Source organism: Nicotiana sylvestris, chromosome 3, assembly GCF_000393655.2.
Source record: "Nicotiana sylvestris chromosome 3, ASM39365v2, whole genome shotgun sequence".
Taxonomy (NCBI): Eukaryota; Viridiplantae; Streptophyta; class Magnoliopsida; order Solanales; family Solanaceae; genus Nicotiana; species Nicotiana sylvestris.
Genome location: NC_091059.1, coordinates 5,795,440 through 5,867,528, shown reverse-complemented (window position 1 = coordinate 5,867,528; position 72,089 = coordinate 5,795,440). Strand labels below are relative to the sequence as shown.

The 72,089-nt window shown below is 38.3% G+C and overlaps 4 protein-coding genes across 14 annotated transcripts; 1 reads left to right on the top strand and 3 right to left on the bottom strand.

The window, feature by feature from the left end:
- Window positions 1-491: 491 nt before the first annotated feature.
- LOC104235080 (transcription termination factor MTERF15, mitochondrial-like) lies at window positions 492-1,598 on the bottom strand. The gene has a single exon (XM_009788757.2). The coding sequence runs from the start codon at window positions 1,596-1,598 to the stop codon at window positions 492-494; it is 1,107 nt and encodes a 368-aa protein (XP_009787059.1).
- Window positions 1,599-34,440: 32,842 nt separating this feature from the next.
- LOC104232197 (uncharacterized) lies at window positions 34,441-54,194 on the bottom strand. The gene is made up of 8 exons (XM_009785338.2): window positions 53,062-54,194; window positions 52,474-52,611; window positions 52,017-52,126; window positions 50,826-50,981; window positions 50,631-50,738; window positions 50,514-50,571; window positions 46,045-47,194; window positions 34,441-38,777 (listed from the first exon to the last, which is right to left on the bottom strand). Exons 1-7 carry the CDS (start codon window positions 54,143-54,145, stop codon window positions 46,053-46,055), a joined length of 2,796 nt encoding a protein of 931 aa, XP_009783640.2. The 5' UTR covers window positions 54,146-54,194; the 3' UTR covers window positions 34,441-38,777; window positions 46,045-46,052.
- On the top strand, window positions 35,121-43,829 carry LOC104232199 (uncharacterized). Its single transcript, XM_070168700.1, has 5 exons — window positions 35,121-35,713; window positions 35,888-36,757; window positions 36,985-37,245; window positions 37,433-38,005; window positions 43,409-43,829. Exons 1-5 carry the CDS (start codon window positions 35,121-35,123, stop codon window positions 43,827-43,829), a joined length of 2,718 nt encoding a protein of 905 aa, XP_070024801.1.
- A 3,821-nt stretch (window positions 54,195-58,015) lies between the features above and the next one.
- Window positions 58,016-61,751, bottom strand: LOC104232195 (transcription termination factor MTERF5, chloroplastic-like). Of its 11 annotated transcripts, none has more exons than XR_712286.2 (5): window positions 60,508-61,751; window positions 59,601-59,672; window positions 58,690-58,758; window positions 58,553-58,592; window positions 58,245-58,330 (listed from the first exon to the last, which is right to left on the bottom strand). XR_712286.2 is itself a non-coding variant. In XM_009785333.2 (4 exons), exons 1-3 carry the CDS (start codon window positions 61,588-61,590, stop codon window positions 58,738-58,740), a joined length of 1,176 nt encoding a protein of 391 aa, XP_009783635.1. In that variant the 5' UTR covers window positions 61,591-61,751; the 3' UTR covers window positions 58,502-58,592; window positions 58,690-58,737. The 11 variants fall into 11 exon arrangements, 5 of the variants coding, with proteins under 5 accessions (XP_009783634.1, XP_070026747.1, XP_070026746.1 ...); XR_712287.2 differs by having other exon boundaries at window positions 58,279-58,330; window positions 58,681-58,758; XR_712290.2 differs by lacking the exon at window positions 59,601-59,672 and having other exon boundaries at window positions 60,508-61,749.
- Between the last annotated feature and the right edge of the window lie 10,338 nt (window positions 61,752-72,089).

The window sequence follows — 72,089 nt, the reverse complement described above, 5'->3', positions numbered from 1 at the left end:
CAGATCAAGTACGGATCCCACACCCACACCCACGTCGTGTCGACACGGGTGCGGCACCAAAAGTGAAGAGTTCGAGTAACTTAGGAAGACACATACAATAAAATCATTCAGACAAACTGGAGAACAATTTGTTTTAAGTATACTTTACCTGTGTTGAGTGGTGTTGGTTGTCACTTGGCCTTTTGCTTACTATAACTACAGATAAACCAAAGCTGAGACAAGATACTACCTCTAGAATCTAGAAGAACTTTACTAGGTCGAATAGGGCTTTAGGCGGAATACTATCATGACCAATGCATGACAAACAAAAGAACCAAAAACATAATCTACAAGCATTCAAGAAAAAAACATGTCATTCAGATTGAGATAGCCACATTTGAAAGAAAAAAAAAACAAGAACAACCATGTAGAAACATAATGATTTATCCTCTATGATAGCAATGAGATATGAGCAAACATATCAATAAATTTGGTAAAACTCACAAAATGCTCTATTGGCTTCTATTTTTGATGTATATATCATACACCTCGGGCATCTCATCCTTGAAAGGCAGCACATATCTTTCTAAGAACTTCGACTCGGAACATATCACAGCAGTATAAAGGTTCAGACTACACTTTGTCGGCTCCTTTTGGCTGAGTAGCTTCAAAACGTTATGTCTAGGCAGAATCCTTTTCTCCAAGCTACATGTCATAAACGTGGGATGAGAAGCCAGGTAATGAGACTCATAACCAAGTTCCTTCATTAAAAAATTTAACGTATTTCTGATCTTAGCTTCAGATCTTGTCAAACAAAGAGGAAGTTTTTGGACCAATTTAAAAATCTCCGAGTCAGACCACCCGAAGCTCCTGAAGATTTCTAATCTCTTTTTCACCGTCGATTCGTCAAGCCATGCAAGTGCATAAACCCCATGTATGAACATGTTGCAATCGCGAGAGAGAGAGAAAGTTTTTTCTACTCGATCCACTGTGTTTTTGAGGCGCTCAGCCTTTTGAGTAAAAATTCTAGGATTCCAAAGCATAAGCTTCTGTATATCAACACTTGAAAACCCAAGATTTTGCAGCAATGATATATTGGGTGGCATTATTTTAGGGGCATCAATACCCCATAAGAACCTAGGCTCTCTCTTGATAAACTTAGCTACAGAGTCATCACTACCTAACAGATTCCGGAAATAATCAAGATTGGATCTGATTGAATTATCAAGACTTAAAAAGAAGAAAGACCCACTTTTTGCGATGACTTTAGCTAGGTCTGACCCAGATAAGCCAAGTTCTTGAAAAACCTTAATTTTGGGTTTAAGGGTTTTGTCAACATCAGAAAACAGCAACCTAGGGTTGCAAGAAACAAGGGATTTGATGTGGGTCTTGTCTAGACCAATTTGTTGGAAGAAATTGATGACCAATTGAGGCTTGTTGTTTCCAGGTTTCAAGAGTGTTACCTTGGCGCTAGCAGAAATAGCTTTATCGTGGGAGAAACCAAGTGAATTCACTAGTATTTCCGCCAACAAATTGTTGTGGGAAGTTGCAGCTGTGGAGTAGTACAAGGAGAACAGATAGGTGATGTCATTGTTACGACATTGACGAAGCCAAAGCATTATCGATTTGTGGATGCTGGGTGAGATGGCGGGATTTGAGATTTCGTCCAAAATCTTCGCCCAAAATGTGCCCAATATTTGCAGAAGGCAAGTTGCTCTTAAATTGTTTTCTTTGCCACGTGTATTTTTAATTTTTATCTTTCATAGTTAGGGACATTTTATTTACACATGAGGGACATGTCAAGTTTTATAGATTAATTGTTTAATTAACTATATTGTATGAGATAGAGTGTTGGTCAGTCACATATTCAAAAACTAAAAAGTACTAAAAATAAGAATGTTGAGATGGATGTGTAGGTAGAATATGGTTATAAGAAAATATAGAGAGAGAGCAAGGTAGGAGTGGCCTCCATGATAAATAATATAACGAAAGTGAGCTTGAGATAGCTCGGTCATGCAAACATGAGGTGTGCACAGATGCCCGAGTGAGGAGGTGCGAGAAGGTGGAAGTGGCAAGTCCGAGAAGAGGTAAAGGTAGACCAAAAAAGTATTAGGGAGAACTAATTACACAAGACATGACACATCTTGAACTTTCACTAGATATGATTGTTGTCGTTCTTTTTTTTTTTTTTGGATTTTTCTATTCTTGGGGAGGCCTAACCTAAAAATCTATATACTATACTAAAAGCACCAAGACCCTTAGCGAAATATCATTCGCATTTTTTGCCATTTTAAAATAGTTTTCAAAATAGACAAAATTGAAATTTAATATTTATTTTCCTAATATTTAGAACTTTGAAAATAACAAAAGTTTTTGTTATTAAATCTTTATTTATTTTAAATTAAAATTATTTTCTTAATTATATTTGAACTAGAGTGAATAGCCTAAAAACCCCCTTAAACTATTATGTTTTTGTCAGTTACATATTTAAACTATTCGGTATCCCCAAAACTCTCCTTAGCTATACCCCCTATATATTAAAAAATCCATCATCAATATTTTAATGAAATATGTAAGGTAACTCGCCAAAAGGCGCTTGAGAGATGAAATTATACATAAAAATGACCTCAATTGGCCATTTCTAATGGTTAATTATTGTTACCTTCTTTAAAAGATTTAATTTTGGTATTTTCCCTCTATTTTCTTTGTATTCTAGCCTTCTTCTTCATTTTTTTTTTGTCTTTCTTCTTCCTTTATTCTTATGGGTTTCATATGAAATTTTTTTCTTCTTGTTTCTTCTAAAATTATCATTTTTCTTCATTTAGGTCTTCTTCTTTCAACATAACCCTAATTTATTTATTCCAAATCTCGTATTAAACTATAATTTCCAGTGACAACGAAGGTTATTGGAAAAAATTCAATGTTTAATCGAAGTTTAATGGTAAAAATCACGTTTGAGATATGGTGTAGTCATTACCCGAGGAGATACAAGAGATTTTTTTTTGTTTTTACAAATGACCATGTGTTTATCCCTTCATCCTCTTCCTTTGATTTTTTAACCCCCCAAACATTTACCTATTTAATTGTTTTTATTATTAGTTAAAATTCCTAACTAAATTTATATATCAGATTAGGCTGAGTAAATAGAAGGGTGTATCACGCTCACCACTAAAAAATCGACGAGGGGTTTTCAATATATAGGTATACATAGGTAAGGGGGTTTTGAGGACACCGAATAGTTTAAGTAGGTAACTAACAAAAACGTGATAGTTTAGGTGGTTTAAGGTATTCACACTTTAAACTACTATTCTTTTGTGTATGGACTTCGTATTATGTAAGACCTTTTCGTTTCCTTATAGTTTCTCACGATAATTTCCATATAAAATATGTTTAGACATTCATTCTTCTTAATAAAGAACTTATTCTTATAAGCGAAAACTTTTATAGATGGTAACTATTAAAAGCAAGAGATATGTAATTAATTAAATATTTTTTTAATTATCGAATGTAATTTTGAATTATTATTCAAATATTAATTAAGAGAAAATTATTCTTCAAGTAGGAATGGAGTTAAAAAATTATTTATATTTTCTATGTTATTTTAACAGTACAAAGGCCCCATGTAAAAAAATAAAAAAAAATCGTCGAATTAAATAATCAGAAAAAGAATCTAATTCAATTCTTTTTCAAAATCTTCACGCAAGTAAAATTATTTTTTAAGTTGATAAAACTCCTAAGTTACATAAATTTATTTCCACAAGAAGAGCATTAGCAGTGAAAGGAATTAAAAAATAGAGCAAAATTAGCTATATCATAGTATTATTTGTTACTTGTTTTCAGTATTAGGTAACAAAAATAATAATACTTTTCATTATATATTCCTATATAAGTCATCAAAAATTATAATAAAGCATATACAGACTTTTAGAGGACATTATTCTTTATTTATTGAACTAGCTAACTTGGATCAACATTTAACAATTTTAGGAACTTATATTTTTCTTTTAACTTTTATTCAATAGCTCAAACACATTATTTATTATTTAATAATAATTATAATTTTTTAAGATCGTGTATTCATTATATAGGGTACACGTGCCTAAGACTAGTAAATAAAATAATGCAAGGGTAACACCTTAACGGTCGTATTTTGTCACGACCCGAATTTTCCACCCTCGGGAGTCGTGATGGCACCTACTAATGTAAACTAGGCAAGCCAATTATTAAACAACTTACCCTTTTTACCAAATTTTATTCTCTTTAACATTATATAAAACAACAACGAGTAAACAACGAAAATTTAGAATAAGCGGAAGAAAAGCAACAAAATATCTGGACATGTGTCTATTACAACAGTTTAAGCCTTAATCACTCAAAACCTGGTGTCACAGTACCACAGACGGTCTAAGACTGCTAAATACAAGGTCTGAAAATAAAAGACACCTTGTTTCTGAAGGAAAGAGATGAAACAAGAGATAAAGGATAGAGGAGATGCCAGAGCCTGCGGACGCCTGCAGGTCTACCTTGGATCTCCGCGTGGACTGAAGGTAGCCTCCAAACTACGGTCCAAGAGCTGCTCCGGGATCTGCACATAGTGCAGAGTGCAGTATCAGCACAACTGACCCCATGTGCTGGTAAGTGTCTAGCCTAACCTCGACGAAGTAGTGACGAGGCTAGGATCAGACCACCAATTAAACTTATGCAGTTATATAATATACAACGAAAAGTAAAGCAGAAATAAATAAGTAAAGATGGGAGGGGGGAAAGCATGCTTCGGGGAATAACAAGTAAAAACAGAATGTTAAGAGAATTATAATGGAACCAAAATCCAACTGCTAACAAGGATAAAAGAAACAAAGGCAGAATTCACTTTCATTTCACATCTTGTTGCAGGCGTGCAACTCGCTCCCATTTCACGTATCTCGTTGCAGGCGTGCAACCCGCTCCCATTTCATGTATCTCGTGGCAAGCGTGCCATCCGCTCCCATTTCCTGTATCTCGTGGCAGGCGTTTCACCCGCTCCTATTTCATGTATCCCGTGGCATGCGTGCTACCCGCTCCCATTTTATGTATCTCGTGGCAGGCGTTCCACCCGCTCCTATTTCATGTATCTCGTGGCAGGCGTGCTATCCGCTCTCATTTCATTTATCTTGTGGCAGGCGTGCCACCCAATCCTAGTTATAAATCAACGACAATCACAAAGAATCCCGGCATGGAAACAAGAGCAATATAACAACATCCTGGCAAGGGAACAATAATATTTCAATAATATCCCGGCAAGGGAACAATAATATCTCAATAACATCCCGGCAAGGGAACAATAATATCTCAATAACATCCCATCAAGAAAACAATGATATTTCAGTAACATGTGAAGTGCAATAATTCACAACGGAGTCATAACAATTACAATACAAGACTCACGGGCATGCTTGACACTGACGTATAGATACTCGTCACCATACCTATACGTCGTACTCCACAATGAACACGTAGCAAATAAGACACAACTCCTAATACCTCAAGCTAAGGTCGGACCAAACACTTACCTCGATGCCACGAACACAATTCACGTTTCAATTATAGCTTTACCTCTTGATTCCACCACCAATTCGCTCGTATCCAGTCACATGTTACTTAATTACATCAATAAACGCTAAATGAATCAATTCGAATGCATGAAAATGAATTTTCCAAAGTTTTGCCCAAAAAGTCAAAAATCGTCCCCGGGTCCACATGGTCAAAACACGAGGTTCAAACCAAAACCCGATTACTCATTCTCCCACGAACCCAAATATATAATTTGCTTTTAAATCGGACCTCAAATCGAGGTCCAAATCCCCAATTTTTTAAAAACCTAGGTTCTACCCAAAACACCCAATTTCCCCCATGAAAATCATTGATTTTGAGTTGAAATCATGTTAAAAAATGTTAATGATTGAAGGAAACGAGTTAAAATTGACTTACACCAATTTGGAAGAAGAGTTGTTCTTGAAAAACCGCCCTAGGGAGTTTGTGTTTAGAAAAGATGTGAAAAATGGTTGATTTTCAGCTAAGTATAAAAGTTGCAGGTATGGGAAATGCGAACAGGGGTTCGCCACCTCTGCTAAGTTGGGAATTGCAAAAAAAGGGCTCGCATTTGCCAGCTGGGAAATGCGAAGATAGGGTCACATTTGCGAGCACTGGCTAGGAAGGGAGGGGATCGCATTTGCGATAGAACCCTTGCATTTGCGAGGATGGTTTGGCCTGGGCCTCTTTCGCATTTGCGACAGGCCTATCGCATTTGCGATTTCGCATTTGTGATCAAGGCTTCGCAAATGCAAAGCCTGCAGGCTTGCAATGCAACAATTGAAAACCTGCAACTTTCTAAGTCCAAAATACACCCCGTGGCCTATTCAAAACTCACCCGAGCCCTCGGAGCTCCAAACCAAACATGCTCACCAACCTAAAAATATCATACGGACTCGCTCATGTATTCAAATCACTAAAATAACATCAACAACTATGAATTTAGCATCAAAATCATGAATTTTTTTTAAGAACTTCAAACTTTCAAATTTTCTCAGAAACGATCTGGTTCACGTTATTTCAAGTGCGTTTCTTACCTAACTTCACAGACTTATTTTAAATCACATATAAGACCTATACCGATCGTGAAAACTAAAATACGGGCCCGATACTATCAAGTTTTAATCAAAATTCATTTCCAAATCTCATAATTAATTTCAGAAAATAATTTTCTTTAAAAAATCATCTTTAAAAAATCATTTCTCGGGCTTGGGACCTCGGAATTCGATTTCGGGCATATGCTCAAGTCCCATATTTTCCTACTGACCAACCGGGACCGTCAACTCACGGGTCCGGGTCTGTTTACCCAAAATGTTGACCGAAGTCAACTTAATTTATTTTATAGCCAAAATTTATCATTTTTCACAGATTTTCACATAATAGCTTTCCGGCTACGCGCCCAGACTGTGCACGCAAACCGAAGTGATGCTAAAAGAGATTTTAAGGCCTCGAAATGTAAAATTTTTATTTTGAAACAAGTGATGACCTTTTGGGTCATCGCATTTTTATTTCAGTTTTTTCCCTTCCTTGTTATCCTTAGGTTGACCTAGAGGCATACCATCAAAAAAATCATAGTCAACAGACTTAAGCCTATTATCTCGGCAATAATAGGACCAACACAAACCAACTTTCAACAGGGTAAAAGAGCTTCTGATAATACCATAATAGTACAAGAAGCTTTAAATCACTTTGCAAAAATGAAAAGAAAGACTGGTTATATGCTTCTAAAATTAGATCTTGAAAAAGCCTTTGATCGGCTGAAATGTTCGTTTATTAGGAAAACACTTCTCTACTTTAATATCCCTACATCTATGATTAAGTTAATCATGTCTTGCATTACTACTACTTCCACTTTTATTCTCATTAACGAATCACATACTCCTTATTTTATACCTTCCAGAGGCATTGGCCTGATTCCTGTATAACCAAGGATATGTAGGCAGCTCGGATACCAGGGCTCGGTCACATTCCCTCCCTTTCCTCAAGTGTAGTCCGTCCAAGTAATGGTCGGGTCAAAAACACGTCTAGTCGTTCTTTGTCGGAAAACTCTTCGTGTTTCCAGTCAAAGAGGGGCAGCTGTAAGCACGTGATTTTTGACCCTCCCCGAGAATTTTCACATTTTTAGCGTGAATATGTGAAATTGGGTCTAATATAGCCATTTTAACTATTTTTACTTTATTTCGTTGCAAAAAGAAAAAATCACAAAAAAATACATATATAAATTTTAGTTTATGCATTTCTCATAAACGTGGAAAAAATACAAAAATTGTACTTTATTTTGGTACTTTATATAAATTCGAAAATTACAAAAATATATAGTTCTATTAATGTTTGCAGTCATTATAACTTTGAAAAATACAAAAAAATATTACTTCATATTTTATCTTAATATTTAAAAAAAACGAAAATTACAAAAATAGTTTTATTAATATTTTGTAGCTATTTTAATCTCGAAAATATTAAGAAAATAATAATATAGTTTTGTTTTAAATAATTAGTCTTATTTAGTAGCTATTTTGCTTACATAATTAGTTAAGCAACGTCGTGTTCTTATTCTCGGATCCGGGCAAACGAATAATATTCGGGTTCAAACTACCCGGTTTTAGGCCTAATTTTCGGACCTAGCCCATAATAAACCGAGTTCACGACACATGGGGAACCCCACCACGCGTGGGGGGACACAAGCCTCGAACCCCACCACGCGTGGGGCTCATTTGTCTTGGCCAAAGCTACAAATGCACGAGACTTGGACTGGGCAAAAGGACGGATTTTAAAAATTTTTGGGAGGAAGAGACTATTCATCTCCTTCCTCCCTTGAAAGAACAAAAGGCAAAAACCTACTGTAAAAAACCGAACTCCCCCTCCACCAGCTTCACGAACACCATCAGCAAACCAACCTTCCCTTCGTCCCTTCACCAACGCCTGAAACAACCTGCGTCCACGTCCAACCAACGACCAAACGACCACCTCCATCGTCGGACCCATCACCTTCCCCTCGTCGACCACCGGCGTACACCACCCTACTCCAAAACCCTCACGTAAAACCACCCGCAAAACCTAGAAGACTACCGTCCGAACACCACCCCGTCTCCCTCCACCTCCGTCAACTGCTCAAACGACCATAACCATCGCCGAAACCACCATTTCCGACTTCTTCAAGTCAAACGACCCCCACGTCCGCTGCTATCACGCAGCAGCTGCTGTTGCTTCCTCGCCGGAATAGCTGCAGCATCAACAACCCACCACCACTGACCCAGCTCGATCGTCCAAACACCACCCCCACGCACAGCCCGAACAAAACCCCAGCTTCCGCCATTGTTAGTCCAACAAGCAGCTACTACCGCGTGCCAAGCAGTCGTTGCTGCGCTTCCAAGCAACGCACAACTGCTCCTTCCTCGCGTCCAAACGACCCCTTTTTCTGCTTCATCCTCCTCGCGTCGACGCCGTTCAAACGCCCGTCAGCAGCCCCCTCGCGTCGACCTTACTGTTGTCGACGTTGTTTCATCTTTCGCGAGCAGCTGTGGTTTGCTGCGATCCTGCTTGGCCGAGTGTTCTGTTTTCCGTCGAGGTCGACTTTGGTTCGTCGAGGTCCGGTACGTTGAGCTTGACGTCGAGGTTCCGTCGTTCCGTCATTGGAGAGGTTTCCGATAGTTGTCGGGACAGTTTGGTTGTTGTTCTTGCTTCAAACAGGTGCATACCCATTTCCAAACTTGTTATATTTGCTTAAATGGAATGAAATGATATGGATTTCCTATGCACTGTTTGTGTATCGGATTTGTTGAATATCGGATTTCCTATTCTGAAAGGTGTTAATTACTTAGTTTGTCTTAATAGTTGTTTATACATGTGGTAGTAATGTTAAAATTTTAGTAGCAATTTTAATTCCGCAGAAAAAAAAACCGCTTCATCAAATGAGTTCAATTTATAACCCATGATCTCATGAAGTAGCGAAAAAAGTAGTTATTTTAGTCTTGTCCTTTTTCTAAAAAAAAAAAGAGGAAAAAAAAAAATAAATAAATAGAAAACGAGACTAGCTTCGCCAAATAAAAATGTACAGATTGCGGGGCCCTCACAAAATATATGTATTAAATACTTAGATTCCGGGATGGGTCGTTTAGCAAATTTCACGGCCCTACCCAAAAATAATAATGCGCTAGTTGCTTTAGGCGCGCCTTTAATAATGTTATCTCCCTAAACTCGGGTGCACATTTATGTGACCCAAATCCAAATCTCAACGAAATCGAAATGTGTCTCTAATCACGGGTACATTGACTGTGACGTGGTCTGAGATGCATTTCCATGACGTTGCAAATTCATTTTTAAAATAATAAATGGGACGAGCCTCGACAAACAAAAAATGCAAATTGCGGGGCCCTCAGTAAATACTTGTTTTAAAATTACTTAGAATTCAGGAGGGCCGCTTAGCGAATTTCGTGGCCTTCCCAAAATAATAACACGATAGTCTCTTTAGGCGCATGTTTAATAATCTACTTTCTTAAACTTGGGTGTGCATTTCATGCGACCCAAATCCAAATACCAAAACGTCAAATAAAATATGTTCCGGATTGTGGGTGCATTTCATGTGACGCAGTCCAAAGACATGTTTTAAGCGATGTTCACATTCCTTAAAATAATGATAATAAAGCGGTAAAAGATAAAATTTGCACATGGTTCATAATTGTATTTAAAATCAGATAAATAAGCCGAATATAACAGTTGAGCGACCGTGCTAGAACCACGGAACTCGGGAATGCCTAACACCTTCTCCCGGGTTAACAGAATTCCTTATCCGGATTTCTGGTACGCAGACTGTAATATGGAGTCATTCTTTTCCTCGATTCGGGATTAAAATTGGTGACTTGGGACACCCTAAATCTCCCAAGTGGCGACTCTGAAATAAATAAACAAATCCCGTTTCGATTGTCCTTTAATTGGAAAAAACTCCCTTGTACCCTCTCGGGTGCGTAAAAAGGAGGTGTGACAGCTCTGGCGACTCTGCTGGGGACTGACCCAGAACCACTGGTTCAGGGTTAGAAATTCGAGCTTAGATAAATTGTTATATTTGGCTTTATCTGATTTTTTACATGTTTTGAGCCTAATGTGCTAAATGTTGCTTTTACCGCTTTGATATTATGTGAACTGTATATAAATTGTGCCGAAACCCATCTTCCTTTCTGAGTCTTCTAAATCATGAAGAAGGGTGTACTTCGTACGACTTCTTTTCTGTATAGTGTCAAATCCCAATTTAGAACGAGGTTCGGACAAGTTGCTAAGCCGGTGAAGCTTCTGTATTCCCGGTACGCTGCCCCCCTCGGCTCGAGCTGTCCGCTCGGGTAAGCCAGGTCTAGAACAAACACCCAGGTTCTGAACCTAGTATAACAAAGCCACATGCCGGATCCCTAGTAGGAACGTTTATTTGCATCATGTGCATTTGACTTAGGGGACTCAACACAGGGGTTGGGTCCGTCTAGGACAAGCAACCTGAAAATAATAGACCATCTTATGGCATCCTATGTGCTACATGTTGTATTCAGTCAAGGGCGAATGGGTCATTTGGTCATTTCCAGCATGATGTTATTTTAATCAAAGCATGGGGAACATTTGTGGAATCCAAGAAGCCTTGGAATTCCCTATGTCCCCCACGCTTGCTTTTTGGGAAAACACATGGGGAACATTTGTGGAATCCAAGAAGTCTTGGAATTCCCATATGTCCCCCACGCTTCATATGTTGGAAAAAGCGCATGGGGAACATTTGCGAAATCCAAGATGTCTTGGAAATCCTTATGTTTCCCATGCCACATTTTGAAAATAACAATAAATATAAAAAAATAAAAATACATATAAAAACAAGGCATGAAAATTCAAAAGATTTTGTATGTTGTCATCATTTTCCACAAATTAGAAAATCGTGAAAAGATGAGGAAATGGCAGTGTAGAGATATAACTACTTATTTTTAGAAAGAAACCAAAAAAAATGTCCAAGTAGTGTCGAAACTCTGCCGAAATTTTGAGAATATAAAATAAAAAATATATGTCTTATTAGTTTGTTTTATTAAATTAAAGGAAAAGTAGAAAAAATAATCATTGTTTTGTCTTATTTATTTTTTTTTTTTAAAAAAACATTAATAGAAAAGAAAATTGTTTGTCTTGCCATAAAAATGAAAAAAAAGAGTCTTGTTTTTAAAATATGTGTTATTTATTTGTTTATGAAAATGACAAAATTAAAATAATCCAAAAATATTTTCTCCATTATTGGCTTCTCTAGGAAGTCTTTCTAATTGTTTTCAATAAATAATATATATATAAAAAAAACAAATCCGAAAATATTTTGATTCTTTTTCAAAATTGAAAAGAAAATTCAAAATCCAAAAAAAAACATTTTGAGAAGCATTTCTTTTATTAAAAGCAAAATTCCGAAAAATATTTTCTTCTTCTTCTTTAGAATAAAGAAAAAAAAAGAGCAAATGAAAATTCAAAATATATCTTAGAAGTGTTTCTTGTAAAAAGAAAATCAATCAAAAAATGCTTCCTTTCTTCTTTTAAAGTAGTTCTTTTGCCCGAACTACGCGGGTTTGATTCTCACCGGATGTGAGATACGTAGGCAACCCTCATCGGGTCCAACCCCACCTTTTGCTAAAATAGCCAAAAATCAAAATTTTAATCTTGTCATAAATAAGTCGGGTGATGTCCAACCCACCTTTTTGCTAAATAGCCAAAAACAAATAAAAAGAAAAACATGTCAAAATTTTAATTTTGCCATAAAGAAGTCGGGTGACGCTGTTTTATCAAGACATAGCCGAATGTTCCCGAAAGGGACGCCGGAAGGCTGACTTTGCATAAACAGCCATCTTTGGGTCATTTTTTAAGATTTGGTCCAGTTGACCCACACAACCTTAAAAATCTTCGTCCCCGAGACGTTGAAAGGTCGTGTTTGCAGTATTGAGTTTTCTAATTTGAAAAACGATAAAAGAGTCGTGAATAGGTCAGGTGATGCTGTTTTGTCATAAACAGCCGAATGTTCCCGAAAGGGACGCCGGAAGGCTGACTTTAAATAAACAGCCACCTTTTGGGTCATGTTTGGGATTTTTTTTGTCCAATTGACCCACACAGCCTTAAAAATTTTCGTCCCCAAGGCGCTGAAGGGCCGTGTTTGCAACACCAAGTTTTTATTATAATTTGAAAAGAAAAAAAAACACAGAGTCGGCGGTCAGGTGAATACCGTTTGAATTTTGTCATAATAAGCCGAGCCAGCTTCGGCCGCGTCATAAACCGTTCTTGCCGAAATAGCCTTAGAGTATCTTTCAGTTGTCGAAAGGCTATTTTCGTAAAAGAACGGACAAGTTTGTAAAGTGTCATAAATAATCTTCCCCGGCCTCAAAATTCATGTGAAATTTGGAAGGGGCTACATTTGCAAAAATAACCGTTTGGTTGCATTTGTCGAACAGAGAAGGGGAGCTAGCCTTTTGTTTTTGAGTTTGTAAAGCTTTTGATTAGAATATGTGGGTTGTTTGATTTTCGAGTTTGTAGGTCATCTTCAAACCTTTGAAACCCAGTTTGTTCTAATATGAAAAAATGTTTAGTGTTGTTTATCTTTTAGTGGTCCGAACTACGCAAGGTCTGATTCATGCGGGGTCATGATACGTAGGCAATCTCCATAAGATTCGACCACAACAAAAAGAAAAACAAAAAAAAAAGAAATGAAAAAAAAAGAATGGAAAAAAGGAATGAAAAAGAAAAAGCGAGAAAAAAGGAAAAACAAAGGTAAAATAAATAAATAAATAAATATATATATATATATATATATATATATATATATATATATATATGTTGATAATAATAAGGACCGACTGAGTCCATTCTAACATATTTGGTGTTGAATTGTGAAGAAAGTTGAGGTGGTCGGTTTGTGCCTCAAAGAAAAATGACAACTAACGTCGAAGCTGTTACAAGTGCTCCAGAGACTCAGAGTCGGAGGGTTCCTCGTCATGAGTCACAATTTGCGACACAACAAGAGCAGTACCACTCTCCTGAGTACCACTCGTACTCGTTTGATCTTGCTGCAAAAACTGAGAAGCCTGCCCGAAAGATGGTACAGGAAGAAATGACCCAAAGAGTGAAAAGCTTAGAACAATGGTTGGAAAACATGCAAGGGTTGGCAGGCCAAAAGAGTGTTGCCTTCAAAGATCTATGTATGTTCCCCGATGTCCACTTGCCGCCTGGTTTCAAGACTCCAAAATTTGAAAAGTACGATGGACATGGAGATCCCATAGCCCACCTGAAAAGGTATTGCAATCAACTGAGAGGTGCGGGAAGAAATGAAGAATTGTTGATGGCTTATTTTGTGGAAAGCCTTACGGGAGTAGCCTCCGAATGGTTTATGGATCAAGACACGTCTCGCTGGTATGTCTGGGATGACATGGCACAGGCCTTTGTCAGACAGTTCCAATACAACATCGACATTCCCCCAGACCGCATTTCCCTTTCAAACCTGAAGAAGAAACCAAGTGAAAGTTTCAGGGAATATGCCATAAAATGGAGAGAGCAAGCAGCTCGAGTTAAGCCACCCATGGATGACCACGAGCTAATTACTGTCTTCCTTCAAGCGCAAGAGCCAGATTACTTTCAAAACATGGTGTCCGCAGTTGGCAAAACCTTCTCGGAAGCAATCAAAATTGGAGAAATGGTAGAGAATGGTCTTAAGACAGGCAAAATTATAAGTCAAGTTGTTCTTAAAGCCGCAACTCAGGCTGTCCGGGTTGAGTCAGATAATCTTAGCGACACAAATGAGGAGATTGAAGAAATCATGATGACATCAGGGTCTAGAAGAGGTCCCAGGAGAACATCTCGAAGGTATGAGCAGCCTCCTCAAAATTTTCTATGGCTCCCCTGAGCAGTATTATCCACCTCAGGACGCTCAATACTCTGTCGCTCCACCTCAGTATGTTGTCCAGCCACCAAAACACCCCAGGAGGCGAGCACGAGCATCACAAAATCTCCAGAAGTCTCCACAAAATTTTCAGGTGCCCTATAACCCACAGCCAAGCCAGTGGTATAAAGGGGAACAAAGGTTGAAAGATAATTTTACACCAATAGGAGAGTCCTATGAAAGCTTATTTGAGAAATTAAAGAATCATGACATGATTGCACCTATTCCTCCAAATCGTGTGGACCCACGTGCAAGAAGCTTTGACCCTTCTAAAAGGTGTGAATACCATTCCAATGCCCAGGGGCACAATGTTGAAAGCTGTCGGGATTTGAAAAGAGAAATAGAAAGAATGATCCAAGAAGGGCGGATTGTGATCAATAACAGTGACATGGAGCACTCGAACCCTATCGAGAACTTGTTGACAGAGGGTGACGATGTTGAAGCGGGTAATGGTCTTGGCAGTATTGATGCAAAGCTCAGTGGCTAAGATGCCAATTTTTTTGGAGGACGCTTCGTTCCTTGGTCAGCAAGAGAGAAGCTTGTGGTGGCTTATTTTGTGGTCATTTCTGTTGTTCGGATTATTAAGGTTGTAATTGGGATTTTGTCCTGTGTCAAACCTTCTTATCTTTCCATTTTGTCATAGCAGTTTGTTTAAATTTTGTCCAGTTTGTGTTAGGATTTTATTCTGGTTGTTTTGTTTGTTTTATTATTCAAACCATTTCGCCGGTAGTCTAATACAAAGTCGGTCTTTTGTTAGTTCCAGTCGTCTTTTGTTTAGTCCTTTTATCATTTCGTTCAATGCCGATTCTAGGGACATGACATGCGCACACACTTTGGGCCTAGTCTTTAAAGTTAATCATAAAACCCTGGAAAGGCGATCAGACCATTTAAAGAAAATAAGGACGGTTTGAGATTATTCAGAGCTCGAGTCATGTGGAACTGGGGCAAGTTAAGCACAAAGAAAACCGTTAAAAGCAAGATTCGCCAAATTGGCATGAGGGTCGGTCATGATAATGAGAGTGTCGCCCAACGGTGCTTAGAAATGACAAAGGAAAAATAAAATGTTTAACATAATTGTCAAGTCCAGCACCATCAGAAGAGACTACAAATTTAAAGTGTGTTGTTTGCACTTGGCATGTTTTGAAGACTGAAATGACGAAGGCATTTTGTTCTGCTACCTAAACACTTTATCCTTCGTTACCCCTTTTGAGCCTTATTTATTTTTCTTTCATACCCCTCGTTCGGAATCAGTAACAACGGAAAAAAAAAGAGAGAAAGAAAGAAAACAACAACGAAAAAAAAAGAGAAAAAAAAAGAAAAGAAAAGAAAAGAAAATTGATAACAAAGGAAAAGAAAGTCAAATGAAACAGAGGAATTGGGAACTACGTTTGACCTGATTCCTCAAAGAGGATACGTAGGCGCTTCACGGCTCGGTCATAGTTTTGAAAAATGAAAAAATCAATTAAAATATCCCCAAGCAAGAAACTGGGGCAAAAGTTGCGTTTGATGTAAATAAATCTAATTCCGAAGGTTGTAATTAATAACCCAAAATTAATGCATTTTTGAGCCTTTAATACCCTTTTTTTCTAGCCCTATCCAAAAACCCACATTACGGTCCAAAGAAAGACCTTCTGATCAGTTTTTAAAAAATGCCAAGTCAGACAAATGAAGAGTCTTACCGGCGAACATAACATTCTGTTCCACAGCAGAAAGGACTCTAATCTCCAACAGAAAGAGTCATACCAGCAACACTCCAAATCCCCAGCTGGAGAGAGATATAAAACGAGAGAGTCTTATTGGTGAAAACCTTCACAGGCACCATAAGGCGATGAAAGCTGAGAGAAGAACCCAAAAATGAGAGAGACTTGATAGTAAAAACCCTTCGGGCACTACAAGTCGAATAAGATTGAGAATCAGAGGGGGAATCGCCAATTGAAGATCTTAAAAGATGATTGACGGCAGAGGATAGGCCACATACGCATGTCATGGCCATTAGAGTCGGTATCTGCGTTTGATAGATTTTTATTTATAGTTTCTTTTGTAAAAGAGTCATTCGTTTCCTTTGTCTTTTATTTTGTTTCTTTTATCTTTCTCCTTTCATAGAAAAATTCCCCAATAGAGTCTGTCGGGCCAGAACAAGTATGAAATGACTTCAAATATGCCATCAGCTTTTCAAGATGAGATCTGACTAGTACATCCAAATGGTATAGTCAGCAAGGAACAAGCGCGAGGCCAGTGTCAATAAAGATATCCCCAGCAAAAGGGAATTGACAAAAGGATTGACGAGCGTCAAGAGGGATATCCTTGCCAAAACCAAGGTTATAAACCTCAAAGACAAGGCCCGTGAACAAAGCAAGGAGAGCAGTGAGCATGATTTGGCGAAATCCATACTAGACTAAAAGGTCGGGGAAATGCCAGTTTCCAAGCTATGCCACAAAAGAAGAGGGATATCCCCCAGCAGGAAGGGATTATCCCCAGCACATAATATCATCCCCAACAAGTTGTGCAACGCAAAGCAAGGAAGGAAAAAAGGAAAAGCCATCCCGTTGGGAGTATCACAACCAACCACCATGTTTTAAACTAACAAATTTTGTTTGATTTGAAACAGGTAAAGGAAATGGCATTGATGCAGAAACGCATGCCACAAGGGATATTATCAAACTGGGGCAGAAAATTTTCCTTCCATTTAGAAAATTTTCTGGAAGTCAGGTACCCTCAGCTGATAACATTTTACCCCCAACAGGTAAGTAAATAATTCCCCAACAGTGTTATCCCTAGCAGTTGCGAGGAGTCCAACACAAGGTTGGAAAGTCGGTATCCTCAGCGGTTCCTTTCGGGGAAAGGCAAAACGCTCTCAAAAGGAGGTAGTCTTCGAAGGAAGAAGCTATGAATAAAAAAACAAGAATAAAAAAAAGGGAAGAATAAAAAGATAATAATGAAAAAAAGAGGGAAAATTCATCCCTCAAATAGGATATGTCGGGTTCATCCGCCCTCAAATAGGATCTGTCGGGTTCATCCGCCCTCAAATAGGATCTGTTGGGTTCATCCGCCCTCAAATAGGATCTGTCGGGTTCATCCGCCCTCAAATAGGATCTGTCGGGTTCATCCGCCCTCAAATAGGATCTGTTGGGTTCATCCGCCCTCAAATAGGATCTGTTGGGTTCATCCGCCCTCAAATAGGATCTGTTGGGTTCATCCGCCCTCAAATAGGATCTGTCGGGTTCATCCGCCCTCAAATAGGATCTGTCGGGTTCATCCGCCCTCAAATAGGATCTGTCGGGTTCATCCGCCCTCAAATAGGATCTGTTGGGTTCATCCGCCCTCAAATAGGATCTGTCGGGTTCATCCGCCCTCAAATAGGATCTGTCGGGTTCATCCGCCCTCAAATAGGGTCTGTTGGGTTCATCCGCCCTCAAATAGGATATGTTGGGTTCATCCGCCCTCAAATAGGATCTGTTGGGTTCATCCGCCCTCAAATAGGATCTGTCGGGTTCATCCGCCCTCAAATAGGATCTGTCGGGTTCATCCGCCCTCAAATAGGATCTGTTGGGTTCATCCGCCCTCAAATAGGATCTGTTGGGTTCATCCGCCCTCAAATAGGATCTGTTGGGTTCATCCGCCCTCAAATAAGATCTGTCGGGTTCATCCGCCCTCAAATAGGATCTGTCGGGTTCATCCGCCCTCAAATAGGATCTGTTGGGTTCATCCGCCCTCAAATAGGATATGTCGGGTTCATCCGCCCTCAAATAGGATATGTTGGGTTCATCCGCCCTCAAATAGGATCTGTTGGGTTCATCCGCCCTCAAATAGGATATGTTGGGTTCATCCGCCCTCAAATAGGATCTGTTGGGTTCATCCGCCCTCAAATAGGATCTGTCGGGTTCATCCGCCCTCAAATAGGATCTGTCGGGTTCATCCGCCCTCAAATAGGATATATTGGGTTCATCCGCCCTCAAATAGGATCTGTTGGGTTCATCCGCCCTCAAATAGGATCTGTCGGGTTCATCCGCCCTCAAATAGGATATGTTGGGTTCATCCGCCCTCAAATAGGATATGTCGGGTTCATCCGCCCTCAAATAGGATCTGTTGGGTTCATCCGCCCTCAAATAGGATATGTTGGGTTCATCCGCCCTCAAATAGGATATGTTGGGTTCATCCGCCCTCAAATAGGATATGTTGGGTTCATCCGCCCTCAAATAGGATCTGTTGGGTTCATCCGCCCTCAAATAGGATCTGTCGGCTTCATCCGCCCTCAAATAGGATATGTTGGGTTCATCCGCCCTCAAATAGGATCTGTCGGGTTCATCCGCCCTCAAATAGGATCTGTCGGGTTCATCCGCCCTCAAATAGGATCTGTTGGGTTCATCCGCCCTCAAATAGGATCTGTTGGGTTCATCCGCCCTCAAATAGGATATGTTGGGTTCATCCGCCCTCAAATAGGATATGTTGGGTTCATCCGCCCTCAAATAGGATCTGTCGGGTTCATCCGCCCTCAAATAGGATATGTTGGGTTCATCCGCCCTCAAATAGGATATGTTGGGTTCATCCGCCCTCAAATAGGATATGTTGGGTTCATCCGCCCTCAAATAGGATCTGTCGGGTTCATCCGCCCTCAAATAGGATATGTCGGGTTCATCCGCCCTCAAATAGGATCTGTTGGGTTCATCCGCCCTCAAATAGGATATGTTGGGTTCATCCGCCCTCAAATAGGATATGTCGGGTTCATCCGCCCTCAAATAGGATATGTCGGGTTCATCCGCCCTCAAATAGGATCTGTCGGGTTCATCCGCCCTCAAATAGGATCTGTCGGGTTCATCCGCCCTCAAATAAGGATCTGTCGGGTTCATCCGCCCTCAAATAGGATCTGTCGGGTTCATCCGCCCTCAAATAGGATCTGTCGGGTTCATCCGCCCTCAAATAGGATATGTCGGGTTCATCCGCCCTCAAATAGGATCTGTTGGGTTCATCCGCCCTCAAATAGGATATGTTGGGTTCATCCGCCCTCAAATAGGATCTGTCGGGTTCATCCGCCCTCAAATAGGATCTGTCGGGTTCATCCGCCCTCAAATAGGATCTGTTGGGTTCATCCGCCCTCAAATAGGATCTGTCGGGTTCATCCGCCCTCAAATAGGATCTGTCGGGTTCATCCGCCCTCAAATAGGATCTGTTGGGTTCATCCGTCCTCAAATAGGATCTGTTGGGTTCATCCGCCCTCAAATAGGATCTGTCGGGTTCATCCGCCCTCAAATAGGATCTGTTGGGTTCATCCGCCCTCAAATAGGATATGTTGGGTTCATCCGCCCTCAAATAGGATCTGTTGGGTTCATCCGCCCTCAAATAGGATCTGTCGGGTTCATCCGCCCTCAAATAGGATCTGTCGGGTTCATCCGCCCTCAAATAGGATCTGTTGGGTTCATCCGCCCTCAAATAGGATCTGTCGGGTTCATCCGCCCTCAAATAGGATCTGTCGGGTTCATCCGCCCTCAAATAGGATATGTTGGGTTCATCCGCCCTCAAATAGGATCTGTCGGGTTCATCCGCCCTCAAATAGGATCTGTTGGGTTCATCCGCCCTCAAATAGGATATGTTGGGTTCATCCGCCCTCAAATAGGATCTGTCGGGTTCATCCGCCCTCAAATAGGATCTGTCGGGTTCATCCGCCCTCAAATAGGATCTGTTGGGTTCATCCGCCCTCAAATAGGATCTGTCGGGTTCATCCGCCCTCAAATAGGATCTGTCGGGTTCATCCGCCCTCAAATAGGATCTGTTGGGTTCATCCGCCCTCAAATAGGATCTGTTGGGTTCATCCGCCCTCAAATAGGATCTGTCGGGTTCATCCGCCCTCAAATAGGATATGTCGGGTTCATCCGCCCTCAAATAGGATATGTCGGGTTCATCCGCCCTCAAATAGGATATGTCGGGTTCATCCGCCCTCAAATAGGATCTGTCGGGTTCATCCGCCCTCAAATAGGATCTGTCGGGTTCATCCGCCCTCAAATAGGATATGTCGGGTTCATCCGCCCTCAAATAGGATCTGTCGGGTTCATCCGCCCTCAAATAGGATATGTCGGGTTCATCCGCCCTCAAATAGGATCTGTTGGGTTCATCCGCCCTCAAATAGGATATGTTGGGTTCATCCGCCCTCAAATAGGATATGTTGGGTTCATCCGCCCTCAAATAGGATCTGTCGGGTTCATCCGCCCTCAAATAGGATCTGTCGGGTTCATCCGCCCTCAAATAGGATATGTCGGGTTCATCCGCCCTCAAATAGGATATGTCGGGTTCATCCGCCCTCAAATAGGATCTGTTGGGTTCATCCGCCCTCAAATAGGATATATTGGGTTCATCCGCCCTCAAATAGGATCTGTTGGGTTCATCCGCCCTCAAATAGGATATGTTGGGTTCATCCTCCCTCAAATAGGATATGTTGGGTTCATCCGCCCTCAAATAGGATATGTTGGGTTCATCCTCCCTCAAATAGGATATGTTGGGTTCATCCGCCCTCAAATAGGATCTGTTGGGTTCATCCGCCCTCAAATAGGATCTGTCGGGTTCATCCGCCCTCAAATAGGATCTGTCGGGTTCATCCGCCCTCAAATAGGATATGTCGGGTTCATCCGCCCTCAAATAGGATATGTCGGGTTCATCCGCCCTCAAATAGGATCTGTCGGGTTCATCCGCCCTCAAATAGGATCTGTCGGGTTCATCCGCCCTCAAATAGGATCTGTTGGGTTCATCCGTCCTCAAATAGGATCTGTTGGGTTCATCCGCCCTCAAATAGGATCTGTCGGGTTCATCCGCCCTCAAATAGGATCTGTTGGGTTCATCCGCCCTCAAATAGGATCTGTCGGGTTCATCCGCCCTCAAATAGGATATGTCGGGTTCATCCGCCCTCAAATAGGATCTGTCGGGTTCATCCGCCCTCAAATAGGATATGTTGGGTTCATCCGCCCTCAAATAGGATCTGTCGGGTTCATCCGCCCTCAAATAGGATCTGTCGGGTTCATCCGCCCTCAAATAGGATATGTTGGGTTCATCCGCCCTCAAATAGGATCTGTTGGGTTCATCCGCCCTCAAATAGGATATGTTGGGTTCATCCGCCCTCAAATAGGATATGTTGGGTTCATCCGCCCTCAAATAGGATATGTTGGGTTCATCCGCCCTCAAATAGGATATGTTGGGTTCATCCGCCCTCAAATAGGATCTGTCGGGTTCATCCGCCCTCAAATAGGATATGTTGGGTTCATCCGCCCTCAAATAGGATATGTTGGGTTCATCCGCCCTCAAATAGGATCTGTTGGGTTCATCCGCCCTCAAATAGGATATGTTGGGTTCATCCGCCCTCAAATAGGATATGTTGGGTTCATCCGCCCTCAAATAGGATCTGTCGGGTTCATCCGCCCTCAAATAGGATATGTTGGGTTCATCCGCCCTCAAATAGGATCTGTTGGGTTCATCCGCCCTCAAATAGGATCTGTCGGGTTCATCCGCCCTCAAATAGGATATGTTGGGTTCATCCGCCCTCAAATAGGATCTGTTGGGTTCATCCGCCCTCAAATAGGATCTGTCGGGTTCATCCGCCCTCAAATAGGATATGTTGGGTTCATCCGCCCTCAAATAGGATCTGTCGGGTTCATCCGCCCTCAAATAGGATCTGTCGGGTTCATCCGCCCTCAAATAGGATATGTTGGGTTCATTCCGCCCTCAAATAGGATATGTTGGGTTCATCCGCCCTCAAATAGGATATGTCGGGTTCATCCGCCCTCAAATAGGATCTGTCGGGTTCATCCGCCCTCAAATAGGATATGTTGGGTTCATCCGCCCTCAAATAGGATATGTTGGGTTCATCCGCCCTCAAATAGGATATGTCGGGTTCATCCGCCCTCAAATAGGATATGTTGGGTTCATCCGCCCTCAAATAGGATATGTCGGGTTCATCCGCCCTCAAATAGGATATGTCGGGTTCATCCGCCCTCAAATAGGATATGTCGGGTTAATCCGCCCTCAAATAGGATCTGTCGGGTTCATCCGCCCTCAAATAGGATCTGTTGGGTTCATCCGCCCTCAAATAGGATATGTTGGGTTCATCCGCCCTCAAATAGGATATGTTGGGTTCATCCGCCCTCAAATAGGATATGTCGGGTTCATCCGCCCTCAAATAGGATATGTTGGGTTCATCCGCCCTCAAATAGGATATGTTGGTTTCAGTCTTTACTTTTAAGTGTTGAAATTGGGAGCCCGCCCAGATAACAGAGGCATAAATTCAGTCTTTTTATTTTCAAGTGTCGAAGTTGGGAGCCCGCCCAGATAATAGAGGCATACATTCAGTCTTTTATTTTAAGTGTTGAAATTGGGAGTTTAGTTTTACCCATAGGAGACGCATTTCCTCCTAGGTTTGTTTCAGTTTCACCCATAGGAGATGCATTTCCTCCTAAGTTCAGTTTTACCATAGGAGACGCACTTCCTAAAATTCAGTTCTACCAATAGGAGACGCACTTCCTAAAGTTTATTGTACCCAATAGGAGACGCACTTCCTAAGTTAAGTTCTACTAATAGGAGACGCACTTCCTAGATCCATTGTACCAATAGGAGACGCACTTCCTAAGAAGTTTCACCAATAGGAGATGCACTTCCTAAGAATAGTTGTACCAATAGGAGACGCACTTCCTAAAATTCAGTTTTACCATAGGAAATGCACTTCCTAAGTTCAGTTTATCATAAGAGACGCACTTCCTAAAGTTTAGTTTCACCCAGTAGGAGACGCACTTCCTAAGAACAGTTATCCCCAATAGGAGACGCACTTCCTAAGTTTATTGTACCCATAGGAGACGCACTTCCTAAGTTTATTGTACCCACAGGAGACGCACTTCCTCAAAGTTAAGTTTTACCCATAGGAGATGCATTTCCTCCTAAGTTGTTTTTGAAGAAAAAAAAACAAAAACAAAAAGAAAAGACCTAGTCTGATGAACCTTCTCCTAGGATCCAAATCTTAGTCTGACGAATTTTTCTCCTAAGATAGAGACCTAGTCTGACGAACCTTCTCCTAGGATCAAAATCTTAGTCTGATGAATCTTTCTCCTAAGATACCAAAAAGAAAAGACCTAGTCTGATGAACCTTCTCCTAGGATCAAAATCTTAGTCCGATGAATTTTTCTCCTAAGATAGAGACCTAGTCTGACGAACCTTCTCCTAGGATCAAAATCTTAGTCTGATGAATCTTTCTCCTAAGATAACCAAAAAACAAAAAATGACCTAGTCTGATGAACCTTCTCCTAGGATCAAAATCTTAGTCTGATGAATCTTTCTCCTAAGATACCAAAAAGAAAAGACCTAGTCTGATGAACCTTCTCCTAGGATCAAAATCTTAGTCTGACGAATTTTTCTCCTAAGATAGAGACCTAGTCTGACGAACCTTCTCCTAGGATCAAAATCTTAGTCCGATGAATCTTTCTCCTAAGATGCTAAAAAAAAACATTTTGAAAAAGAGTCATTTTCCTAAAACCAGGCACCCACCTGTATAACGAGAGGAATACATTTCAGTCTTTTTCATTACAAGTGTTGAAGTTGGGAGCCCGCCCATAGAACAGAGGAATACATTTCAGTCCTTACATTTCAAGCATTGAAGTTAGGCGCCCACCTGTATAACAAGGGAATACATCCTAATCTAGTGTTTAGTTCACTCTCAGCACTGCATCAGTAGTATCAGTGGGCTACGATTTTGCTAACGACTCACAAACCTCCCCAGTGCAAACTGGGTTAGGAAATTTTGTTTGTTTTGTTTGTTTTGATTGTCAGGGACCCGCCTGTAGAACGGAGTTTGTGGTATGTCAAAGATCGAAGAAGTCAGGAGTCCGCCTGTCAAAGATCAAGCAGTGACCCACTAGAAAGCAGAAGGATTACAACAGAAATCCCCAGCATTCAATCCAAGTTAGAAGCTCGCCTCAAGAACGTGAATCAATAGTCTGGGATGATCAACAAAAGCTGGTCACCAAAAAACAAAAACAAGAAGAAAAAGAAGAAAAAAAAAGAAAAAGAAAGAACCCAGATTACGGAAGTTGAGAACAGATGTGGTCTGCTCAAGAACTAGCACCTACAACTAGCAAGTATCAAGGTTCAGATCCAAAGTCTGTATGAAGCACCATTCAAGACTCAAGACCAAGTTTCAGAAGACTTAAGAGATAGGAATCCTTGTAACTAGTAGCTGATAGGCTTAGTTAGTCTTTTTCAGTTTTCATTTTTGTTGTAATGACAGGACCGCGGACCGGAACCTCAACGGAACGGCACCTCGATCGGCTCTTCACCTCGGTACACTTCACTATCTCTCTCATTTCCGAACTACACGTGGCCTGATTCCTGTATAACCAAGGATATGTAGGCAGCTCAGATACCAGGGCTCGGTCACATTCCCTCCCTTTCCTTAAGTGTAGTCCGTCCAAGTAATGGTCGGGTCAAAAACACGTCTAGTCGTTCTTTGTCGGAAAACTCTTCGTGTTTCCAGTCAAAGAGGGGCAGCTGTAAGCACGTGATTTTTGACCCTCCCCGAGAATTTTCACATTTTTAGCGTGAATATGTGAAATTGGGTCTAATATAGCCATTTTAACTATTTTTACTTTATTTCGTTGCAAAAAGAAAAAATCACAAAAAAATACATATATAAATTTTAGTTTATGCATTTCTCATAAACGTGGAAAAAATACAAAAATTGTACTTTATTTTGGTACTTTATATAAATTCGAAAATTACAAAAATATATAGTTCTATTAATGTTTGCAGTCATTATAACTTTGAAAAATACAAAAAAATATTACTTCATATTTTATCTTAATATTTAAAAAAAACGAAAATTACAAAAATAGTTTTATTAATATTTTGTAGCTATTTTAATCTCGAAAATATTAAGAAAATAATAATATAGTTTTGTTTTAAATAATTAGTCTTATTTAGTAGCTATTTTGCTTACATAATTAGTTAAGCAACGTCGTGTTCTTATTCTCGGATCCGGGCAAAAGAATAATATTCGGGTTCAAACTACCCGGTTTTAGGCCTAATTTTCGGACCTAGCCCATAATAAACCGAGTTCACGACACATGGGGAACCCCACCACGCGTGGGGGGACACAAGCCTCGAACCCCACCACGCGTGGGGCTCATTTGTCTTGGCCAAAGCTACAAATGCACGAGACTTGGACTGGGCAAAAGGACGGATTTTAAAAATTTTTGGGAGGAAGAGACTATTCATCTCCTTCCTCCCTTGAAAGAACAAAAGGCAAAAACCTACTGTAAAAAACCGAACTCCCCCTCCACCAGCTTCACGAACACCATCAGCAAACCAACCTTCCCTCCGTCCCTTCACCAACGCCTGAAACCACCTGCGTCCACGTCCAACCAACGACCAAACGACCACCTCCATCGTCGGACCCATCACCTTCCCCTCGTCGACCACCGGCGTACACCACCCTACTCCAAAACCCTCACGTAAAACCACCCGCAAAACCTAGAAGACTACCGTCCGAACACCACCCCGTCTCCCTCCACCTCCGTCAACTGCTCAAACGACCATAACCATCGCCGAAACCACCATTTCCGACTTCTTCAAGTCAAACGACCCCCACGTCCGCTGCTATCACGCAGCAGCTGCTGTTGCTTCCTCGCCGGAATAGCTGCAGCATCAACGACCCACCACCACTGACCCAGCTCGATCGTCCAAACACCACCCCCACGCACAGCCCGAACAAAACCCCAGCTTCCGCCATTGTTAGTCCAACAAGCAGCTACTACCGCGTGCCAAGCAGTCGTTGCTGCGCTTCCAAGCAACGCACAGCTGCTCCTTCCTCGCGTCCAAACGACCCCTTTTTCTGCTTCATCCTCCTCGCGTCGACGCCGTTCAAACGCCCGTCAGCAGCCCCCTCGCGTCGACCTTACTGTTGTCGACGTTGTTTCATCTTTCGCGAGCAGCTGTGGTTTGCTGCGATCCTGCTTGGCCGAGTGTTCTGTTTTCCGTCGAGGTCGACTTTGGTTCGTCGAGGTCCGGTACGTTGAGCTTGACGTCGAGGTTCCGTCGTTCCGTCATTGGAGAGGTTTCCGATAGTTGTCGGGACAGTTTGGTTGTTGTTCTTGCTTCAAACAGGTGCATACCCATTTCCAAACTTGTTATATTTGCTTAAATGGAATGAAATGATATGGATTTCCTATGCACTGTTTGTGTATCGGATTTGTTGAATATCCGATTTCCTATTTTGAAAGGTGTTAATTACTTAGTTTGTCTTAATAGTTGTTTATACATGTGGTAGTAATGTTAAAATTTTAGTAGCAATTTTAATTCCGCAGAAAAAAAACCGCTTCATCAAATGAGTTCAATTTATAACCCATGATCTCATGAAGTAGCGAAAAACATAGTTATTTTAGTCTTGTCCTTTTTCTAAAAAAAAAGAGGAAAAAAAATAAATAAATAAATAGAAAACGAGACTAGCTTCGCCAAATAAAAATGTACAGATTGCGAAGCCCTCACAAAATATATGTATGAAATATTTAGATTCCGGGATGGGTCGTTTAGCAAATCTCACGGCCCTACCCCAAAAATAATAATGCGCTAGTTGCTTTAGGCGCTCCTTTAATGATGTTATCTCCCTAAACTCGGGTGCACATTTATGTGACCCAAATCCAAATCTCAACGAAATCGAAATGTGTCTCTAATCACGGGTACATTGACTGTGACGTGGTCTGAGATGCATTTCCATGACGTTGCAAATTCATTTTTAAAATAATAAATGGGACGAGCCTCGACAAACAAAAAATGCAAATTGCGGGGCCCTCAGTAAATACTTGTTTTAAAATTTACTTAGAATTCAGGAGGGCCGCTTAGCGAATTTCGTGGCCTTCCCAAAATAATAACACGATAGTCTCTTTAGGCGCGTGTTTAATAATCTACTTTCTTAAACTTGGGTGTGCATTTCATGCGACCCAAATCCAAATACCAAAACGTCAAATAAAATATGTTCCGGATTGTGGGTGCATTTCATGTGACGCAGTCCAAAGACATGTTTTAAGCGATGTTCACATTCCTTAAAATAATGATAATAAAGCGGTAAAAGATAAAATTTGCACATGGTTCATAATTGTATTTAAAATCAGATAAATAAGCCGAATATAACAGTTGAGCGACCGTGCTAGAACCACGGAACTCGGGAATGCCTAACACCTTCTCCCGGGTTAACAGAATTCCTTATCCGGATTTCTGGTACGCAGATTGTAATATGGAGTCATTCTTTTCCTCGATTCGGGATTAAAATTGGTGACTTGGGACACCCTAAATCTCCCAAGTGGCGACTCTGAAATAAATAAACAAATCCTGTTTCGATTGTCCTTTAATTGGAAAAAACTCCCTTGCGCCCCCCCCCCCCGGGCGCGTAAAAAGGAGGTGTGACAAACATTACAATGCTATTATAGATGTAATAAATCATTTCAGCAAACATTCAGGACAAAGAATAAATTTTGAGAAATTAAAATTATTTTTCTCAAAGAACTGTACAACAAATGATAGAAACTTTGTACTGGAATGCTTCCAAATCAAAGAAAGAATTACTTTTGGTAAATATTTAGGATTCTCAATTTGCTAATCACGCCAAAAAAAGACTGACTTCCAATTCCAATTAGATAATTTTAAATCTAGACTAGCAGGATGGAAAACGAACTTCCTAACTATGGTAGGACGGGCTACTCTAATCAAAACAACTCGAAACAACTTGCCAAATCATATCATGCAAAACATTCACATTCCAACAAGCATTCTTAATAAGATGGAATAGTACCAACGCAATATTTTATGGGGAACAACCACAACAAGAAAAAAATGCATCTTTTAAAATGGAAGAAAATTACTACACCTCGAGAAATATGAGGCTTAGGAATTCAATGCCTTCACCACAAGAACAATGCATAACTTGCAAGCCTAGCATGGAGAGTTTTTCATTCACTCCAAAATTTTTGGGCTAAGATATTAATTAATAAATTCCTACACTTGTCATCATCTATAAATCACTCCACAACTTGGCGTAACATACTAAAAGTACGACAATATTGTCAACTAGGATTACAATGGAAAATATCAACATGTACGCACATTAATTTTTGGGAGAACTCATGGGTAAAGGGTGGGTTTACTATTCGTTCACTAATAAGAGGTTCATTACCTTGACACATCAAAAAATAAAAATTGATTCTATCTATAATTCTAATGGATGGAATTGGGACCATCTGCCTTTTGAACTTACAGATAGGGGTATTCATGGTTCGGTTTGGTCGGTTTTTGATTAAAACCAAAACCAAACCAATTTAATCGATTTTTAAAATTTTAAAAACCAAACCAAATTAAATACAAACCATCAGTTTGATTGTTGTTGGTTTGATTCGGTTTGGTTCGGTTTTTCGGTTCTTAGTAAGCTAATGATAAGTCGATAATAGTAAAACAACGCTAGACAACAATCTGAAAATAATTTGCTAAATTTATGGTTTTTTATATATTTCTTTTAGAACTGAAAGTTTATTTACCTGTTTATATGAAAAGAATGAACAAAAAACAAACTAAAAGTTTGCTTTCTCAAGCTTTAGCCATTGTTGTCTTGCAATTTGAATTTGTTTTCTTTACTCTTGTGGTGGTTTTTTTTAACTCTTCTATTAGGCAAAAGTATGTGCGGAGGGTTAGAGAACTAGAGTCTCTTAATGAAAAGAAAATTGGTCGACTCCTATTGTTTTGCGCTTAGGCAATCTTTTAAGATATAAAAGGATAAACCAAAATTCAAAATAACAATTAAAATGCATAAAATATTTAAAATTATTTACAAAAAGATATTATATTGTATATAAATAATTATTAAATTTTGTATACAAAAAGATATTATATTGTATATTATATTGGTTCGGTTTTCGGTTTGGATCGGTTTTCCGTCAAACCGTGAACACCCCTACTTACAGATGATATAAAAAATCTTATAAGGACTCCTTACATCTACGCTCACAATAAAAAACCAGATAGTATTTACTGGGCTTTAACAACAAATGAAAATTTTAAGGTTAAATCAATTTATAAAGCCTTGGAAAATCAATCCACTAACGACCACAATACAGTGTGTAAATTCATATGGATATGAAATCTATTTATACATCCCAAAATTAAATATTTCATTTGATTACTTAACCATAATAGACTGCCAACATTTCAATTTCTACAACAAATTAACATTATAACTAACGCATAATGTCCATATTGCCATGAAGCGGACGAATCCTTAAATCACCTATTTCTAACTTGTGTTAATGCAAAAACTTGTTGGAATGAACTGGGAATAGGAAGACATATAAATAGTTTACTTAACTTAACTACCCCATAGGAATGGCTACTCTCTTTAATTAACTACAAAGACCATAAATTACCATACAATATTAATCCACATACTTATTTGCCTATAAGATTGTGGAACATTTGGATCACCAGAAACAAAAATATACATAAAGGAATACATAAATCTGTTAGCATCAAATTTACTACACAACAAGCTATTGAATTTTGTTATCTCGCAGCTTCAAACCATAAGATACAACGACGTATCAAGGTTCCTTTTAAATGGATACCACGAAAACCTAACATATATAAACTAAATACGGATGCGGCGCACTCATCAACATCAAATACAAATGGTATCAGAGGAATAATTAGAGATCACAATGGGGACTGGATTATAGGTTTCTCAAGAAACATACCGCGTCAATCTACTATTGCGATAGAAATGTACGCATTGTTACAGGGGCTTACATTGGCAATACTACATAACCTATTGCCAATTCACGTGGAAATTGACGCTAAGGAGGTAATCACACTGCTACATGGTGACAATTTAATTTATGCTAATCTATTGAGCGATTGCAGGCAATTGTTGTGGAAGCTCCATAATTCAATAGTTAGCCATGCGTACAGAGAACAAAATAAATTAGCAGATCAACTAGCAAAATCAGGAAGCTTTTTGGAAGGGAACTATACAATGCAAGTTTTTGATCAGGCACCACTTTTTGTTAGAAAAATTTGGGAAGATGATAAGCAAGGTCTACCAACTACACGCTCACTACCACTGACTGCATGGACTTTGCCAGATCAGCGGCCTACAGTGCATGAAAGGAGCAACTACCACATAATCTCAAACTTCTTTTGCTGTTGTAGTGATAGATCCATTAGGGATACTACAAACAATATAACTATACTAGTAATTAGCTAGAAATTACAAAGAAAATAAAACGCCATAAATGAAAATTTTAAAAAAACAATAAAGAAAATAAAACGCTAGAATAATGAATGAATATGATTAGAACGAATTAAAAAAATGAGGAAAATAGCAGATATTATTACGAGTCTAAAAAGTTAAAAGAGAGAACGTGATAAATCCGAAAGTTCAACTAATAACAACCTCTTTTTTTTACCAAAGATAAATATTATATTAAGTAAACATATGCGTATAGAGATGTTGGTGCCCAGGTTATACGGCTATTTTTAGTTTAAACGATTGGGTGTGCAGCTATTTGGGTAATTTTGTTACACAAATAGCCAGTCAGATTCACTGTTTATTTTTCTAGCCAGTATTAATAGATAATAAATTAATTATACATAATTATGCACATTACACATGAATTATACATAGATTATACATCCGTTGGTATTTTTAATTTAAAAAAATTAGATGAGCGGCTATTTAATTTTTCTGGTGTACTATTCACAACTTGATTTTTTTTTTAATGAACTGTGATTGAAGTTTTTTTTTTTTTTGGCCATAGCAGAGAAATCCAGAAAGACGTATACTTGGAAGAGTAAAATATCAGGTCTCAGCTTAACATTGATGAGAATATACTATGAATCTTTAATTTCATTGGGAAATATTATCTATATTTACACATCAAACTTGCAAGTTCCAAAAGTATATCAAAATTTGACGAAATCACAACATGATGAGACTAAAGCTAGCTCATTTTTTTTAACTCACAACTACTCTTGACTGCGATAACAAGCTCAAAGTTATTATCAAATTCTAATTATGCACAATAATTAGGAACTTAGGAGTCTGTTAAAAAAAGATTTTATCTTATTTTATGCAACGGCAAGGACTCAGAAATATAAGGTGCTTCAAGGAACAGGTTGGTCTAGCTAAGAAGTCGAGTTACCCTTTATTTTTTGGGAAATTATCAGCTATGTCTATTTATAGGTAGCTCATTATAAAAATTGGCCAATTGATAAAATATTACTAATATTAGCCAAATTGGCCAATTAACTATTTGTAGCAAAAAAATATCAAATTTTTACTTTTTTTTGAGTGAATGCTATTAGAATAGATTGGGTATATCTTAAGGAGCTTGAATTTCAATTTTGGGATGATTTGGTGAAGTTTTGAGGTGGTTTGAATTGAAAATTCGAAGTAAAAACTGAATATGAAAAAAATAATATGTGTATCACACTGTTTATCATTTGTGTATCACATATGTATCATATTTGTATCGATTGTGTATCACATGTATATCCATGTATACCTGTGTGTGAGATACATGCGTCATACATGTTTGATACATGTGTCGCAGAAGAATTTTTTGAACTCGATTAATTACGAATTTTGATACAAAACCAGTCCAAATCACCTCCAATCTTCCTCAAATTTTATATATTGACGTATCTGTATATTTTCAATGAATTTCAACTATACCCATTAAAAAAAATTCCTTTTTCGTTTAGATTTTTGGAATATTGTATATTTTTTTTGTATTTTATCACCTTATTTGCTACCTCATCCATGAAATTTTCTTTCCGTCTTGCATCTTATGTTGCTAATCACGCTTAAAATATATGGAAGGTGATTTTTGCATGTGATTCTTTGAGAGAAAGAACCTTATTTATTTGGTTTTTCAATTTTTATATATGTTTGGCTAGTTTTGGTAAGTCTATGACTAATGGCTAGAGGTTGGTAAGTTGAAACTTATTTGGGATATTTATGTAAGTTTCCCTTATTTTTTTCCTCAAAAAAATAGAATAAAGAATGAGTAAAAGCCTATGTCATAATATTTGTGTGATTGTAAGAGTTTTGAAATTTTAAATTTTAAACCTGGATTATATTTCATATATAACAACAATTACGCCTCAATCCCAAACAAGTTGAAGTTGACAACATGAATCCTCATCGAATAATGCGAGTACTTCAATTTATCAAACATGCAAGTCCGTGGTTACTCATATTCTTTGAGGAATGATTTCTTACCACTAGCTCAATCTGTCGACTACAACAACTCAATGGAGTCCCACAAGTGGGGTCCGGGGAGGGTAGTGTGTACACCGACCTTACCCCTACACCGGAAAGATAGAAAGGTTGTTTCCGATAGACCCTCGGCTCACGAAAGATGGAAAAAAAATAGTAGAAACAAACAAAGTATGCGACGATGAGTGTTGTTGATCTAAACATGATGACAAAGGAAAATGTAAGACAATGAAGCATATGACATCAGTTATGCCTCAATCCCAAATAAGTTGAAGCCGACAACATGAATCCTCATTAAATAATGTGAGTACTTCAATTTATCAAACAAGCAAGTCTGTGGTTACTCATATTCTTGAGGAATGATTTCTTACCACTAGATCAATCTGGCGACTACAACAAGTATATTTTGGGGTCCCACAAGGAGTCCGGGGAGGGTAGTGCGTCCACAGACCTTACCTCTACCTTGAGAAGATAGAGAGATTGTTTCCGATAGACCCTCGGCTAACAAGAGATGAAAAGAATCAGTAGAAACAAACAATATCTACAACAAATGCCGGAGAGATAATAACAACAATCTAAGAGTCAGACAAATAGATGGAAGGAAGCATAGACTTTTGCTAGGCACTCCATTTCACAGTACCCTGTCACAGAAACAGAGTTGGTATTTTCAGCCAAAAACAAGAAGCTATCTCGATTGAGAAATTGATTCACAGAATAGGTAAATAAACAAAGGAAAGAAATAAGACTTCCACTATTTTCTCCACATTTACTACAAAGCATCATTGGACAACAAAATCCGAATACCTTCCATTTCCAGTATAACTGATCAATGGAGGCAGTCAACAAGGAGAGGAAAATATTCTAGACAGGATTAAGAAACATCAAGGAAAATTCAAAATAAATAAGTAAATAAGCGGTCAGCAATCAGATGTCAACTAGCAGTAATACTCCAGAGAGGATTAAGTAAACAATATCAAAAAAATAACCTCATAAACAACGAATCTGCAATATGCATATTACCATAAAGAATCTTCCTGATCGCTTCTATCTTTGATGTATACATCAAGCACCTCAGAATCATGAAATCATTCCTAAAAGACCGTAGATACTTCTATAAGAACTTTGATTCAGAACATGTCATGATGGTGTAAAGCCTTGGCCGATACAAGCAGCGACATGGGTGTAGTAGACTCTCTCTCCCTTTCTAGACTCATTCTTGTTGGATAACATTAACCATAGTAGCTTTGGTCACTGAATCCCATGTATTGTCCACACCACCATGTTATTAAAGAGAGCTATGATATTGACACCAGTGAATAATGATCTACTGAATAATTTGAGCGAAAAGTTTCTTGTATCGTTTATCTCAAGGAACATATATTTTTCTCGGGCCCTACTTAAAAAGGCAATATCCTATGATCTCTTTTGAAATTGTCAACCAAAGGTTACAGCAACATGTAGTACCGTCATATTTGTAAATGTGCCAAACAACAAACAATAGCTTCTTAATATTCCACACTTGATCACTTGATCACACTGAGAGAATATACTCTCCCATAGACAATGAAGATACCGAAAAATAATCTCCAACTCCCCTAGGCAATGAAGATACTAACACACTTGATCACAATGAAAGAATAAAAAGAATTAGCAAGCAAGAAGATTTTTTAAGAAGCAAGAAGATATATTCTCCAGATAGGGGATTGGCATTGATGAAATGACTTTACAGATACAAGAGTTAATTTCTCCCCGAAATTTCTTCTCCATTTACCAAAAAAGCTAGTTATTTGACAAATGTGTGTTGTCCCTTCTGCATATTTTATCTATTGTGTAGAAACAGATGAACATAAATTTCTAAGCTAATACATAAAAGAATTAGCTGGTGTAGATCTGTTCAGGAGTGATCTCTGCTGTTTTGTCCTTATTGGTGACTTCCTTCCGCCTTGGTAAGAAAAACAGCAAAGAAGTGTAGGACTGTGCAGTTGAAAGTAGTACAGCTAGATAGTCAAGTTTGTAGCTGAATTGAATCTACTGTCAGGATGATACGAATATTAATGGCTAAGGGTGGAACCATTTGAATTTTAGTTGAGCTAAAGTGGCGGGAAAAGTAGTTAGCAGTTTTATTTCAAATTCTGTAATTCCTTTTGCTGTATTCAAATTCCAGCACTTATAAATAGTGCACAGCGTTTGTAATTCACACAATTATTATGTTATAAGAAAATCCGAGTTCTTCTCACTCTCCTCTCTCTATCTCTGTTTTATTCTCTTCTCCTGAACCTCTTTTCTCTTCTTTTTGTTACTGTTTCATTGGTTTATCAGCTGATACTCTACAATTGAGTATCAATTGGTATCATAGTTTGGTAGACGATGGGCCCACGACGAGCTGTTGACGTTGTGACGGGTAATCAACCCATGGATTTGCAGGAGCAGTACGAGGATCTAACAGCTCAACAGCTAGATCTGCGAGCAGAATTAGTACAAAAACAGCAAGAATTAAGAGATGATTTGGACAAACACCATGGTGAATTTCTGCACATGGTGAGTGCTCTCAAATATTCCTTTGATGGCCGGCAATTGAATCAACAATCAAAGGATAGTGCATCTACATCAGCTGCTAAGGACAAAATGCTCCAGTCAAGTCAGGGTATTCTAGGTCCAAATTCTTACTGTGTTAATGCTAATCGAAATCATAACCTGGTTTTCCCTCGCTTCAATGGAGAGAATTTGAAGACGTGGTTGTATAGGATCGGTCAGTACTTTGCTGAGGATGAAACTCCTCTCAATCAGAGAGTGAGATTAGTTGCTATGAACTTGGATGATGATGCCCTAGTTTGGCATCAGTCCTATCTGAAATGTAGAAATTTACCTACACTACCTGCTTGGGATGAATATATCTCAGAATTAATTGAAACATTTGGTGAAGAATTTGCTGATCCTATGCTAGAACTCAAGCAATTAAGGCAAATTGGTACTGTGAAGGAATTCTAGTTTGCATTTGATAGGTTGCTAGCACAGTGTAGTTTAACTGTTGAACAAGCCATTTCCTATTTCCTGGGAGGTTTGAAGGAAGAGTTGGTCCACTCTATTAAGATGCATGAACCTAAATCACTGTCCAAAACTTAAAGGTGAGCTAGGTTAGCAGAAGCAACATTAGCCGCTAATGCTAGAGCCTTAAAGCAGGCCTCATCTGGGGGATACTGTTCAGCTAGGAAGCCTGTGTATGACAGTCCAGGTCTCAAGAGTCACCAATATCACCAACCTACACATCCACCTAGACTGACTTCACCTGCTAATTCTACCTCTATTGTTCCTAAAACAAGGAGAACTATCTCTCCTGCTGAGATGCAACGTAGGAGAGCTCAAGGTCTTTGTTACTTCTGTGATGATAAGTTTTCTCGTGGGCATAAGTGCACCCTTCCAAAGCAAATGTTTGTGTTAGAATTGGAGGTTCCTGAGAGTGAACTTACTGATAGTGGTAATAACAACAGTGAGACTGATTCACCAAGTGAGGAGTGGTCATCTCATGGAAGTGAGCAGCCTTTCATCTCCTTGTGTGCTATAACAGTAATTCAAGGTGCTCAAACCATCCATGTTACTGGTTATAGTGACAAGAGGCCTACCCAAATTTTATTGGATGGAGGTAGCACACATAACTTCATTGGCTCTGAATCAGCCAAGAGGTTGGGATGCACTGTGATTCCAACTAAGGTGGGATACGTCAGCTTAGGTAACAACACAATGGAAGCCACTTCTGGTGTAGTTGGGAATTTCCAATGGATGTTAGAAGGTACAGCCTGTGAATCTGACTTGATTGTATTTCTAGTTGGGAAGTATGATTTAGTCCTGGGTGCCTTATGGATGAGAACTCTAGGTCCAGTGACTATGGATTATTCTGCCCTTACCATGACCTATAACTATTTGGGTAAACAGCATATCTTGAAGGATGTTCCTGATGCTTGCAGACTATCAAGCCCAAAGGCTGTTTCAAGTCTAATAGGGAAGAGGTGGAACTCCTCATGCTGCATGTCATGGTCGACCAACCACAACCTATTAAGTTGAATGCACTCTACCTTTCCAAAGATGAGGCAGTACCATAGCCTCTTCATGATCTTCGCAGCACTTACATGGCAGTATTTTCTGAACCAACTACCCTGCCTCCTCAATGAGGTGTCTTCGATCACAGGGTTCCATTGCAATCTGGGTCTAAACCAGTCAACATTCGACCTTATAGGTATTCTTCTATGAACAAGGACATTATTGAGAAGTTAGTGAAAGAAATGTTGCAGCATGGGGTGATCCAATACAGTAACAATCCATTCTCATCACTTGTGGTAGTGGTGGGAAAAAAGAATGGTACATGGCGATTGTGTGTGGACTATAGAGAACTAAACCAACGCACAGTCAAGGACAAGTTTCATATCCCCATTATAGATAACTTACTTAATGAACTAACTGGTGCCACCATCTTTTCTAAAATTGACCTTAGGTCTGGGTATCACCAGATCAGAATGGTGCATGAGGATGTTCCTAAGACTGCCTTCACGACTCACATGGGCCACTATGAATATTTGGTCATGCCATTTGGCACCCTCTACATTTCAGTGTTTGATGAACCACTTGTTATATCCTTTCCTGAGAAGATTTGTGTTGGTCTTTTTTGATGACATCTTGGTCTACAGCTTGACTTTAGTAGACCATGTTGAGCCTTTACAACAGGTATTTGAGGTTATGGTGCAACACAGGTTATTGGTTAAGAGGTCCAAGTGTGTGTTTGGTGCTCCTAATATTGAATACTTGGGGCATTTTATTTCTGCTCAAGGTGTGTCCACTGATCCAAAAAAGATAGCTGCAGTGCAGCAGTGGCCTACCCCAACTACTGTCAAACAATTGAGAGGCTTCTTGGGATTAGCTGGCTATGCTGGCTATTACAGGAAGTTTATCAAGGGCTATAGACTTATTAGCAGACCCTTGACTGAGTTGCTAAGGAAAGATAACTTCCATTGGACTGTCTCTGCTGATCAAACATTTGCTGAGCTCAAGAAAGCCCTCACTTCTGCCCCAGTATTGGCCTTGCCAAACTATTCTTTGCCTTTTATAGTCAAAACTGATGCAAGTGGTGCTAGTATTGGTGTTGTCTTAATGCAATCTGATCACCCTATAGCTTTCATTAGCAAAGGCCTTGCACCTAGACATGTTGCTCTTTCTGTCTATGAAAGAGAACTCTTAGCTTTGGCGTTTGCTGTCACCAAGTGGTCTCACTACTTGCTAAGTTAGCATTTTATTGTGAGAATTGATCAAAAGGCCCTAAAGTACCTCTTAGAGCAGAAACTTCACACTTACTCTCAGATCAGGTGGTTGGCCAAACTTCTTTCCTTTGACTTTGAAGTTCAGTACAAAAGGGGAAAAGAAAACATAGCTGCTGATTGATTATCTAGAGTTCAAGGTGCTGAACTCATGTCCTTATGAGTTCTGTGCAGGCTGATCTTTGGAAGGAAATTCAGGATAGCCGGTATGCAGATCCTGAGCTTGCTAACCTCATTGCTTCTCTCCAACACACTCCTGGATTGGCAATGATGCTGCTCTGAGAACTAAGATTCTCACACTTTGGCATTCTTCTCTTGCTAGGGGGCATCCTGGCATTGATGTTACTACAAGGAAGCTTCTCTCTAATTTCTATTGGAAGGGTATTCGAAATGACTGATGTTTAGCTTAAAGTATAGATATTTATATGTATATCGCCTCATATTTTACTTTTGTTTCGTGGATTTAGGATGTAAAATGTGTTGAGTTATATTAATTTGAGGTGCTTTTATGTGTAGGAATGATCTGGAAGCAATCAATTGGGGGCGAAAGGTGCGAGATTAGAGCCAGCGCTAGGCGCCATCCCTGGCGCTGATGATTTGCACACACTGCCTCTGGCGCCACAGGTAGCGTGGGGCGCTGCCTCTTGCGTCACTTTTCCTTTTTTCTCCCGTTTTGGCTCTAATCTTGCATCTTTCGCTCCCAGTTGCTCCCGGATCATTTCTACACATAAAAACACCTCAAATTAATATAAATCAACACATTTTACATCCTAAATCCACGAAACAAAAGTAAAACATGAGGCGATATACATATAAATATATATACTTTAAGCTAAACATCAACACCCCACACTTAGACTCTTGCTCGTCCTCGAGCAATGAGACTATCAAATATACCCTCAACTACCTACAAATCTCAACTATAGAGGAGCACTTCAACTTTTAACCATACACTCTCCCCTTGACCATGAGCAATACCGGCAATCAAGCACGAACATACAAAATTTCACATTCTTCCCGTTTAAGCATGCTCAAGTATAACATTTCAATTCCATCCATTCCAACAACCTATTTCTAACCACTCAACCTCAAAAGCCGACTTGTAACTACTAAGAACCCTCAACTCGAGTACTCACCCAACAAGAAAGTTTACAACATTACCAATCATTCATGAGATCATGTGCCCTCACCAACAAACAAAAGAGTGAATATAGACTAGTCCACACATTCAAATATGCTTTTGAATATAAATTAAGGACATAACACAATTGAACAAAATTCGCTCACTCTCACAAAGAATTCATATGCATCCCGTGGTCGTACCATAAGCTTGCCCGTAGTGTACATCTCTACTAATCTAAGCTAGCCAAATCTAGGATCAATTAGGACTTTAAGGTTGTAATGTAGGCTAAGGGACGGGTGTGATACATTTAGGAATAGTGACTAACCCTCCTAAGCACTTTAATACACTACACTCACAATTCGAGAACATATTCTTCTCAACCAATTCACTTGCCACAAACCATATGGAACATAACCCTTACTTTCATTAAGCATTGCTATACTCTCACTAGCACAAATTAATAAGAATTGGAGGTGTGTATTTTTCTACATACTTTGACTATCACTTGTTTTTCTCTTTTCTTGCAATTTTGCTTTTTCTTTCTCTTTTTTTTTTCTTTTCTTCACACACTCCATACATTAAAGTTCATCAGCTAGTGACTTTTGATTTCAACTTTAGTGCACCGACGGGCCCTTCCATGGTTCCACTCAAGAGCTACTCCCCAAATCTCTCACTTTACTTCTTTTATTCACTAAGTGCCTTAAGAGGTAAAGGTTCAACAATCTCAATTAAGAACAAAATAGGGGTATGGCTTGTAATATGTGTGCCAAAAGAAAAGTCTATAGGCTCAAAGGGGTTAGCAACGGAAAATTTTATTTTTGTGTGACAAGCACATCTATGATCAAACAAGGAACGCCTATGTCATCTCCTAGATTAGCACAACTTACAATTTCGCTTCGATTAACACACGAGGCAAGTTCTAGACTGCACAGGATAACACAGAAAATCACAAATCCTCACACACACATTGCACATGACTCAATCACGACGGTTTTATTCAACTCTCAAGTCAAGCAAGCACACATAATTGAGAAAAATTAAGCAATATTGCACTATGTGGCATACAAGTCGAACAACTGAGAAAAAGCGTCACAAAATAGGCTATTTACTTTACTTAGACGTTAGAATTCAAACCAAATACACGGGAAGATAGAATGCATGTCATAGCCTAATGTGCCAGCATCAACAATGTCAATAAGTATTCCAGAGCAACTCAGCTTCTTCCTAAACTACTCCTAAAAAAAAATTAAGTACCCGGTTCGAGCTACACCCTTGGAAAAGAATCGGCGCCCAAAGAAAAACCAAGGGATACTACCTAACTATCCTTAAAAAAATATCTTTCTGGTGTTTTTAATCGGACTTTATCCCTCGAGAAAACTGTCCAAAAGATCCATCATCGGGAAAAGTTCAAGCTTTTTCTATTTTTATATTTTCTAAAGCAAACTAAAACTAGACTAAGTAAAACTAATAAAAGAAACATATTAAACTAATGAAAGAAACAAATTGATACAAGATATACCAATACATCACAAGTAGTATTCCTCCCACCCAACACTTAGTCTATGCATAGTCCTCGATTCATATAAAAATGTAAAACAAAGTAGGGTGAAAAGAAAAACTTCCTGTCAGTTGGAGTCCTCCTCCTCAGCGTGCCATCTATCAGCAGTTCCGGCCACATCATCATCAGGTCCTAGAGGTACCAAAGCCAGGGCCCCGTAACATAATTACCAACCTCGTCCTCCGTGTTTGAGCCCTTGATAGTGTTTGCGTCCTCCGACGAGTGAACGAGGCTGCCAGGTGCAATCCCCAACATCTCCTTGGACGAGCTCGACAAGTCATTGCGTAAATGCATACGCTCCTCATCTGAAATACGAGCCCTGCTCATGAGTAAATTCAAAGAGTTATAGAGGTACCTGTTGACATTCTCGTCTCGTTCGTTCCTTGCTGCCTGAGTGAGCTTCGACGACGTCTCCAACAATGATGTGATGTCCAATAACCCTGTAGGAGCCTCCACCACTTCATCATATCCTGGATACTCTGGCGCCTCCCGGGAGAGCATATATTGTGTGAGTAAGTTGCCGAAGAAGAACCTCTTAATCTGCCACCCAAATCTCGTGCGGGCCATCTCATCGAGCATAATCTCACCCACATTAATGGGTCTGGCAGTCATCAAAAAGAATATGACACATTATAGCTCGAGTGCAGTCACTATTGTGCTCCATTGGCATGAGTCTGACTTGCACAAAATTCTGCCACACCTTGGCAGTCTTGTTGAAATCAGAGCGAACCATCGAAAGGTGAATATCGCCTTGCTTCCTAGTCCACTTAGCATTTGAATCCACGCTACAAAGAGTGTGACATATCAATGTGTATTTTGGGCTTCTATTTGAATCGACGCCACAAAAAGTGTGACATATCAATGTGTATTTTGGGCTTTTGACAAATTTCTAGAGCCTCCTCGGGTCAGCATTCTCAACCCCTAAAAACTCACATAAGGCCTGCCTATCTAATGGCATGTTCTCCCCACGTACATGTGACATAAAAAAATTGTAATTCCAGTTGGCGTACAATTCCCGAACCATGCTCAAATTTGTATGTCCGGGGTATTCTATGAGTTTGTCCATGTTTAATGCGAGCAATTTGAGGTGTTTTTATGTATAAGAATGATCTGGGAGCAATTGGGGGCGAAAGGTTCGAGATTAGAGCCAAAACGGGCGAAAAAAAGGAAAAGTGACATTTTTAGCACCACATACAGCGCCCCATGCTACATGTGGCGCCAGAGGCAGTGTGGGCTGGGCGCTGGTGACGGAATTTTTGTCCAACTTTGCTCGGTACAAGATTATTTCGGCCCTAGACCTACCCAACAAGTATAAAAGCAAGACTAAACTTATTTTTAGGGGAGGCCACTTTGAAGAGGATTTACACACGGGAAACATTCGGGAGCAAGAATATCTCAGATTTCTTCCTCTTTTCTTAGTACTTTCAATTATCCAACACTTATGAATTTGTTTGATACTATCATGAGTGGCTAAAAACCCATAGTTCTGGGGTTGTGATTTAGCCATGAATATTGTTGTTCAACGTTGACTTAACCTTGATTTCAATTCACTAATATATGGTTGTTTCTTCAATTCTATGATTAATTGCTTAATTGTCTGGCCAGCAGTTAGGTTCTATTTACTATCTATGCTATGCTTGGGAAAGCCATGTTTAGATTAGAGAAGAATTCAAGAGAGCACGATCTTAACTCTTAGGGGGTAGATTTGTGGTTAGGATAGGAATATACCTAGTCACCGTGCTTAATTAAATATCGTAATCTTAATGCGTTCTTAATAGATTGACTCCATAGGAATATAGGTGTTAATCTATTTTGAATAGGCGAGTAGTACTTCGGGAGAAGGCTATGAGAGCAATTACCGATTAATTAGCAACAATGAGTGAATTGTATGAAAGGGAGAGTGAACTAGAACTCAATAGGATTGGTGAATCGATCACAACCCTGGAATATTTGTCTCTATTGAATACATAACAATCATTTTACTGCTTGATAATTTAGTTACTACTTAGAATTATAGTTTAGTATAATCACATTCTTGAACTCGAATTTGGCTTGACTGAATAACAATCTTGGTGAATTTAGTGGGTAGTTGATACAAGTCTCCGTGGGTTCGACACTCGACTTATCATTTTATTATTTATTTATTCATTTATTTTTATTTTTTATGGGCAGTATGTCTCCGAGATGGGGATAAATGTCAAAGCTTTGGAACGAAACTTCCCAGATGTCCTTGGCCGGTTGCGCGCATTAAACATGGACAAACTCATAGGATGCCCCGGGCATACAAATTTGAGCATGGTTCGGGAATTGTACGCCAACTGGAATTATAAATTGTCTATGTCACATGTACGTGGGAAGGACATGCCATTGGATAGGCGGGCCTTATGTGAGTTTTAGGGGTTGAGAATGCTGACCCGAGGAGGCTCCAGAACTTTGTCAGAACAAAATACATATTGATATGTCACTCTCCGTGGCGTGGATTCAAATGCTAAGTGGACCAAGAAGCAAGGCGATATTCACCTTTCGATGGTTCGCTCTGATTTTAACAAGACTGCCAAGGTGTGGCAGAATTTTGTGCAAGCCAAACTCATGCCAGTGGAGCACGAGATTTGGGTGGCAGATTAAGAGGTTCTTCTTCGGCAAATTACTCACACAATATATGCTCTCCCAGGAGGCGCCAGGGTATCCAGGATGATAAAGTGGTGGAGGCTCCTACAGGGCTATTGGACATCACATCATTGTTGGAGACGTCATCGAAGCTCACTCAAGCAGCAAGGAACGAACGAGACAAGAACTTAAACAGGTACCTCTATAACTCTTTGAATTTACTCATGAGCAAGGCTGGTATTTCAGACGAGGAGCGTATGAATTTACGCAATGACTTGTCGAGCTCATCCAAGGAGATGTTGGGGATTGCACCTGGCAACCCCGTTCACTCGTCGGAGGACGCAAACACTATCAAGGGCTCAGACACGGAGGACGAGGTTGGTAATGATGTTACGGGGCCCCTGGTTTTGGTGCCTCTAGGACCTGATGATGATGTGGACGGAGTTGCTGATGGATGGCACGCTGAAGAGGAGGACTCCGACTGACAGGGAGTTTTTCTTTTCACCCTACTCTGTTTTACATTTTTATATGCATCGAAGACTATGCATAGACTAAGTGTGGGGTGGGAGGAATACTACTTGTGATGTAGTTTGTATATCTTGTATCAATTTGTTTCTTTCATTAGTTTTAATATGTTTATTTTATTAGTTTTACTTAGTCAGTTTTAGTTTAGTTTGTTTTAGAAAAGAAAAAAATAACAACAACAACCCAGTAAAATCCCACAAATGGGGTCAAAAGAAAAAAATATAAAAATACAAAAAAATAGAAAAAGCTTGGACTTTTCCCGATGATGGATCTTTTGGACAACTTTCTTGAGGGATAAAGTCCGATTAAAAACACCAATGACATTGTGAATTTCATTCACAAGTGTACTATCTTTCAGAGAAACAAGTACGATATTGTTGCTTCTCCTGGCCTTTTGCAGCCTCTACCTATCCCTGCTCTTCCTTGGACTTACATTAATATGGACTTCATTGAGGGCTTACCTAAGTCTAAAGGGAAGTCACTCAGTTGGGTAATCATTGATCGGCTAACCAAACATGCTCACTTCCTTGCCTTATCTCACCCCTACACAGCCCAATCTTAAGTCCCTAATTTCTTAGATAACATTTTCAAGCTTCATGGTTATGGTTTCCCAGCTACAATCACAAGTGATTGGGACCCCATCTTTATCAGCACCTTCTAGAAGGAATTCCTTACTGCTCAGGGTGTTACTTTACAAACTTCCAGTACTTATCACCCACAAACAGATGATCAGAGGTGCTTAATCGTTGCTTAGAGACATACCTACGCTGCTTCTGCACAGATTCACCTGCAGACTGGTCACTCTGCCATTCAAACCTCCCCTTTTGAACTCTTATATGGGTACCCTCCTCCTCTTCATCTTCCATATTTACAAGGTGATTCTGCTTCTACTTCTATTGAAGAGGTTGCACTGCTTCGCGAATTCAAACTTCAGCTAGCCAAATTCCACCTTACTCGAGACCAACAAAGAATGCAAGCCCATGCTAATGCCCATAGGTCTGATAAACAGTTCAAAGTGGGGGATTGGGTCTTCATCAAACTCCAACCTTATAGACAGTCCACACTCTCTCCCTTCCCTTATCACAAGCTCACTTTGAGATACTTTAGTCCCTACCCTATTGTTGAAAAGATAGGTGCAGTAGCCTATAAACTCCTCCTTCCTCCTGAGATCTTATTGCATCCTACATTTCATGTGTGTCAACTGAAATTTTGTTATCAAATTCCTTCCACCATTATTCACCCTCCTGTTGTTAATCTAGCCAGCCAATATTGCCCCTCTCCCGAAGCTGTTCTTGATCGCAGATTAGTTAAACGAGGTAATAGGGTTGTAGCTTAGTGCTTGATTAAATGGACAGGCTTAGATTCTTCTTATGCAACCTGGGAGTTGGCCTCTGCTTTGAAAGCTCGATTTCCTTCCTTCACCCTTGAGGACAAGGGTGTTGTTCATCCGGGGGTATTGATACGAATATTAGTGGCTAAGGGTGGAACCATTTGAATTTTAGTTGATCTAAAGTGGCGGGAAAAATAGTTAGCAGTTTTATTTCAAATTCTGTAATTCCTTTTGTTGTATTTCAAATTCCAACACTTATAAATAGAGCATAGCATTTGTAATTCACACAATTATCATGTTATAAGAAAATCTGAGTTCTTCTCACTCTCCTTTCTCTCTATCTCTATTTCATTCTCTTCTCTTGTACCTCTTTTCTCTTCTTTTTGTTACTGTTTCATTGGTTTATCAACTGATACTCTACAATTGAGTATCACCGGATGATTGTGACCACCAAGTATCTGAAGACGAAAATCATTCAGACAAACTGGAGTAAGAATTTGTTTTAAGAATACTTTATCTGTGCTGGATAGTGTTGATTGTCACTTGACCTTTGCTTACTATACCTACAGAGTAACCAAAGCTGAGACAAGATACTACCTCTAGGATCTAGAAGAACTTCACTAGGTCCAATAGCCCTTTAGGAGGAATACTATCATGAACAATACATGACAAACCGAAGAACCAAAAACCTAATCTACAAGCATTCAAGAAAAAAACAAAAACAACTATGGAGAAACGTAATGATTTAGCCTCTTTGATAGCAATGAGATATAAGCCAACAATAACTTTGAGCTAAAAAAAAAACAGACTAGAAACAACATATCAGTAAATTTGGTAAAACTCACAAAATGCTCTATTGGCTTCTACTTTTGATGTATATATCATACACCTCGGGCATCTCATCCTTGAAAGGCAGCACATATCTTTTTAAGAACTTTGACTCGGAACATATCACAGCGGTATAAAGGTTCAGACTACAATTTTTCGGCTCCTTTTGGCTGAGTAGCTTCAAAACATTATGTCTAGGCAGAACCCTTTTCTCCAAGCTACATGTCAAAAACGTGGGATGAGAAGCCAGGTAATGAGACTCATATCCAATTTCCTTCATTAAAAAATTCAATGCATTTCTGATCTTAGCTTCGGATTTTGTCAAACATTGAGGACATGTTTGGACCAATGTAAAAATATCCGAGTCAGACCACCCGAAGCTCCTGAAGATTTCTAATCTCTTTTTCACCGTCGATTCGTCAAGCCATGCAAGTGCATAAACCCCATGTATGAACATGTTGCAATCGCGAGAAAGAAAGAAAGTTTTTTCTACTCGATCCACTAAGTCTTTGAGGCGCTCTGCCTTTTGAGTCAAAATTCTAGGATTCCAAAGCATAAGCTTCTCTATATCAACAATTGAAAATCCAAGATTTTGCAGCAATGATATATTGGGTGGCATTACTTCATGAAATGCATAACTAAAAAATACATTAGGATGTCTCTTAATGATATTAGCAACAAAATCATCATTAAATAATAGGGTGTGAAGATAATCAACATTTTGTCTGATAGCACACCCTACCCTAGTGCTGAAATAACATCCACTGTTTGTGATGATTTTGGCAAGGTCATCCGACCCACATAACCCAACTTCTTTAAGAGCTTCAATTTTGGGCTTAAGGTATTTATCTACATCGCAAAGCAGTAATGTGGGGACTGAAGAAACAGCTTTTTTGATATGGGTCTTGTCTAAACCGATTTGTTCCAAGAAATTGAGCACAGAATTAGGGTTGTAATATCTGGGTCTCAAGCGACTTACCTTGCCACTTGTAGAAAGGGCTTCTTGTAGGGAGAAGCCAAGTGATTTCACCAGCGTTTCTACTAAGAAATTGGTGTCGGAAGTTGCGGCAGCAGCTGTTGAGTAAAAGACATGAAATCTGAAGGGATAAACGTGAAGGAGATGCTTAACGCCATTGTTGAGAAACCCAGACATCCCAACAACCAAAGTTTAGAGTTGATAAATACAGAATCCTCTATTAGCTATGATTTGATTTGGATAAGATTTGCATTAGGATCTTTTTAATTCTCATGTCTTCCATTTCAATTCTCATTCTCATGCCAAAATTGCTCAAGCGCTAAATATTCTTCAAATGCTCCCAACATTTGGCTTATTTCTGCTACGTTGACTTAGCGTCAAACTTAATTTATTTTACGCAGAAGGGCTAAAAATATATTCTAAATGTTTTACTGTCCACCTATTGATCCAAAACTATCCGTAACATTATCTTTAGTTCTAAAACTACCCGCAATTAACGGAATCATCTGTGGTCCCATCTTTTAATGTGCTATCACGATGTGATTGGGACACGTGATCAATTGGTCCATACCAATTACACCCCGCCCCATTTTTCACCTGTACCATTGTTTGACCCGCTTTATTATCTAATAATTATTATTTTTTGCTTTTTTCCTCTCTTTCTTCCTCATTGACTAGACGGGATTACACAAAAATCACAAACCAAAAATCTCGCCAGAAACCACACGTAAATTGACTCCTTGAACCCCAACTCAAAAAATTATCGATTGGTGGTGCAGAAAGTTGATTTTCAGATCTGATTTTGAAGAAAGTCGAGGCGTTTGGCCTTGGTGGTGGTGCATTTTTTTAGTAGTGTGGTGGGTGTTTTGCTGGAGGAAACTGACTAGCTTTCGTGATGGTTATGGAGTTGCTTTAATGGTTGTTTTTGAGGGTTTTAGAAGACTGAGATCTTAAGGAAAATGGGTGGCTTAGATGGCCTAAACGAGATGGTGTTTTGGAGTTGCTGCACAGTGGCGTCCAACTGCATTTTTAGGGCTCCTCCAGAATTTTTTCTGTGATTTCGCGGTTGTTATTAGGTAAAAAAGGTTTGTTTTTAGGGCTAATTTTTGAGTAGGAGGAAAGGGTAGGGTGATGGCTTTAGGATAGGAAGAATTCCAGCGGGGTGGTGGTGGGTGGTAGTTTGTGAAGTGAAAAATGAGAGGAGTGAATTGAAAATAATAAAGAAGGAGAGTGGATTGACCTTTTTTTTATTTTCTTTCAAAGCTGGAAGAAGAAGAAGTTGGGGGGGGGGGATGGGTGATAAGGAAGAAAAAGGAAAAAGAAATTGAGCAGGTCAAACAAATGGGGCGGAAAAAAAAATAAAGCGGGTTTACGATACCCATATTGATGAAGTGAAATTAAGAGCGACATGGCCTAATAAAATGCTGCCAACACATTAAAATTCGGCCCCACATCTGATGTCGTTAAATCGAGGGTATTTTTAGCAATAGAAATAACGGTGGGGATATTTTTGGACCAATAGGTGAACGGAACGCGCGATAGTAAACCATTTAAAATACGATAGGGGTACTTTTAGCCCTTTTCCGTTTATTTTATTTAAATTCCATGCTGGTCTAATCCAATTAAATAAATAGAAAAGGATCAAAATTGTCCCTGAACTATTGGTCAGAGCTAAATATACTCTCTATCCATCTATTAATTTTAAAAATACACCTTAAAAATATCCGATTTTCTAACTTATATTTGATGCAAGCACTAATTCGTTTGCCCGAAATTAATAGAATAATATTGGTCAGTGACTGACCTCATTAGTTATTGGAAATCCGATCCTTCACAAGAAATAAGAAACAAATTATGCATATTCATTACTCCTAATTGTCAATATTTATTTCTTGTGGATAATCTCAATTTGATGCCAACATTTTTCCTACAATGCTAGCTTTCATCGCTTTGTTCTTTCATGAAAATTGAAACTACCAAAACCTTATTTTATTTCTAATTAGAAGACCTATGAAAGAATCATGACATTAAGCATACTTCTATTTATTATGATATTTAGTTGCTTCCGTTTATAACATATTGTAATTCTATGATTTCTCCGTATGTATATAGATCTACCTATATATTCACAATATTTTGTTATATTGTTGGTAAAGGATTACAAACAAAATGAAGAAAAAAAATTAGTTTCTTTCTTCGTGATTCTTATATATTGGGGAAAAAAAAAACTAAGGTAGATTTGTTTAAGGTGAAAAAGGGTTTATGGTGGTTTGGGAATTTTTTCAGGTGGGTAAAATTATTGGGCCATTTTGAATCGATAGGTGAACGGAAGGTATATTTAGCCCCGATCAATAGTTCAGGGACAATTTTGGACTTTTTTTATTTATTTAATTGGACTGCACCAGTAATAAAATGACATGTGAAATTTAAATAAAAGTTTTTTGAATTCAGATTGATTGTTAGTCCGGGAAGAAATGAACGGAGGTGGACAGAGGATATGTTTAGCCCTTGGCCAATAGTTCAGGGGCAGTTTTGGCCCTTTCCGTTTAATTTACAGACAGTTACCGTTAGAATCAACGTCTCACGCCCAATCAGAATCACAATGCACAGAAGTCGAACCATGAAATGGAAAGAACAGACCATGAGTAGGAGTGGCTTTAAGATATCTCCAATTCTGCTTTACAGCAGCCCATGATGAATAGTAGGGTAATGCATATATTGGCTAACTTTATTAACTGAGTAAGCGGTCGTTTGGCAGGAGTTATTAGAAAAAATAATGCAAGCATTAACTCTATGCATTACTAATACCTTGTTTGGTATATTTTTTCAACCTGTGTATAACTAATACTTGTATTAATTTTACATCATATTTGGTATTATCCTATGTATAAGTAATGCATAGAAAACCATGGCATTAGTAATACCAAGGCCATTAATGCATGCATTAGTATGGTTAAAGACAAAATTATCCTTAAAGTCCTTTAAAGCTAAAAAATATGGAGGGCATTTTTGTAAACAATTATTTTTATTAAAAATTATGCAATGCATTATAATTTTAATTCACCACACCAAACAGTAGATAAGAAATAATATCTACATAACTAATGCATGCTTGCATTACTAATACACTGTATTCCGCACTATTCTTTTACACCCTACCAAACGACCCCTAAGAGATATCGGGTAAAGGCAAGGTATTGCAACCCACCAACAATGCTACGAAATAAAGACGCACTATCGAGTTGTTCACTATCGCCCAACGCTAATTTTTCTTGTCGGCGAAGAAGGAGTAGAGATATCGCTACAGTTCATCATGCCACTACGACACAACAACTCTTTAATGTATTTGGACTGATAGACCAGTACGTAGACCATTTATTATAGCAACATAATTGAGAGAAGGAGCCGAATGGTGGTGGGCTTAACCACGGGACAAAAGGTGTCAGAAATGCCCAGGATGTGAGAAGAGTTGAGAACCAAGTGGCGAACGGGTGCGTAACTGGTTATAACCTTTTGCAACCAAGCGAGCCCTGTAACGCTCCACTGATCCGTCTGCAAGGAGCTTAGTCTTAAAGAGACAACCAACCACATTCTGAGACAGCACAGGAGAAACCAAGCGCCAAGTACCATTGGAGAGCAATGCATTATATCAGCAAAAATCACATCACGCCAGTGAGGAGATTTAGCAGCTTGGAGATAAATAGTAAGCTCCGGCATAGTTAAAGCAGCAAAGGACTGAATATGTTTCGGCTTAAGATTACACGTTTGAGTACGAGTGACCATAGGGTGAACTCATGGGCGCGGAGACGGAGCACGTTCCACAGAAGAGGAACTGATAGCTTCATGAGCATCCAACTCAACAGAAGACCCAAGACCCATGCCATTTAAACTCGGTATAGACATAGGAGAAGACACAGAATTACCAGGTAATGTGAAAGTAAATGCTGGAGTGGACAGTGAAGCGAGGACTGTTAGTGTCTAAGGTGGGAAGCCAGATGATGCAGTAGCCACAGATAGTATAGAAACTGTGATTATGAGAGGTAAATCAGTCGATGTCGATGGCGATGGAGAGGGCGTCACACCGCTTTGTGCCTGAAAAGGGAAAATAGATTCGTCAAATAGAACATGGCGTGAGACAAAAATTTATCAGAGGATGGATCATAGCATTTCTAACCATTGTGAGTCCTACTATAACCCAAGAAAGCACATGGTTTCGACCGAGGCTCTAATGTATTTTTTATGTAAGGACGTAGCCAAGGGAAACATAACAACCAAACACACGAAGTAAATTATAGTAAGGCTTGGTGTTAATCAAAAAGTCAAAGGGCGATAAATGATGCAAACAAGGCGTGGGAAGACAATTAATGATGTAGACGGCAGTCTCAAAGGCATTAGACCAGAAGCGAGTAGGAACAGATGCATAATGCAAGAGTGCTCGGCTTATTTCAGTAACATGGCAATGCTTTCACTCGGCACAACCAGCTTGTTGAGGTGTGTGCGGGTATGAAATACATAGGGTAATGCCAGGAGTTCTTAAATACGAAGTTAAAGCTTGGAATTCACCACTCCAATCAGCTTGTAAAGTGGTTAAAAGCAGAACTCCAACATCAAAGTCATCACCAAGTACCTGTTCACTTAAGATAGACCAAAAGGGTGGTGAGGAAGTGGGCAGACACAAAAATCATCTGCCAGAGAATCAGAAGACAAGATCAAATTAGACGCCTAAGTTAGCGTTTCCAGAAACCTCAACATAAGTAGCTTCATCTACACCAATCCATAGATTTCCTACCCAATCTCGTCAAGTACATGCTCGATTCTTACACTGATTTCCTCATTGCCCCCTCACGGAACAGAAACAGAGAAAAAGAAAACCAGTGAGCATGGAACATGGAAGGCAAAGAGCTTGAGTCTATAGAGCAAAGAAATATCCAGACGATGGTCGACTTTCAACTCACGATGATTTCTCCAGATATTGTTTAAAATAAGCTTTTTTTTCTTTTTTCTTTTGTATACTTCTGGTTCAAGAACTCGAGAACCAAAAAGGACCTTGCATCTGCGTAAAACAGACAACTCCTCCAAAGAAGTCCCATCTCCTTCTATGAGAAAAGTGCGGATAAATGAAGCTGGCATTGAGTATCCAGATTGAAATAGGCATGTGTACATTGATGTTGAAAATGTTCCAAACCATTACACCAGTAGCATTTAAAATCCTATTGACACGTTCAGCACCAAGGAATCTTCGAAGATGGGGTAAATGCTGATTATTTATGTAAAGAAGCTGCTTTTAGAGCCTACAATGCTGATTAAATTAAGCATTTGGAAACATATTTTCCGCATATATTTTTACAAAAAAGCTTTAAATTTCACTTCTTAACCAACTCTTCTTCAGCTATGTGTACTCTTATTAGTTCCTATCTTCTTGGAGTTTCGAGTTACAAAAACCATAGTATAGTATTTCTTTTATGCTAACAAGCATCCTCCTTTGGGACCGAGATGCAGTAGCAGTTGTTGTTGTTGCTGTAACAAGCATTCTCCCCTTCACCCGAGGGGGTCAAAAGATGAAAGACAGTGAAAGACAATGAAGGAAATTTAGCAGCAACACTATCCACTGATAAAAGAGAGACTTGCAAATCATCCCAAGAAAGAATATATCATTTGAATTGAGTGCTGCACGTTATGGCTTTAGCAGCACCAAACTCATAACGACCGAAAGGTGGAAATTTCAGCTACAACCAGGAAATTATCTTGATAGAGATATAAATTTATAAATCCACATAAAAAAGGGCAGCCCCACTAAGCTCCCGCTATGTGCGGGGTCCGGAGAAGGGTCTATTTTACGCAGTCTTACCCTGCATTTCTGCATTTATAAATCCACATAATAGAAGGTAAAACTGTCTTCATTCTCCACTTAGGAAAACAGCATCAAATGGCAAATAAGAATCTATTTGTCAACAGAATCTCTCCTAAGCTATGAAAGGTGAACCAGCTAACATTTCCAAGAAGAGATTTTCTTGAGAACAACATTATCCACAAAGTGGTTTCCTCGACGCATTCTATTATCTTCTACTATTCATGTATAACTCATATAGCTCAGGCATCTCATCTGTATAAGGCAGCACATAATTATTTAAAAATTTTGATTCAGGCACCGTCAGAGCACTATAAAGAATTAGGCTACTCTTTGCTAGCTTCTTCTGGTCAAGAAGTTTCAAGATTTCATGCCTAGGCAATACCCTCTTCTCCAAGCTGAATGTTAAGAGAGCGGGGCGAGAAGCCAGGTAACCGGCTCCGTACCCAAGCTCCTTCATGAAAAAATTCAATCCTTTACCAAGCCTAGCCTCTGATAAGGTCAAGCATAAAGGAAGTTTCTTCACCAGTGTAAGAATATCCAAATCGGACCACCCAAATCTCCTGAAAGTTCGTAATTTCATCTCCAAACACGATTCCCCAAGGGATGCAGTAACCATAAATCCATAGATAAACATGTTGGAGTCGCGAGGAATGTGTAAATTCCTTTCAACTCGATTCACTGCATTCTCAAGCCACTTAGTCTTTTTAAGAAGAAGAATCCTTGGATCTCGTACAATAAGCTTCTCAATATCCGTACCTGAAAACCCAAGATTTCGCAGGAAAGCTACATTTGGTGACATTACTTTAGGGGCATTATACCAAAGGATTTTAGAGTCTTTCTTAATGGCTTTAGCAAGAGAATCATCACTACCTAACAGTTGTCGGAGATAATTAATATTGCGTCTGATTGTATTTTCAAGACTTGAAAACAAGAAATCCCCAGTTTTTGAGAGGACTTTAGCTATGTCGGACCCAGATAAGCCAAGTTCTTGAAGAACTTTAATTTTGGGTTTAAGGGTTTTGTCAACATCAGAAAACAGCAAACTAGGGGTGGCACAAACAAGGGTTTTGATGTGGGTCTTGTCCAAACCAATTTGTTGGAAGAAATTTATGACTAATTGAGGCTTGTTGTTTCCAGGTTTCAAGAATGTTACCTTGGCGCTAGTAGAAATAGCTTTTTCTGTGGAGAAACCAAGTGAGTTCACTAGCATTTCCGCCAACAAATTGTTGCGGGGAGCTGCTGCAGCAGCTGCAGCTGTGGAGTAGAAAAGTTGAAACCTGAAACGATACATTGAAATTTCACCCGTGAAGATCCAAGGGGGAAATATGGCGACTGTTGCTTTTTCTCTTCAACTTTTTAAATTTCAAAGAGTCTTCCTTGGGTTTTTATCCCAATCTTCATTTGTGTTTTTGGGGTTCAAAATGTCTTTTTACCATAATAATGGAGAAATATACAAAAGCCTAATTCATTATGAAGCTTAGATCATTATTTGTTTCCGAAGAGCAATTTTAGTGGGCGTTTGGATATAAGAATTGTAGAATTCCGGAAAAAGTGAAAAAAAAATCAAGTAAAAATAGTATTTAAAAAATAGAGTTGTGTTTGGACATGAATATAATTTTGGGTTGTTTTTTATTTTTTGTGAGTGATCTGTATGAAAATTTTGAAAAACAATTTTTTGGAGTTTTTCAAATTTTCGAAAAATTCCAAAATTCATCTTCAAGTGAAATTTGAAATTTTCATGGCCAAACACTAATTTCAAAAAAAGTAAAAAATATTTCATGGCCAAACAGGCTCTTAATATCATTTGGATATGCGTCGGTCATCTGGGGGGAGCAGATTTTTACTGAATACTGCTTCATTTCTTTCTTTTCTAAGAATATACCCTTCGATCCATAATAAGTGACTTATTAGCTTTTGGGACACCCCATAAGAAAATTCAAACTCCTAGAGAAAAAAGATGTATTTACTAAATTATCCTTAATTAATTATTACCTTGACAAATTGGGATATGTAAATAAGGCAAATTTTAGAAAATAAAAGGGATAATGCATAAAATCCACCCCATCCGATGACCCATTTACCAATTACACACCTTTTCTTTTCGGGGGTCCTATTACCCTCCTGAACTTATTTTTACCATAATTGATTTAACATTATATGCTCAATTAAACCCAACCCCCATCTATAAGACGATCAGTGTATACACGCGCTAATGGGTCCCACCCAATTCCCTTTTATTTTATCAGATCCTCTTTATTCTAAACTAAATTAAACCCATTCATTAATTAAACCCTACCCTATTTCATTATTTCCTTTCATACTCTCCCATTTTCGACGGACGGTCCAAACTAAATTCTCAATCCCCCTCTTCGATTCCTTCCATAAAATCACTCCAATCATAATCACTCCAGTAGCAGCTCCACTTTCTTTTTCCTCTATGAATACTAGTAGCATCTTCCATCAAATTTAAAGACATAAGCTCTCCACAGTATTGTACAGCCACCCAGGGATTTAAAATCCAATTGGGGTGGTGATTTAGCCAAAAATCTTGAAGAATATTTGCTCAAATTTGCTCTGGACAGAAAAAGAAAGAAGCGGCCGCAGCTAAACCTCCCTCTCCTCCTTCCGTTTTCACAGCCCTTTTTCCTCATAAAAGCAGTGTTTCTATTGAGATCGAGTTCAGTTAAAGCTCCGTTTGTTGGTTGCTAGTTCTGTTCGAGTTGCTGGCGAGGTTCCGGCGCCGCTACGTTTTCTGAAAGTAAAATTATTTGCTCAAATTCAAAAGCCTTAATGTTTCTTCTTCAATTTTCCGCCTCTTTTCCATGAGAATGTAAAAATAAAGTGGTTTATTGGCTATATCGTTAGATCAATTCAAGAGTATCTTAATAATTTATTTACTGTGAATTCTCAGTTTCAACTGGTCTCTTTTATTTCATTCTTACATTCCAAATTGACATCCAAAACAACAGATACTGCAGCTTTAAGAAGCTCATATAGTTGTAAAATATATCTTTGAGATGACTGATTTAACATTTGGGACCCGCATTACACGTGGCAATTGAATAGCAGAAGGGCCTTTTAAAATTAGTCCTCACACGCTTGGAAGAGGTGTAGTCACGGTCGGGATTAATTGAGCATATAATGTTAAATCAATTATGGTAAAAATAAGTTTAGGGGAGTAATAGGACCCCCAAAAAGAAGGTGTGTAGTTGGTAAATGGGTTATAGGATATGATGGATTTTATGCATTATCCCAAAATAAAATTAATTCCTTCTTGATTATGTAAAAGAACACTTATTTTGAACCAAAATAAAAAGGCCAAAAGGTCACTTATTATGGACCGAAGGGAGTACAAAGTAGTACTCCCTCCATTTTATTTTGTGTCTCGCGTTGATTGAGCACGTGTTTTAAGAAAAGTAAAGAAGACTTTTGAATTTTATAGTCTTAAACTAAAAATATGGATAATGTACCACAATGCCCTTGAAATTTAGATATGTCACGTGGAATGTTGATGTTAAATAGTAACTAAAGGGAGTGCTCGTCCTCGTCTTCGTCTTTTATTGAGCCACCTCGACCTCGTGACGTCGACCTTTTATAACCAAATCATTGCATCTAGTCAATGACACGTGACAGCCTTCGAAAGCTTTCTTAATGTCGACTAGGTTCACATATAATAATGATAATTTTAGCCCATCAATATCCGCCTATATTATCCATTCAAAAATGGATTGCATACCTGATCCACTAAAAGCGGGTCAAATATGAATCAACCCATATTATCCGCTTAAAAAAAATAGTTGGTACAGACTTGATTGACTTTTTGGAATTGATCCTTTGCAGATTTGCCATCTTCAGCACCTCTGTTATTGAGATTGCAAATTAAAAGGCAAAAGTCAAGCTTCCAATTTGAACTCAAGCAAGCTCAAAAGAACCATACAACAATTTCCCACTTCAACCAAGGGCAAACTTACAGCTTGTTTGGATGGTCGTTACGTATCGTATCGTATTGTTACTTTAAATATGATGTTAAGTTTTGGTTGTTACTTAAATTTTATTGTATCGTATCGTTAAATCCGTCGTTACGTAACGACGAAATGTTACATAAAATGAAATGTGCCACTTTATATAACGATCGCGATTGTTGCTTTTTCTCTTCAACTTTTTTAATTTCAAAGAGTCTTCATTGCGTTTCTATCCCAATCTCCATTTGTGTTTTGGGGGTTCAAAATGTCTTTTTACCATAATAATGGAGAAATATACAGAAGCCTAATTCATTATGAAACTTAGATCATTATTTGTTTCCAAAGAGCAATTTTAGTGGGCGTTTGGATATAAGAACTGTAAAATTCCGGAAAAAGTGGAAAAAAAATTCAAGTGAAAATGGTATTTAAAAATTAGAGTTGTGTTTGGACATGAATATAATTTTGGGTTGTTTTTTATTTTTTGTGAGTGATGTGCGTGAAACTTTTGAAAAATAGTTTTTTGGAGTTTTTCAAATTTTCGAAAAATTCCAAAATTCATGTTCAAGTGAAATTTGAAATTTTTATGGCCAAACACTGATTTCGAAAAAAGTAAAAAATATTTCATGGCCAAACAAGCTCTTAATATCATTTGGATATGCGTCGGTCATCTGGGGGGGGGGGGGAGATTTTTACTGAATACTATTTCTTTTTTTTTTTTTAATTTCTTTTCTAATCCCCCATGTCGAAATATAATAGAGCGCAAATAGGGTAAAAAGTTAAAAACCGTTTTTTGTTTACATATAATTGTTAAATCTCTTTGACATAAGAAAAGCTTTTTTGGTATAGAGATAAAGATGGTTCAATGAGGCATTCTTTTAAATTCTCTTCTCAAAATGCCCGACTGACCGCCACCGTACACAAACCGCTATGACAAAATCATAGCCATTGTAAACTTGAAATTATACACCAAAAGGAGCGTAGGACTGCAATTTTCATTTTTTCAGTTGCAACAGCAAGGACTCAGCAAGTTACATAGAGCTGATTGTGGCCATCTATCAAAGAACTTAAGGCAACCTGCATAACTGTTAAGAGCAGAACTCCTACACCAATAAATGGACATAAATTCATCACCAAGTACAGATACTAAGATCTAGGCACCTGTTGACTTGAGATGGAACAAAAGGGTGGTGAGAAAGAGGGCAGACATAAACGTGAGAGATGACATTGCTATTTATTTCATAGGACAAATTCATATTAAAGTTACATAACTGACATTGCTGTTTTCCAGAAACCTCAATATAAGTAGCTTTCACCTACACCTACCCATTGATTTTCTAGCCCAATCTTCTTCAAGCATATGCTCGCTTCCTATACTGAATGCCTTGAGTGACCCCTCATGGAACGGAAACCGTGAACTAGAACAGATTGGGAGAAGAAAACTATGGAACATGGAAGGCAGAAAGTTGGAGGGTATGGAGTACCCCGACCATGGCCGGCTTTCAACTCAAAGTGACCTGTTTCTCATGACATTGTTAAAATAAACATTAGGCGCATATATTCTAACAACAACAACAACAAAAAGAACAACAACAAACTCAGTGTAGTCTCACAAGTGGGGAACATATATTCTAACAAATAGCTGTTGATTTTCATTCTTAAACCAAAACTACTTCGAGCTATGTGTACAGTCCTTGGTTCCTATCTCTCCTTGACGATACAAAGTACAGAAACCTTACCACCAGTATTTCCTCTATGCTGACAAGCATTCTCCTCCGCCTACAGGGACGAGAATGGAAGAGAGTCATTTGTTTACCCAGTTAGAAATCTAAAGGTTGCTAACAACTTGTAAATTAATAACCATTACGTTCTGCACCTCTAAATCGACCAACCAAAATATAGTCATTCCAGCACACCAATATCATCAACACATGTTGAAAGAAATCTGCAACGAACCAGATATGACTCTTAGCAAGATTTTTCAGAAAGTGAAGAATATGATGAAACCAACCCATCATGAGTATTCGAGTCAAAACTCATCAAAAGACACTACACAGTAAATCAAGAACCAAGAAACACCAAAATGCCGATGAGATTATGGTTACCATCATAAAGGAATGTTCATGCATATCAAAAGAATAGATCTTCTAGTAACGAAATGAATATGTTACTGATGTTACACAAGAAAATGAAGGTCCTGAGGAGTCTTTTGAGAACCTATAACATAGAGGGTCAACTGCATCATGAGGCAATATAATGATTAAAAAAATCCCTATAATCAACTAAGTAAAATTATGAGATATTACTTGGCTGATATGGATTAAGCATAATCTAACATATGCGCAAGATAGCTACTTAAGTAAATAACTGGAGAAGCAAACTCTGAAATAAATTTCTGGGGAAAAACAACAAACAATATAATGAGAGTGCTACATTTTAAGAGTGATAACCTTACAGCAGATTAAAAGATGGCGAGATCATTTATCTATGTGCCATGACATTAGAGGAGATGGAGATCCGAGATCCAATACTAAAGTCAATCAAGTTGCAGTTCTGCAGTAACTAGTGATATTTTTTACTTATTAGTACTTTTTCTTTTACATTACAAGGAGAAAAAAACTATGATAGGGCGCTGGGTTTGAACCAAATATAACAAAGAACTAATAAAGTGACAAACCTAATATTTAGAGAAGTAGTTTCCATCTTATTATAGATTCACGGAAATACTTTAAACAGCTCTCAAATTATACATTTGAAAAGGAAACATTTTAAAAATCAGTTGATCACCTTTTGTTTGTGCAGGTGAAGGGAAGCGCAGCTACTGTGAGACCTTGTAAAATAAAATATGGAGAGTTTTCTCTGTCATAAAACATAAGTTGTTCAATGAACTCTTTCTTTCATCAGAGGAGGTCTAATCTCTTTTTATCTACGGCAGACAAACACCAGCTTCCAATCAATATGGTGCTTTGCTGTTTTTGAGTTAACTAATGCCTTAACGGAACAGTGCATCCAGTGACAGTTTACGCAATGGTATTTAACCAAGTAAAAGATGGAGAGGTGTGAAATAAAATATTTGAAGTTTTCTCAACAAAATAGATGCTCTACAGGTTTATAAAAGACAGCGAACACAGAAAGGTAAGAAAGATGTTTTGAAAACAAGTGCCGTCACAATGAGGAAAAATAAATCTCATTATGTTGAGACTGTTATAGTTGAATATAACTGCTCTTTTTTCTCCCTCTCACTCGTCCTCGGGTGCCTTTTTCCTTCCTCATTTTTCTGTTAAAGTAATAATTTATCCTGCGATCCAAGCTTAACCAGGCTAATGTAAGAGATCTAAAACAATCTCTTCTGAAGTATTTGCTCACCTCCCCTGGTTTATGTATTAGTGTCTTAAGGAGAAATTATACCTCATGATCAATAGTAAACGAGAATTACCCTCATTAAGACATGCATTCAGATCATTGATGTTCCAAACAGCAAAAGGGTTATCACTTTTCTGTTATCAAACCAAAATAGATTACACGATTTGGGAATGATAATGTCCTCAATCACCAGTTTCATCAATGAATGTTGGCACAATAGCAGCCAGAATTACAATTAAAACTAACACTATTCATAAACCAAGAAATCCTTGTATGAGAAAACAATTAACTTACTATCTTAGTTTCGACCTTTGATGTAAAAATCATATACCTCAGGCATCTCATCCCTTAAGGGCAGGACATAATTTTCTAAAAATTCCGACTCAGAACACTTGATAACCGTATAAAAACATGGCACTTTCTTTATCAGTTGCTTCTCCTTTAGAAGTTCCAAGATTTTATTCCTTGGCAAGACCCGCTTCTCAAAACTGAACATTAAGAGTGTGGGATGAGAAGCTATGTAACTAGATTCGTACCCAAGCTCCTCCATGTAAAATTTCAATATATTTCTAAGCTTAACCTCGGACGTAGTCAAACATAAAGGAAGCCTTTGCACCATCGTAATAATATCAGATTCAGACCAGCCAAAACTCCTGAAAATTTCAAGTTTCATTTCCAAATTCGACTTACTAAGCGACGAAAGCATTTCCACTCCATAGAAAAACATCCGAGAATCCCTAGAAATGCAAAAATCCTTTTCCACTCTTTGCACAATATCCTCAAGCCATTCAGTTTTTTGAACAAAAATTCTCGGATTCCTAAGAATAAGCTTTCGAATATCCAAAGTCGAACATCCAAGATTTTGCAGGAATAATATATTAGGTGACATTACCCTCTGGAGAGGATAGCTAAGCAATCCAGGCGTTCTCGTAATAGCCTTAGCTACATAACCATCAGTTCCCAATAATTTCCTAAGATATTCAATACTTGGTTTAATGCCTGTATTCAGGCCTGTTCTGAGAAAAGCCCCACTTCTTGAAAGGACCCTAACTAAATGGGGCCCAGAAAAGCCAAGTTCTTGAAAAACCTTAATTTTGGGTTTAAGGGTTTTGTCCACGTCAGCAAACAACAACCTAGGTGCAGGAGAGACCAACATTTTGATCTGGGCATTGTCTAAACCGATTTGTTTGAAGTAATTAACAACTAATTCAGGTTTGTGGTTATTTCTGGGTTTCAAGCAAGTTACCTTGGAGCTAGCAGAAATAGCTTTTTCTGTGGAGAAACCCAGTGAATTCACCAGAAATTCTGACAGTAAGTTGGGCTCTGCATTTGCTGTAGTTGTTGTGGAACAAAAGAGCTTTAGTCTGATAAAATACAAATGTCTAGTTGCACCATTGTTACCAAGTCCAAACATCTGAATAAAAAAGCTGTTCAGTTTCGGTATTTTGGAAATGCAATTTACCCGTTTATTCCACTGAAATGGAAGAAAATGGAAAGGGGAAAAGGAAAACCCTAATCCTATTTAGCGAAGCCGACGGGAAGGGGAACTGGGGGTGGAGTTCGCGGTTTCTATTTTGTTGGTCAAAGGGTGCTTTTTTTTTTTTCTCAATCCGTTTCAATTTACGTGAACCTGTTTGATTGAGCATGAAATTTAAGAAAAAATGAAGGCTTTTGAAATTTGTGGTCCTAAACAAGTCAAAAAGGAATCCACAATATTTGTGTGGTTATAAAAGCTTCTCATTAAGGATAGAATTGGAAATTTAAGCTAAATCGTTTCCAAATTTAGAAAAAGGTCATTCTTTTTTGAACGAACCAAAAAAGAAATAGGTTCACATAAACTGGAACGGAGGGAGTATATATTAATTAAACATATGCGTACAGAAATGTTGGTGTCTAAGTTACACCATATTACAAACTAAGTCATTCGTAGTAGTAGTAGTTACCATATTACAAAGTAAGTCATTACTATTAGTTGCTATATTATTTGCAGTATCCCTAATGGATCTATTACTACAACAACAAAAGAAATTGGGGATTATGTTGTAGTTGTTCCTTCCATGCACTGTAGGCTCTTCATCTAGCAAATCACCTGCAGTTAGTGGTAGTGAATGTGTATCTGACAGACTTTACTTATCATCTTCCCAAATTTTTCCAACAAAAAGTGATGCCTGGTCCAAAACGTGCATTGTATAGGTCCTTTCCAAAAAATTTTCCGATTTTGCTAGTTGATTTGCTAATCTATTTTGTTTTCTATACGCATGGCTAACTATTGGATCATGAAGCGTCCACAACAGCTGCCTGCAATCAGTTAATAGATTAGCAAAGTTTAAATTGTCGCCGTGCAATAGTGTAATTACCTCTTTGATGTCAGTTTCCACGTGGATTGGCACTAGGCTATGAAGTTTAGCCAATGTAAGCCCATGTAGTAATGCATATATTTCTGTTGTAATAATAGATTGATGGGGTATATTTCCTGAAAACCCTATATTCCAGTCCCCATTGTGATTTCTAGTTAGTCCTCCAATGCCATTTTTATTTATAGTTGACTAGTATGACCATCCGTATTCAGTTTATATATGTTAGGTTTTGGTCGTATCCATTTTAGAGGAACCTTTATACGGCGTTGTATTTTATGATTTGAAGCTGCTAGATAACATAATTTAGTAGCTTATTGTGTAATAAAATTGATGCCAACAGGTTTATGTAATCGTTCATAAATATTTTTATTTCTAGTGGTCCAAATGCCCCATAAGCTTAATGGCAAATAATTATGTGGATATATATTATATAAGGAATTTTTGTTGTTTGTAGCTAATTAAAGGACATAGCCATTCTTGTGGACCACTAAAATTAATTAAAGTATTTATATGTCGTCCCATTCCCAGGTTATTCCAGTATATTTGTGCATTTACACAAGTTAAAAATATATGATTTGTCGACTCATCAGCTTCATGACAGTAAGGACCTTCCGCATTTGTGATAATGTTAAGATGCTATAGAAATTAAAATGTTGACAGTCTATTATGGTTAAGTAACTAAATGAAGTACTTAATTTTGGAATGTATAGAAAGGTTCCATATCCATCTGAATTTGTACATTGTGTTATGGCCGTTATTGTAATTATTCTCCAAGGCTTTGTACATTGATTTGACCGTAAATTTACCATTAATAGTTAAACCCCAGTAAATTCTATCAGATTTATTATTATATGCAGAAATGTAAGGTGTTCTTATAAGGTTTTTTATATCATCCGTAAGTTCAAATGGCAATAAGTCACATTTCCAACCATTAGAATCATGTATGCAGTTAATTTTTATTGTTTGATGTTCCAAAGGTATTGGGCCACTTATTAGTGAACGAATAGTTCTCCTATTTTTTACCCAACAATCATTCCAAAAATTAATGTGTGCACCTGTTCCTATTTACCATTGTAAACCTATTAGGTAGTGTTCCCAACCCTTTAGTATGTTACGCCAAGTTGTGAAATAATATGTAGACGATGAAATATGTAGGAATTTATTAACTAATATCTTAGCCCAAACATTTTGGGGTGAATGAAAGACTCTCCAAGCTAGGCTTGCTAGTAATGCATTGTTTTTTTTTGGCGAAGGCATTGGATTTCTAAGCCTCCTATTTCTCGAGGTGTAGTAATTTTCTTCCATTTTAAAAGATGCAGTTTCTTTCTTGTTGTGGTTGTTCCCCATAGAAAATTACGTTGGTACTGTTCCATTTTATCAAGAATGGTTGTTGGAATGTGAATATATTGCATAATATGATTTGGCAGATTGTTGAGAGTTGATTTAATTAGAGTAGCCCGTCCCGCCATAGCTAGGAAGTTTGTTTTCCATCCTGCTAGTCTAGATTTGAAGTTATCTAATAAGAATTGAAAGTCTGCCTTTTTTTGGCGTGATTGGAAAATTGAAAATCTTAAGTACTTACCAAAATTGTTCCCTTCTTTGATTTGGAAGTAATTCAGAACCAAGTTCTTATCATTTGTTGTACAATTCTTTGAGAAAAATAATTTTGATTTTTCAAAATTTATTCGTTGTCCTGAATACTTGCTGAAATGATTTATCACATCTATTAGAGCATTGCAATTTTTAGTAGTTATTTTGGAGAAAAGCATGATATCATCTGCAAAAAAAAAAGGTGTGAGAGTTTCGGTCCTTTTTTTGCAATATTGATTGCCATTGTAAATAATCAACAAATAAGGTAATGCATCGTGAAAATATTTCCATAAACATAATGAATAAGTATGGTGACAAAGGTCACCTTGGCGAATCCCTCTTGAAAGTGTGAAATAAGGAGTACGTGAACCATTAATGAGAATATAAGTGGAAGTATTAGTAACACATGACATGATTAACTTAATCATAGATGTAGGGATGCCAAAGTAGATAAGTGTTTTCCTAATAAACGACCATTCCAGTCGATCAAAGGTCTTTTCAAGGTCCAATTTTAGAAGCACGTAACCAACCTTTCTTTTCCTTTTTGCAAAATGATTTAAAGCTTCTTGAACTATTATGGCATTATCAGAAGCTCGTTTACCCTGTTGAAAGCTGGTTTGTGTTGGCCCTATTATTGTCGAAATAATAGGCTTAAGCCTATTGACTATAATTTTTGTTATAATTTTATAAGTGGTGTTACAAAGACTTATTGGTCTATATTGTTGGAGGTCTGGGCATGCCTTACTTTTGGTATAAGGCATGTATAAGTTTGATTTAGTAAGGGAGGTATAAGCCTATTATTAAAAATTTCATGACAAAAGTTTTACCTTGCTACCTACATCAGGCCAGTATTTTTGATAAAAAAAATGGGTGAAACCCATCTGGACCAGGTGCTTTATAAAGACTAAAAATATATAGAGTTTGAGTGATTTTATTGTCCTTGAGAGGTTCATCTAAAGCTTGTAAATACTTAAAATTTAGTAGACATGTATCTATTTCAGTGATAATATGAGCTGAGTGATCTTGTTCTGTAGTGAAAAGATTCAAGTAGTAATTTAGTATAAGTTCTTGAATTTCATTATGGTCATAACTCCAATTATCTACTGAATCTTTTAGTGAAGTTATCCTATTTCTCCTACGTCTATGCAAGGTAAACATGTGGAAGAATTTTGTGTTAGTATCTCCTTAATTTAGCCACATTAATCTTGATTTTAACTTCCAAAAGTCTTCCTCTATTATAAGAATGCTACTAAAATCATTAGTCAGTTGTGTTTTCAAATTTTGTAGAAAAAAATTAGTAGGATAATATATCGAAGACTGTATTCCAGCTAACCTAACTAATATTTTCCTTTTACGAGTAAAAATTTTCCAAATATTAAATGATTCCAGTTTGTGACTACTTCCTGAAAATTTTTAGTTGTTTCCATGAGTGGTTGAGTCTCAGCCCATGTTTGGTGTATTAATTGAGGAAATTGTGGATGTGACAACCCACATAGTTTCAAATATTTTTTTTAATAATATGTCTTTTGGTCTCTAAAGTTATTAGGAGAGGACAATTGTCAGAATATGTTCTAGATATGTGTTGCATTATAGCCTCGGGGTACATATTTAGCCAATTATAGTTTGCCAAAAAACGATCAAGTCTTTCAAGAATTGTATGACCATTTCTACGTTTATTAGTCCACGTAAAACGACTACTCCTAAAACCTAAGTCAATTAACTTGCAATAATTAATGCAATTTGGAAATTTATCTACTCTATTAACACAAATAGGTAACCTTCCAAATTTTTCTCGTGAATATAATATCTCATTGAAGTTACCCCATATTAGCCAAGGAAATTAAAAGTGTCATGCAGATTCATTAAGCTTTCCCAAAGATTATAACATAATTGATAAGAATTGCTAGCATATACTGCAAATAGAAGCCATTTAGGTTTAGTGGGACATACGTGGACAAGGCAGTGGATTTATTGTTCAGACATCCTCAGTTCCTCCACAATAATTAGAGCTTCATACCATAGCACAACCAAACCTCTTATGAGTCCATTAGCTAACACCTGGGTCATGTTAGTGAAATTGAAAATGTCTCACGAAGCCTCTCATGATCTTGGATGTGTGTTAATAGAAGGATTGCTAGAACTGGTCTATGGTTATCTAACAAAGATATGAAATAACGTCTAAACTTTGGATTGTGAGAACCCTTATAATTCCAAACTAGAAGATTCATAATACTAGAGAGGGGTGTTGTGACTGGTGTACTTGGGATCAGAGGATTGACAACAGATGTTGTCATCTGATCCTGATGATCCATGACTGGAGGAGGTTTACGAAGTGTCAGAATGATCACCATTGAGTACTTTTCTACCTCTCGATTTGTTGTGACTCGAAAGTTTAGGCTGCATATGATCATTTCTGGAGGACATTTCAGAATGAACTTTTTTTTGTACTGTTCCTTGAGGTTGTAGAGCTGGATTCCTTTTAGCCATAAGAATTCCGTCCTTGTCTCCCTTAATTCCGCTAGAATCTAAGCTAATTCCTGCCTTGTTTCTATATTTAGTGCATTTGGAGATAAAGGTAGAGTCTGTGGGGGACTTTCTTGTGGTGTTAGTGTTTCGAATGATTTGATGCGATTAAAGTATGGAGATAGTGGATTGAAGGAGTTGAGATACTGGAACCATAGTGCATAGATATGCCCTATGTGATGTGGAGGATAAGGGCAGGAGATTTGTTGTTGAGTTGAGAACTGGAGTTGGGGGATGCATGGGGTATGTCTACTGTTGTGGATTCGAAGTTTGTCACACCTCCTTTTTCGCCCGCGCCGCCTCAAAGGAGTGCGGAAGGGAGTTTTTCCAATTAAAGGACAATCGAAACGGGATTTATTTATTTATTTTAGAGTCGCCACTTGGGAGATTTATGGTGTCCCAAGTCACCGGTTGAATCCCGAATCGAGGAAAAGAATGACTCTATATTACAGTCCGCAAACCAGAAATCTGGATAAGGAATTTTGTTAACACGGGAGAAGGTGTTAGGCATTCCTGAGTTCCGTGGTTCTAGCACGGTCGCTCAACTGTCATATTTAGCTTATTTATCTGATTTTTTATTCATATTAAACCTATGTGCAAATTTAAACTTTTTACCGCTTTTATTATTGTTATTTTTCAACGAGAATTGCAACGTCGTGAAAACACATCTCGAACCACGTCACATCAATACACCCGTGGTTAGAGACACATTTCGACTTTGTTGAGATTTGGGTTTGGGTCACATAAATGTGCACCCGAGTTTAAGAAGGTAATGTTACTTAAAGTACGCGCCTAAAGAGACTAACGCATGATTATTTTGGGAAAAGGCCGTGAAGTTCGCTAAGCGGTCGATCCCGAGTTCTAAGTAATTAATACATATATGTGTGAGGGCCCCGCAATCTGTGCATTTTGCTAGGCTCATCTCATCTCATTTATTTTAAAAGGACAATCCTAAAGTGACTACATTTTCTCTATTAAATTTGTCTCTAAAAAAAAGAAATTTTTTAATTAATTACATGCTTGAAAAGGCCGCTACTTATTTATCGGATTAAGACAAATGCAAGCTGAAAATTGCAATCGAGACAAAGGGAGATTGTTTCATGCCTTATTCTATAATTGAATATTACTAAAATTGAAATTATAAATAGAATACGGAATTTACAAATAATATTACCAAAATAAACTAATTATCCTCTAACTAATTTAAACCCACATTGTTAGATGAATTGAACCGTTGGAATTAATTGTTTACAACTATTTGAAACTGGAATTAACCTTAATCACTAATGCTTATTCGAAAGTTTGTTAAACTTAATCGTTAACTCGTCTTGTTTGAACTCAACTCATGCCTATTGGATTAATGATCTTAGCAATTACTACTACGATCCTAACTTAAAATATAGTGGGCCTATTGATTCTACGAAATTACTGGCCATTTTTGATCCTGCCTAATATTTACAGATCTCCATTACTAACATGATTAGAAATTCACAAGCTTTGACTCATTTCTATTCCAGCTAGCATGAATTCAGAATTATACTTCACTAATTAAACTAAATCAAAATAATTTCTAGTAATGACTATCTATCAATTCATGTACCCATAGGCATATAGAAAATAGTTCAAACTACTTAGAAAAGTTCTAGGTACAGTCCAATTTTCAGTATAGTTGTACAATGTAAATACATGTCTAAGATGAGCATAAACATATACAATATTTCCTAAGATACATTCTAATACATTAATTGAACACACTTTAATAGGCAATCTATTAAGCCTTTTAATTCAGCATTTTTGCAGTTTGAAATCACATCAGTACTAATCTCAGAAATGTGTACCTGGAAAGGGACCACAAGGAAAAGGAAGAAAAGGATCAGCAGGAACAGTAGCAACAACACAGCAACAACAACAGTAACGGAAAACAGAACAGCCCAGTAACAATGTTTAATGAAACCAGCAGAATTCCAGCAACACCCCAATGAAACAATAACAAATAACCAACCAAACTCAAGGAACAAACCAAATGAAAGCCCAGAAACACCAACAACAATCAACGGGCAGAAACAAAGTGAACCAGAAATGCAATAGGACAACCGATTTCTGACTCTCTGTCTTTCAGACTCTTAAGGAAAGAAACTCAGAACTTCAATTCAACAAAAAAAAAACCAACACTAATTCTGATTTTCAGTAGTCAAAGCAAGACCTCACTCTTTCAGTTTTTAGTTCTTAAATTACTCACCTTTTTTAGATTGAAAAACCAGTTAATGTTTAACCCTTAAATTCTGACCCCCCATTCCCTTTTGTTCCCCATTAATACTAATCAATTCATTAGTTTAATGGTATTTTAATACTTAGTGGACAGAACACTCAAACAACCCATCTTCCCTGTTTTCAATTCCCAAATTACCCTCCTAAAATCCCTGAAATTGCAGCTATAGCCAATACTCCTAAGTTCTGAATGCAGCCTTATAACTCACTACTATCTATTTGACATTATCACCAATACTGAATTCAAATCAGTTGTCAGATTCATTTCAGACACTAGATAGTAGGATTCGATTCATCAATTGCTTAAACTTGAATCAAATAGCAACAAAATAAAGGCTAAGGCTATCGATTGACAGGACATGACACAACAGGTTTAGGTGACAACCAAAATAGCAGATGTGATGAAGCAGTTCGATTGACCAAGCAATTCGGAACATTTCAAATGATCAAGCAAAAACAATGTAACGAACTGAATATACCCACAGGCTCAGTACTAAGTTCAATTATACCAACAGGCTCGTTTCAACACAACATTTAGGACAGAAACAAAGTAGAAGGGGAAACAGACTAGCATGAACCATGAAATCAAAACCAACATTACACTACTATCATGTTAAATTAATATTCAGGCCTACCGGACTAATCGACGTCACTTATTCAATCGATTACACAAATTATAACACATAACAATTACAGCAAACAGAAGCAATGATAGAATTGGATCAAATAAAAGGTCTATTGAAGATGAACAAAATTAATTAAAAGAAAAGTAGAAAAATCACACAAACTACTAAAACATGCAAAGAGATACAAATAGAACATATGAACAGAAGGAAGGAAAGGAAAAATACCTCTGAATCTTAACAACAAAAATGACCCAGTCTCGAACCAGACTCGACCTCTTTGAGGTCGAACGGACTTTAATCGAAGTGTTCTCAACCGAGAACACCTTGATTAAGGTATATTAGACCCCAACCCTTCGTTTAATAGGACAGACTCCAAGGTTCTGGATTTCTAGGGTTCATACAGTCAATTTGGGGCTTGAAGGTTTCTGGTTAGATTCGAACCAAACCAAGCTTGGTTTGGTTACGAGTGAGGTCAGGGGAGTAACTGGTATGAATTTGGGGTGGTTTGGCATAGATGGGGGTTTGGCTCGAATCTTCAAATGAAGATTCGAGAAGATGGGGATTGATTCGAGCCAAGGGAGTAGTGGATTTGTAACCAGGGTGTTAAGGTGGATCTATGGTGTTAAGGAGGTGGCCGACGGCGTAGTTGCCGCCGGGTTTCAGGCGAAGGGGAGCTATGGCGGCTAGGGTTTGACCTAGGTTCCGTCTCTGAAATGAGAGAGACAGAGTGAGGAGGGGGGGGGGCGTTTGGCTATGGGGGCGTGGGGTGAGAGATGGGGTCTTATATACGAAGGGGAGGGATGGATCCTGGCCGTTGGATCAGGTGAGATTGATGGCCAGGATATCTTCACTTAAGGGAACGGTGCCGTTTTGATTGAGTGGGGATTGGGTCGGTCTCATACGGGAGTGGGTCGGGTCATGAGGGAAAACCTGGGAGCCGTTAGATCAAAAGCAATGAACGGTCCCGATCAAATACAACCATACGGCGTCGTTTGGTTTAATGAAAGAACTGAATTGGACTGTTAGATCTGTTTGATCAACGGTCCAGATGGAAAGTGCCAATACGGCGTCGTTTCCTTCGTCTGAGAGACCAGCTAACCGGTCTGGGTCAAATGAGTTGATTTGGGCCTGGTTTTTGGTCTCAATTTTAAGCCCACATCTGAATTCCTTCATTTTTTGAACTCTTTTTCTTTTCCTTCTTTAATTTCTAATTTAAACACAATTCCTAATTAAATTGTAAAATCAAAAATAAAACTACACAAATATTAATTAACACTTACAACAATTAACACACAAATTAAAACCTTAAAATAAAATCACACAATGACAACAAATAGAATAAAATGCATATTTTTGTGATTTTCCTTTTAGAGCCAAATGATGGTTTAATTAATTCCTAAATGCATAATTAAATCCTAAATATGCATGCAACATGTATTTTTGTATTTTTCAATTAACTACAACAAGGTAAACATTTACGGACAAAATAATTACCAAAAATGTCACGCAAATTCTCAAAATTGTACCCAAAGGCAACTTGCTTTATTTCTCGATTTCTTTTGGAGTAATTTCCGTGAAGCAAAAATCACGTGCTCACAAAGTTGATGCTTGGTGATCTAGTAAAAATGGTGTTTGAGTGTTGTACCATTGATTTTGAGTAAAAGCTTCCATTCCTAATCTCATCCCCTCGGTTACTATTTATGCCAAATTGTTGGATTTTGGAGGAGGAGAACAACTTCCTGATTGTTGATTTCCATGGTGAACACTAGTGCATATTCCTATAATCCTATCTCCAACCACGATTGAAGTGGGAGGTCCATCGTGTTCTGTTGCGATGTGTAGACTAGTGGTGTGGTGATGTGGGAGTTGTGGGCCTTGCATGGTTAATCTCGAAAGATTGAAGAATTTATTGTTGTCTAGATTTCTCAGGTAAGTTTGGTTGGAATTTGCTAGGAAAGTTGGTCGCTGCATAGTTATTTTCTGTAGAAAAGGGAGGTAGGGTTGTAATGTTATATGAACTTAGGGTAATTGTGGAACTACGGAGTAGTGGTGTTATTAAATCAAAAGAGAGGTCTAGCATTTTAGTTGAGTTTTCCCGGTGGGTATCACATGGAGGATAATGATTTGGTTTGCATGGGAAATGAGGTTGACTAGGTTGGTGATCAACAGGTTACTATAGCATGCAAATTTGTATTGCTGCTATCAACGTGGATTCCAGATGGAGTTTTTGTGTCATGTGAATAAGCATGCCTGTGTATTGATGATTGGTCAGTAGTGTTCTTATTATCACGATCCAAAATTCATTAAAGATCGTGATGCGCCTGACATCACTGTCAGGCAAGCCAATACCAAGAAGTTAATTAAATTCTAATTTTAATATTTATTGAAATTATTTCTTTTATACGTTAAACAATAATTAATGAAATTCACTATTTCACTGAAATAAAAATGATGTCTTTAACAAGCTTAATATTGAATAATCTCATAATCATTCCAGAGTTCGGTGTCACAAGTGCATGAGATATTTCTAGGAATCAATGTAATATAAT

Coding starts and splice junctions, on each gene's coding strand:
- LOC104232199 (XM_070168700.1), top strand. CDS start 35,121: ATGGGCCCACGACGAGCTGTTGACGTTGTGACGGGTAATCAACCCATG. Junction 37,246..37,432: donor AAAATTGACCTTAGGTCTGG/GTATCACCAGAT, acceptor CTTGGTCTACAG/CTTGACTTTAGTAGACCATG. Junction 38,006..43,408: donor GCGTTTGCTGTCACCAAGTG/GTCTCACTACTT, acceptor ATGCTCTCCCAG/GAGGCGCCAGGGTATCCAGG.
- LOC104232197 (XM_009785338.2), bottom strand. CDS start 54,145: ATGTATCGTTTCAGGTTTCAACTTTTCTACTCCACAGCTGCAGCTGCT. Junction 50,739..50,825: donor AAGCTATCAGTTCCTCTTCT/GTGGAACGTGCT, acceptor AAACATATTCAG/TCCTTTGCTGCTTTAACTAT. Junction 47,195..50,513: donor GGCTCGCTTGGTTGCAAAAG/GTTATAACCAGT, acceptor ATCAACTCTAAA/CTTTGGTTGTTGGGATGTCT.
- LOC104235080 (XM_009788757.2), bottom strand. CDS start 1,598: ATGCTTTGGCTTCGTCAATGTCGTAACAATGACATCACCTATCTGTTC.
- LOC104232195 (XM_009785332.2), bottom strand. CDS start 61,590: ATGTTTGGACTTGGTAACAATGGTGCAACTAGACATTTGTATTTTATC. Junction 58,593..60,507: donor TAAGGGATGAGATGCCTGAG/GTATATGATTTT, acceptor TCGTCCCTGTAG/GCGGAGGAGAATGCTTGTCA. Junction 58,331..58,552: donor GCATAGAGGAAATACTGGTG/GTAAGGTTTCTG, acceptor CATGAGAAACAG/GTCACTTTGAGTTGAAAGCC.